The sequence below is a fragment of the Crinia signifera genome, chromosome 9 (assembly GCF_055691185.1).
Source record: "Crinia signifera chromosome 9, ASM5569118v1, whole genome shotgun sequence".
NCBI classification, from domain to species: Eukaryota; Metazoa; Chordata; class Amphibia; order Anura; family Myobatrachidae; genus Crinia; species Crinia signifera.
This window is the reverse complement of record NC_139225.1, coordinates 80,528,764-80,600,852: the sequence shown is the minus strand read 5'-3', so window position 1 is coordinate 80,600,852 and position 72,089 is coordinate 80,528,764. Positions and strand designations below refer to the sequence as shown.

The 72,089-nt window shown below is 44.0% G+C and overlaps 1 protein-coding gene across 2 annotated transcripts; it reads left to right on the top strand.

The window, feature by feature from the left end:
• The first annotated feature begins 16,202 nt into the window (after positions 1-16,202).
• Positions 16,203-44,691, top strand: ZC4H2 (zinc finger C4H2-type containing). Of its 2 annotated transcripts, XM_083159296.1 has the most exons (5): positions 16,381-16,708; positions 25,761-25,932; positions 36,983-37,155; positions 39,165-39,327; positions 44,100-44,691. In XM_083159296.1, exons 1-5 carry the CDS (start codon positions 16,656-16,658, stop codon positions 44,211-44,213), a joined length of 675 nt encoding a protein of 224 aa, XP_083015422.1. In that variant the 5' UTR covers positions 16,381-16,655; the 3' UTR covers positions 44,214-44,691. The 2 variants fall into 2 exon arrangements, with proteins under 2 accessions (XP_083015423.1, XP_083015422.1); XM_083159297.1 differs by lacking the exon at positions 39,165-39,327 and having other exon boundaries at positions 16,203-16,708.
• The last annotated feature ends 27,398 nt before the right edge of the window (positions 44,692-72,089 follow it).

Sequence of the window (72,089 nt, the reverse complement as noted above, 5' to 3'; positions counted from 1 at the left end):
ACTGTCTATTGTAGAAATCTGCCTAGACACAATTAAATTAGATACAACAACATTTCAAATTACAGCCCTGAAAAGGGCTAGATGTATGAGCCGCTAGGCTGTATGTGTCTGGCTTGGAGAGGCAGAACACACAACAGGACACCCGCACTGCCGTACTACCGGCGCACGTTTCGCTCCCCGCTTTATCAAGGTAACCCGCTCTGTTACCTCAGGTGCTGTGTTATATGTTGGTGGCAGTAAGAATGATTCAGAGGTTGATATATACCCCACAAATTTACTGTATTACGGTCCACCATATTAAAACATCCCCTAGTGTAAAAAAAGGAGGGGAGAATTATTTAGCAACACTCTGGCTACCAGAGTAATTAAGGGAGCCAAGAGGTAACTACAGGTCACAGACCTTTAACAACTACTGTTGCTCACTCAGAATGCCACATTATAACTGTATAGAGACACACTGACAACACACAAACAGTCCCCGCACGTGCTGTTTTTAAACATGCACAATTCTCACTTTGTTTGTCATTTAAATGTTTTTTTTATATTTCGCAGTCTTAACCCCTTCATGACAGAGCCAGTTTGTGCCTTCATGACAGAGCCCTTTTTTTCAAATCTGACATGTCTCACTTAAGTGGGGATAACTTTTTTTTGCTTTTACTTATCCCAGTGATTTTGAGATTGTTTTCTCGTGACACATTGTACTTCAAGTTAGTGGTAAATTTTCGTCGATACAGTCTGTGTTTTTTTGTGAAAAATACCAAAATATCGTGAAAAAATGGAAAATTTTGCAATTTGCAAAATGTTAAATTTTCTGCTTGTGAGACAAATAATCATACCACTCAAAATAGTTAATAACTAACATAGACCATATGTCTACTTTATGTTTCCATCATTATTTCAACTTCCTTTTAATTTTTTTGGACACTAGGAGGCTTACAATATGAATAGCAAATTCTCAAATTTTCATGAAAATTTCAAACACTGATTTTTTTAGGGACCAGTTCAGTTCTGATGTGACTTTGAGGGACTTGTATGTGAGACACCCCCATAAATGATGCCATTTCAAAAACTGCACCCCTCACAGTATTCAAAACAGCATTTTGGAAGTTTGTTAACCCTTTAGGTGTTTCACAGGAATTAAAACAAAGTGTAGGTGAAATTTCAAAATTTCTTTTTTTTTGCAGAGTTTCAATTTTAATACATTTTTCTAACGAATACAGTAGATTTTACTAGAGAAATGTGACTAAAAATTGATTCCCCCAATTCTTTTGTTTTCAAAAATATCCTATATGTGGCCCTAGTGTGCACGTTGACCAAACCACAGGCTTCATAATAGAAGGAGCACCTACTTGATTTTGGAGCCTCCTTTTTATGAGATTTTTTTTTAGGCACCATGTAGGTTTCTAGGCACCATAAGTGCTAAAAGTTAGGAACCTCCCCCACAAGTCACCCCATTTTGCAATCTACACCCCTCAGGGAATTCATCTAGGGGTATAGTGTACATTTCAAACCCCCAGGGGTTTCACCAATTTTGGTACAACTGGGATGTGAAAATGAAAAATTACATTTTTTTACACAAACATGCAGTTCTGGCTCAAAATTTTTCATTTTCACAAGGAATGAAGGAGACAAAGCACCCCAAAATCTGTGCCCCAATTTCTCCCGAGTACGGCAATGCCTCACATGTGACCAAAAAATACCAGTTGGGTGCATGGCAGGACTCAGAAGGGAAGGAGTGATTTTTGGATTTTGCAGCACAGATTTTGGTGGAATGAATGGTGGGTGCTATGTTGCACCAATACAGTGGAACCCCCCCACAAGTCACCCCATTTTGCAAAGTACACCCCTCAGGGAATTCATCTAGGGGTATAGTGTACATTTCAAACCCCCAGGGGTTTCACCAATTTTGGTACAACTGGGATGTGAAAATGGAAAATTACATTTTTTTACACAAACATGCAGTTCTGGCTCAAAATTTTTCATTTTCACAAGGAATGAAGGAGACAAAGCACCCCAAAATCTGTGCCCCAATTTCTCCCGAGTACGGCAATGCCTCACATGTGACCAAAAAATACCAGTTGGGTGCATGGCAGGACTCAGAAGGGAAGGAGTGATTTTTGGATTTTGCAGCAAAGATTTCGGTGGAATGAATGGTGGGTGCTATGTTGCATTAGCAAGACTCCCAAAGCACCAATACAGTGGAACCCCCCCACAAGTCACCCCATTTTGCAAAGTACACCCCTCAGGGAATTCATCTAGGGGTATAGTGTACATTTCAAACCCCCAGGGGTTTCACCAATTTTGGTACAACTGGGATGTGAAAATGGAAAATTACATTTTTTTACACAAACATGCAGTTCTGGCTCAAAATTTTTCATTTTCACAAGGAATGAAGGAGACAATGCACCCCAAAATCTGTGCCCCAATTTCTCCAGAGTACGGCAATGCCTCACATGTGACCAAAAAATACCAGTTGGGTGCATGGCAGGACTTAGAAGGGAAGGAGTGATTTTTAGATTTTGCAGCTCAGATTCTGGTGGTTTTTTGGTGGGTGCTATGTCGCATTAGCAAGACCCCCCAAGCACCAATACAGTGGAACCCCCCCACAAGTCACCCCATTTTGCAAAGTACACCCCTCAGGGAATTCATCTAGGGGTATAGTGTACATTTCAAACCCCCAGGGGTTTCACCAATTTTGGTACAACTGGGATGTGAAAATGGAAAATTACATTTTTTTACACAAACATGCAGTTCTGGCTCAAAATTTTTCATTTTCACAAGGAATGAAGGAGACAATGCACCCCAAAATCTGTGCCCCAATTTCTCCCGAGTACGGCAATGCCTCACATGTGACCAAAAAATACCAGTTGGGTGCATGGCAGGACTCAGAAGGGAAGGAGTGATTTTTGGATTTTGCAGCAAAGATTTTGGTGGAATGAATGGTGGGTGCTATGTTGCATTAGCAAGACTCCCAAAGCACCAATACAGTGGAACCCCCCCACAAGTCACCCCATTTTGCAAAGTACACCCCTCAGGGAATTCATCTAGGGGTATAGTGTACATTTCAAACCCCCAGGGGTTTCACCAATTTTGGTACAACTGGGATGTGAAAATGGAAAATTACATTTTTTTACACAAACATGCAGTTCTGGCTCAAAATTTTTCATTTTCACAAGGAATGAAGGAGACAAAGCACCCCAAAATCTGTGCCCCAATTTCTCCCGAGTACGGCAATGCCTCACATGTGACCAAAAAATACCAGTTGGGTGCATGGCAGGACTTAGAAGGGAAGGAGTGATTTTTGGATTTTGCAGCTCAGATTCTGGTGGAATTTTGGTGGGTGCTATGTCGCATTAGCAAGACCCCCCAAGCACCAATACAGTGGAACCCCCCCACAAGTGACCCCATTTTGCAAACTACACCCCTCAGGGAATTCATCTAGGGGTATAGTGTACATTTCAAACCCCCAGGGGTTTCACCAATTTTGGTATAACTGGGATGTGAAAATGGAAAATTACATTTTTTTACACAAACATGCAGTTCTGGCTCAAAATTTATCATTTTCACAAGGAATGAAGGAGACAAAGCACCCCAAAATCTGTGCCCCAATTTCTCCCGAGTACGGCAATGCCTCACATGTGACCAAAAAATACCAGTTGGGTGCATGGCAGGACTCAGAAGGGAAGGAGTGATTTTTGGATTTTGGAGCACAGATTTTGGTGGAATGAATGGTGGGTGCTATGTTGCATTACCAATACAGTGGAACCCCCCCACAAGTCACCCCATTTTGCAAACTACACCCCTCAGGGAATTCATCTAGGGGTATAGTGTACATTTCAAACCCCCAGGGGTTTCATCAATTTTGGTACAACTGGGCAGTGAAAATGAAAAAAATACATTTTTTTACACAAAAATGTACTTCTGGCTCAAAATTTTTCATTTTCACAAGGAATGAAGGAGACAAAGCACCCCAAAATCTGTGCCCCCATTTCTCCAGAGTACGGCAATGCCTCACATGTGACCAAAAAATTCCAGTTGGGTGCATGGCAGGACTCAGAAGGGAAGGAGTGATTTTTGGATTTTGCAGCAAAGATTTTGGTGGAATGAATGGTGGGTGCTATGTTGCATTACCAATACAGTGGAACCCCCCCACAAGTCACCCCATTTTGCAAACTACACCCCTCAGGGAATTCATCTAGGGGTATAGTGTACATTTCAAACCCCCAGGGGTTTCATCAATTTTGGTACAACTGGGCAGTGAAAATGAAAAAAATACATTTTTTTACACAAAAATGTACTTCTGGCTCAAAATTTTTCATTTTCACAAGGAATGAAGGAGACAAAGCACCCCAAAATCTGTGCCCCCATTTCTCCAGAGTACGGCAATGCCTCACATGTGACCAAAAAATTCCAGTTGGGTGCATGGCAGGACTCAGAAGGGAAGGAGTGATTTTTGGATTTTGCAGCAAAGATTTTGGTGGAATGAATGGTGGGTGCTATGTTGCATTACCAATACAGTGGAACCCCCCCACAAGTCACCCCATTTTGCAAACTACACCCCTCAGGGAATTCATCTAGGGGTATAGTGTACATTTCAAACCCCCAGGGGTTTCATCAATTTTGGTACAACTGGGCAGTGAAAATGAAAAAAATACATTTTTTTACACAAAAATGTACTTCTGGCTCAAAATTTTTCATTTTCACAAGGAATGAAGGAGACAAAGCACCCCAAAATCTGTGCCCCCATTTCTCCAGAGTACGGCAATGCCTCACATGTGACCAAAAAATACCAGTTGGGTGCATGGCAGGACTCAGAAGGGAAGGAGTGATTTTTGGATTTTGCAGCTCAGATTCTGGTGGAATGAATGGTGGGTGCTATGTGGCATTAGCAAGACCCCCGAAGCACGGTGAAATGATGAACCTAATAATCCATAGATGTGTGGTATATTTTAAAGCACTCCTTTATACATAGGCCGGGTTTGTCGGGGCAAGTTTCACAGTGGAAAATAGTTTCCTTTCTTATTCCCTTTTTATAACAAACTTTGCACCTTTTTTGTGTCCTGCCCTTTCTTGCAGTGGAGGGGATTTCGTTGGGAAAATGCTGCCCTGGTACAATACGGGGGCCAGTACTAGAAGTACTGGGGCCCTCTGCCTGCTGATTCCCAAATGTTAGGCTCTTTATGACTTCCTCTTGAAAGTGCATAAATGTCCCCCTCTGGCCGGTAGAACGGAATAGCACGTAAGCGTTATACAGTGCCATCTGGATGATATACACGGCCAGCTTCTTGTACCAGATATTTGTTTTCCGCAGGGCACTGTACGGCTTTAGTACCTGATCTGAAAGATCCACTCCGCCCATGTACTTATTGTAATCTAGGATACAATTTGGTTTGGAGGTGTGGGTACTGGTACCTCGTACAGGGATGGAGGTGGTACTGTCTCCATGAATTGTTGTCAGTATAAGGACATCCCTCTTGTCCTTATATTTGACCAACAACATATTTTCGGTGCATATTCCCCTGCTTTCACCCCTTCTCATTACTTGGGCAATGTGCGTTTTGGGGAGGCCTCTTTGGTTCTTGCGCACAGTACCGCAAGCTGCTGTACCTCTTGAACCAAGGGCCTTAAACAGGGGGATGCTGGTGTAAAAGTTATCCACATAGAGGTGATAACCCTTATCCAGGAAGGGGTGCATTAAATCCCAGACAATTTTTCCACTAACACCTACGAGGGAGGGGGGGCATTCTGGTGGTTCAATTCTTGAATCCTTCCCTTCATATACCCTAAACTTGTGGGTGTACCCTGTGGTGCTTTCACACAGCTTATACATTTTTATGCCATACCTTGCCCTCTTACTGGGAAGGTACTGGCGGAATTTAACCCTTCCTTTAAAATGTATAAGGGACTCGTCGATACTAATACATTTATCAGGGATGTATAGCTCTGCAAATTTGGCACTGAAATGATCAATGACCGGCCTGACTTTGAATAGCCTGTCAAAGGTGGGATCATCTCTGGGTGGGCACTGTGCATTATCGGTGTAATGTATAAATTTATGGATTGCCTCAAAACGAGCCCGGGGCATGGCCATACGGTGAAATGGGGTGCTGTACAGAACATCTGTACTCCAATATTGCCTAATTTGTGGCTTTTTTACTATGCCCATATGTAACACCAGACCCCAAAACGTCATCATCTCTACTGCATCTACAGGGGTCCACCTAGCAAATGATGACGTGGGGTTTTGAGCAATAAACTGCTGGGCATATAAATTAGTTTGGTCCACCATTAAATTTATAAAATCATCAGAGAAAAATAATTTGAAAAAGTCAATTTCTCTGAGACCTGTTGAATCAAATTGGATTCCTGGGATGGCCAAAAACTCAGGAACCTGGGGCTCAAAATTGTCTGGTGGTGGGGTCCATACGAGATCAATTATTGGGGGGGGGGTCTCAGCTGCTCTACGGGGGCGTCTTTGAGGGGGTCCCTCATCATCAGAGGAGGAAGAGGAGCTTAAGACAAATCCTTCAAATTCCCCGCTTGCCTCACTGGCTGTGTCAGAGTCAGATGCAAGCATGGCATATGCCTCCTCCACCGAATACATTCTCCTGGATGACTGGGACGACATTTGGGATGACATTTGGGATGCCATTTATATTTTTGTGTTACTGGTAGTGAAATGTTTCAACACGTGTATAGTGTAGGGGGGGGTACAAACTTTATTTCAACCCAGGGGGTATGTAGTGTGTATTGTGTATGTAGTGCAGAAAAAAAAAATACAAAAAAAAAAAAATTGAAGGGTTCAAAAAAAAAAAAATGGAAGGGGTTAAAAAAAAAAAAAATGGAAGGGGTTAAAAAAAAAAAAAATGGAAGGGGTTAAAAAAAAAAAAAAAGGTCCTGCGCCAAAAATTGAGCACAGATGTTGGTCAGTAACGTCCGTCACTGAACAGCGCTCAAAGGCAACAGGAATTTGATCAAAAAAAAAAAAAATAGATCAACCCTGTGCCGAAAAAGCTGATCAGTGATGTACGTCACTGATCAGTGCACAGTGGCCACAGGACACACACAAAATCACAGTGTGTGTAAAAAAAAAATGTAAAAAAGACCCCACAGCACTCACAAAAAATAAAAAAAGGTGATCAGTGATGCGACACTGATTACCAGTGAGGGGCAGCAGGTGCACAACCTTTGGTGGTACTGACAGGTATATATAAAAAAAAAAAACCTCTGTACCCCCAAAAAGTTGCTGATCACCTCAGATATAGTGATCAGCACAAAAAGGCGGGGGCAGCCGACACAAAATTTAGCACTCTATCACTATCTCTCTCTATCTCTCACTATCTATCACTCTATGACACTGCAGCAGTTATATAAAAAATATATAGCACAATCTGTCACTATCTCTCTATCTCTCTCTCTCTATCTCTCTCTATCTATCTATAGCTCTATCACACTGCAGCAGCACAAAATATAGCACTAGGCCTCTCTATCTCTCTCTATCTCTTTCAGTTATATAAAAAATATATAGCACAATCTGTCACTATCTCTCTCTCTATCTCTCTCTCTCTCTATCTCTCTCTATCACACTGCAGCAGCACAAAATATAGCACTAGGCCTCTATCTCTCTCTATCTCTCTCTATCTCTTTCAGTTATATAAAAAATATATAGCACAATCTGTCACTATCTCTCTCTCTATCTCTCTCTCTCTATCTCTCTCTATCTCTCTATCTATAGCTCTATCACACTGCAGCAGCACAAAATATAGCACTAGGCCTCTCTATCTCTCTCTATCTCTCTCTCTCTAACTCTCTCTAACTCTCTATCTATCTAATAAATCGCAGCAGCACAAGATGCAGCACAAGATGCAGCACAGGATGTCACAAAATGTCACAATATCAATGATCAATGATCAGGTAAGGGTTCTGGTCAGTATAGGCGGCAGGTGGGGCACGGTGACCGCACTGCACGCTTTTCCAGACCGGAATGGCGTCTGCAGTGCAGTCACCGTTAGTTTAAACCCCCCTCCACGGCTGTGATTGGTCCGTCGGTCCGACGGACCAATCACGGCCTTTGGGGGCGGGCGGGGTGAGGTGGGGTGACACCAGTGTCACCCTTACACCCCGCGGTGATTGGTGCTGTACTTTACAGCACCAATCACCTCCGATACCGTGTCACCGGCGAACGTTATTCGCCGGTGACACAGGAAAACGCTGTGAATGGCTGTTCACACTGAACAGCCAATCACAGCGATCGGCGACGGGGGGGCGGCATCGCAGCCCCCCCTGGGCATGCAGGGACATGTCTGCTGTCAGGGACAGCAGACATCGTCCCTCTGTCACTGCGTCTCTAGACGCAGTGACAGTTTTAAGCCATGACGTATATATACGTCAACGGTCGGGAAGTACTTCCCGGCCATGACGTATATATACGTCAATTGTCGTGAAGGGGTTAAATAATGTATAAATAAAGGTTATATTTTATTTGTATTTTCTTTGGTGCACCACACCACAACATACTTTCTTCTCTTGTGTATCTAATTCTCATGATAATGTCAGTGGTAGCACACCCCTGTATAAATTGATGGTCATTGCCAATTATAAGAAATAAGGGGGCCAAAATATCCCTATTTTCTCATCACAATAGTGTATCCTGTGCGGCAGATTCTCCTATTCTGTCTCTTCTCAGGGGAATGACCAGCGTCTTTATGGAGACCCCCATGGGGTGTGGTATAGGGTTCCGACAGTCGGGATCCCGACAGGCCGGACTCAGACAGACAGACATGACAAGCGCAACAAAGCCCCTTGCGGGCTCGCTGTGCTCACCACATATTCTATTTTGCCTCTATGGGGGTCGTGGACCCCCACGAGGGAGAAGAGCCGGTGACCGCCAGGGACCCGTCTGTCAGTGTTTTAACAGTTGGGATCCCTACTGTTGGGACCGCGTCCGGCACCCATTCTCCTGCTGCTGCTCACTGCCCGGCCCGGTCCTCCCTGTCCAGAGCGGAAACTCGCTGCAGCTGTTTTCTTCCGAGGTTTGAGCAAGCGCATATTCACACATGTGCAAACCTCCACCATCGGACACAGGGCTGAATTGGCCCCTAAGTCTGTATAGGTGATTGTATGTACATTAAAATTAACCATACTCAACTATCAACATTTCCCTTCTTGTTTCATATCTGACATTGGGCGGAATACCCGCTGAAAGAGCTACTGAAGAGCCCCAGATAGGTTCATTTTTCATCCCTTCATGTTGTTTTGAGTATGACGTTTTGGTGGAGTGATTAGGGAATAATATCTGACTCGCTGCTCTGTATGTGCACTTGGGGCCTGATTCTGGTTCACTTGTAAAAGCAATTTTTTTTCTCTAATGGACAGAACCATGTGCACTGCAGGGGGGGGGGGGGGGGCAGATGTAGCATGTATAGAGAGATTTAGATTTGGGTGAGTTATTTTGTTTCTGCAGGCTAAGTACTGGCTGCTTTATTCTTACACTGCAATTTAGATATCAGTTTGAAGTAAAAAAAACCCACCCAACTCTAACTCTTTCTGCACATGTTACATCTGCCCCACCTGCAGTGCACATGGTTTTGTCCATTAGGGATAATTTTCTTTTGTAAGTGAACCAGAATCAGACCCATCTCATACACATTTCTATTTGTTTGGCTTGAACCACAGATAAAGAACAACTCCAGATTCACAAGTTCCCTAATGCCTCTTTTGAGGACTGCTAATCATTATGGTATCACACGCCACTAGGACAGGCTCTACATGGATTTCTCATTTTTATTTATTTTGTGTAGAGAATACGGTACTTCTTTACTTTCACGGCGCCACGCGTACTTCCGGGTTACGCTCGCCACTAACTAAGTAAAAAAAACGAAGTTAACGCCATGCCAACATGGATAGTTCATACCTCCACTATCCATGTTGGCATGGAGTTGATTTTAATTAGCGTGACGAGCGTAGCGAGCCACCGAGCCCCGTACGGCGCCATGCTGGCGCCGTGAAAGTACAGAAGTACCGAGAATACTATATGCATGTCATTGTCAGCCATGTACTTTTTTAATGTAACATTTAGTATACAGTATATCTATAGATAATCAGGGTAAGATTTATATAATTATAGTGGCATAATATGTTTAGGGTTACCGTTTTCTAGTAGTAACTTACAGTAAACTTAAAATAGAAAAAAATCCCAAAAACTACACTAGGGCTTTCCCAGCATATTTAGTGTCCCTGTTCTTAATCCTTAGTGAAGCTAACAAGCCTTTGTGAGCCCCGTAGCCCCACACAGGGACTACTCTGCTTCCCACTCAAGTGCCTGTGTATCTATAGGGCATGGAAAGTGTTGCAGACACTGGCGGCCAGCAGTTGGGTCTTTCAAAAATATTTTCTTAAATTCTGCTGCTGCTTTCTGTCCCACCGCCCGACACCTTCCGCTCCCCGTCGCTGTTTCCCGAACCCCGTCTCTGCCCAACACCACTGCTGCCCACCCCTGCACATAGGTGTGTGCCAGCGGCGCTTTACCACTGACACACACACCTACAGTACGGAACCAATACATCAGCACCCGCGATTTGCCGCTGAGGGGTCGGATCCAACAGATTGAACCTGCAGCAGGTTTGCATACTATAAAATTATATACAGGTGGGAAAGGGGAATTGGGAAAAAGGGAGTATGACCGCACAGGTATGTATGAAAATTCAAATAGAAATAGACAACAATGAGAAACTGACTTTTTCCTGTAAGATAGGATCTGTGTGTCCCTATGCACCTTGTGGCTCTGACCCAATGGGTGCCTATTTGTGGGACAGTCAGTGGTGCACCCCCGGAGTTAGAATAGCAATATGTAGGCTTGCCAAGGGAGGTAAAGAGGGAAAGAAAACTCTGGGTGGGGGCACCCTTATGTCACTGTTGTTGATTAATGTTTTTGATACAATTTAAAAATTAATAAATCTTTATTAGGTATGCTCTAAAATATTGTTCCTTATTATGTCACCTTGGTGTTTAGAGCGCCGCAAAAATATGTGGTATTTTGTGAGGGGCAAACTTTGCCTCCTAGGGGGAAGGAGACAGACGGTTTCCAGTGTTTAGTTATTGATCCTCATTTATCCTATGATATCACCATGGTATTGGTATAGGTATATAAGGACTGTAATCATTGAATCATTTTCTTAAAAACCGGTGGTCACCTATCAGGCAGGGATATGTTAAAGAAGTGTAGCTCTTGAGCTGTAATACTGTTAGTGCTCACAGGGGGGCGGTATAGTGCTGCAGATACAGGTAAATTGCATAAATAGCAGGTAGACGTAAATGGCTGGTCCCAAGTGAGACAGATGGGTGATAAGGAGGGAAGTCACTGGACTAAGCCAGTGGTTACCTGGCGACCTGACCCGCCTGAGATGGAGGACTGGTGTCAGGTCTGCTGCCGTCTCTCTGTAGCGATGTCCCTGTGTGACCTCCTGCCCGGCCGGTCACGTGAGTGCACCACGTGATCGGTATCCCTTCTGACGTACGTTTCGCGGTGCGCTTGGTCACAGGGGGGTGCTCCTAAGCAGTGAAACGCGTTGGCCAGGCTACCCAGCCACCCCCCTTCATTCTTGCTGCCAGTCCAGACATCACCTTGACAAAAGAAAAACTGCATCACTTTTTCCAGCAAAGGAGAACTAGACTGGGACATATATCCACCAACCAACACAATTGGAGTACCCACCTGTGAAGGAACGCCACCTATCTAAGGTACTGACCTATGGTTTAAAGTGGAACCCTATACCTCAGAGAATCCAAATCAAGGACATATACCATCTCAGTTCAGATTTGGAGGACACTCTGTAAAGGAATTCCAGTCCCAGTGCTACAAGGACTATTCCACTGTCCACATTGTCCTTCTCCATTGGCTAGAAAACAAGGTGTTAACACCCAGTACTGGACGCAGCTTTTTCAATTTTTCCATTTTTCCATTTTTAACCCCCCCCCCCAGGCAATTGCACCTTATTTTTAAATATTGTATGTACAAATAAATTGACATTGTTATTTTTATACCAATCCTTATTCTGTCATCAATTCTGCGCAATCTCCCCTCCACCGGGTGTGTGGAGCTGTCTGTAATGAGTGTGTTTATTTATTTGATGCGCAACCAATGGGAGGCTTCTGTACTAGATGGACATAGCTGTGATCCTATGGAGAGTGAGCCTGCTTTTGTGCAGTGGACCACTGAGGAGCTTTGATTCTCAATAGACCTACGTGTTTAGACCAATGGTGCAGCGGGGGCTTGTGTAATTCAGCCAATGGGTTGCTGGTATTAGTTTAGTTACACTTGGCTGTCTTATCGGGCTTCTAGCGTTATGGGTTTGTATGGTATTCACTATAGTGCGCTGTTGATTACGCACAGTGTTAGACTGTGCTAATTTAGGTATCATGGCATACATTATCTCGTTTTAAGCTATCGCCTGCTTGTTAATCCCTTAAACTCTGCTTCTATGCATGTAGTATGTGTAGTATGCTTAGGTGTAATGGACCAATCAGGAGCTAAAGGGAAACTCCGTGTTTTGACCAATGGTGCAATGAGGGCTTGTAGTCTTAAGCCAATAGGTTGCTTATGTGTGTTTTTACACGCTAGGCTGTCATATAGGAACACCGATGGCTGATTAAGCTAGAGGTGACATAAATCACCGAAGGGGCTTTTCATGCTGGCTTGAGGAACAGAGAGGGGAAGGGCTGCGTCTGGCAGCCAATGGGTGCAGTGGGAGGACTTAGAGGGGAGAGAAGGGTCTGCTGACCAGAGAGTGACTTCCTCTCTGGGAATTTTCCCCACCCACCCATCCCTATTTTCTGTCTCTATTTCTTCTTTGGGCGGCGGTAAAGAACGGTCAACTGTGTTGATGGAATGTGTGTACATTAGTGGGTGCGCTCTCCAGGCATCGATTGTCACGAGCCATACTTCTATGCACGGAAGATGGCTGCCTCCACCGACACCGGTGGTTGGCTGGGAGAGTTGGTCACCAGCGGTGTGTGAATGTTATGGTGACCCTACCCACCCCCTTTTCTTTGATCTGACCGTTCTTTAGTGCCGCCACCAATATTATAGTCTTTAGTTTGTTGTCAAAATAAATTTGACATTCGTTATTTTGAAACGCCAGCACTTGTGTCCGTGTCGTTATTTATAGATAAGTGTAGTTTAAGTTAAGTGTTAAGGGTTTAAGCATGAAGGTACCGATGGTGAATTTAAGGGCTCCTAATGTTATGGGCTAGTGTACTTGTAGTTATAGTGCGCTGTTGATTGCGCACAGATGGTTTTATAGGTAGGCATAAACTGACACAAGTGCCTACCTATAAAACCAGACTGCACAGCGTGGGGAGCGCAATGAAGCCCCTTGCGGGGCATTCAGGTGTATGTGTTTGAGTAGGAATCAGCGTTAATTAGCAAACTCAGGCGCACGCTGGCATGCGGTATCTGTAGGGGTGGTTTGAGATGGCGGTTGGCGGCCGCCTGTTTTGTGTCCGAAATGAACGGTGCCTTAGTCGATCGTGCGGTAGTAGCACCGCTCATTTTTGGTGCACACCCCCGTGTACGCCCATATTTACGCCCATTTTCCCTCATTATTTCGGCCGCTCCCCTCAACACGCCCCTATGCCGCCCCCAATACCCGTTAGTGAGTGGTCGCGCCTGCGCATTGGCGAATGTACGCATGCGCAGATCATAAAAAATCCCGGGACGTACGCGTACGGCCCGGCCGCTCCAACCAGAATAAGGCCCCCAGTGTCTCCCAGGTGAGAACTGTACTGTCTATGCTATAATCTGTGCTGTTCTTGCTCATACTGTTACCTACCTGGCTGCTGCAACAACCAGTGGAGCCGCTGATGGCTGCCTAGGCGCTGTGCAGCTTGGCGGCGTATATGTTCCCTGCATGTAATGTCTTAACAAATGGATGTAATGCCCCCCCCCCCCCCCCCATCCCTGGTCGATGCTGCACTGTAATCCACGAAAAATTCCTAGTGTGCGCAAGCACACGTGGCCAATAAAGTTGATTCTGAAAAAAAAATAGTATCTATACAAAAATATCTTTCTACAGTAACTTGATGGATCAAGTTAAGCAGGAGCATAAAATAAATATTACATTCAGAGAAAAAATTCTTTGTTTTATCCGCGAGACACATTCCATGTGAGAATAGGGTACAGTATTCTGCACACCTGGCAATACTGCATTCTGACTAAGTACAGACCTTTTCACATTGTAGTGACTTCCTGCACCAGCTTTGTTTTTCTAATTGAAGGGGAAGCTGATGATGACTGTGGAATGCTTCCCACTGTGTACAGTGGACTCCTATTGGTCTCGTATTCACTGGCTTTTGTTACACAGAAATATCCACTCAATGGAGAAAGCTGTTCTACACATATCATTAGAGCAGGGTGGTCCAAGTTCAGTTTTCAAGGACAACAAACTGACAAGACTTCCCAGCTCAGTCAAATGAGCATTTTACTCTATTAGCCATTATGCAGTGCTGGAGAATGTGGAGATCGCTTGTAATAAAATGCAATGTTCGAAGTGAAAATAGTGCAATGTATTTTAAAATGATGCGCATGTTATTTTACATATGTGCTGTATGTTATCCAGTAGTTTTCATTTTTAACATTAGAATTGGGATTTTATTTGCCTTAGGTCAGATACATACGCAGGACAATTATATATTTTACTGGTCTTTTTATTGTTAATCAGATATAGGTTGTAAAGAGAATCAATCCATATAGATTTGTTGTAGCTGAAACCCCTCAAGATTCGTACACGCTCTGCGATACATCTTCAACGATAGGTACGACATCAATATCACGTATATATATATATATATATATATATATATTGTTCAGTGTGTACAGTCAATATCGTTAACGATGCGCATGGCTGTGAGTTGTTAAAGATGCCCCCTGTCATCTGTACATGTAGCTCAATCCGACAATGTAGTCATCGACCAATATCGTGAATAATATCGGCCATTGTGTACGATGAATATCGTTCTCCTGCGACACTGCTGATATAGTTAATTATATAGACAGCCACTAGAATCGTCAGAAATACACAACATTATTTATATTGTTCACATGTAATGGATCTGTAGGCAATACATGGTTTGGCAGAGTGTACAGGTGAATTACACAGTGTGTACAAGACTAAACATTGAGCGTCTGGTTTGTTCTACATTAGATTTCATGATGACCTGGATTAAGTATTACATTTATTTATATAGTTATATAGTGCCAAACATACAATACTACATCTTCACAAGAGCCAGCTTTTCAAAATGTCTGTGCCTGCCCCTCTATATGGTTGGAATATGCATTGACATGAATAGTGGCAGCTCAAATTTTGGCAGTGCTAACCCACATATCCACAGAGCTGGCTCCCATACACAGCGAATACGCATTCATATTAACACCAGTTCCATTGAAGAGTCTAGACATATTAACTGCTTCCATGTTTGTACACCATTGCTGCATTATAGGGCTTCTTACCACACTGCGTCCCAATTAATAGTAACAAAGATGTATTTTACCAGGAATTCAAAAAATATCATTGATTGTTTTGTTTTGCATAATAAATCAATCTTGTAAGTAATGATTCTCCTGTATTTATGTTCATTTTGAATATAACAATTGCACCTGTTTACACCAATGAGAAATGATATTACATCAATTAACTTAATGTAATTAACTCAAACAATTAAGTTAATGTAAAAATATGCTAATTACGCTTTGATGAGTTTTTTTGGTTACAATTAATCCTTTTTATGCATATAAACAAGAACATGTCCAGAACTTCTTTAAAATATAAAAAATAGTTGTTGGTGTAGTCATTCATCCATTGGGTGCAATACACTCTGGTTCCTATTCAGTCAGTTCATATGGTTTATATGAAATGTCTTGTTTCATGCAGAAACAATGAGGATTATTTACTAAAATGGGAGTTATATTGAAGATGGAATGTTGCAATGGGCAACCAATCAGATTATATCTATTAACTTCTAGAAATAACTAAATAAGTCGATTCTGATTAGTTGCTATTGGCAACAGCCCATCTTCAATAAAACTCCCATTTTACTAAATAAACTCCAGTGACTGAATGATATCCGACACCTTCATCCCACTAATAGTGATAGCCCATAAATTTCACTCCTCAAGCTAACAAGCCATTGATAAATGGAGGATGCAGTCAGGCGAAGACCAGCATATTAGCATCCTCCTCAGCAGGGCCACAAATACTCATTAGGAAGAGTCATATATGATGATATGCTGTCTTCCATTAATCTGGATACAACGCGCTGCCCTCCCTCCCCTGACAGCCTCGCACATCATTAGCTCGGGCAAATTGATGAAGAAGAAGACTGGAAGCAGAGCTGCTGTTCCGCAAGAGGCTGGTGCTGCTGCTGCCTGTGTGACGATCTGCAGGAAGTGCAGGCAGAGGGGCGCCCATGGCCTGCTGGGAGATGTAGTCTCTGCGGGCTATTAGGACTATGAGGAAACATTACACAGCGGACTGTATTTCCCAGCAGGCACCGCGGCCGTCACTTTGCTGGATCGGAGCTGTGTGCATACATTTATATCTATTGTATTATTTTCTACACTCACGTTTCACTGGACGCTTGGCTGCAGGGTGCAGAGTATGGGTGATGAGCAGGAGATTATGTGCAAGCTGGAAAGCATCAAAGAGATCAGGTATGGGCCTTCCATTGTATTGTTGTTCTATGAAATTACTGTAGAATGCATTCTGTTCTGCACAGACTATTGTTACCCTATGTAGAGTGCTGCATCACTATTCCCATACAGTTATTATTAGAATGCTATTTCCCCGTCCGTTGTAGAAGCAGCACGAAGTACAGGATTGTTATGGCCAAGTGATGTCCCTGGTATATAGATGTGGAGCTGGTGCAGTCTAGGAGCCGTCCCCCATTGCATATGTGTGCATACAACTGTGCATGGCCCTAGGGATTCTGGAAATTGTGTATTCAGCATTGGGGGAATATATATATATATATATATATATATATATATATATATATATATATATATTAAACACACACACACACACACACACACACACACATACATACATACATACATACATACATACATACATACATACATACATACATAACATACATACATACATACATACATACAGATGTGCTTAATGTAATGTGTGCAATGGCAATGATACTGCTGGTAATACCCTAATACCCAACTTGCTTGCTATATGCAGGAATGGCTGGATAGCGACATCCCCAGATACAGAAGTTAACAATGACAACGGTATGGTTAGACCAGTGGGGGTGCATAGTCACTCGTGTTACAATGTAGCCAGTGAAGTGATTCTCATCCCATTCTCCAGTGTTTAGAGTTCTGTTGTGTATGTACACAATAGCTTGAAGCATTTCCTATGAGAGTCAAGTGTTACTTCATCTATGGACAATGGGAGAATGTAACACTAAATGCATCTGGTTTAACTTCCTAACATCCACTTATCTATTGTGATAGCCTAGCTTTTGTCTCTATTTTACACAATCTGTATCTATTGCTGGACCTGTGTATTTCAATCCTTTTTAATTAGTACATTTTTAATAATATTGATGTTTTATAAACATAGCAGTTCATTTTGAAATATTGCATTCATTATATTGAATTCAGGTACTTGTTTCCTATGTGGGCGCCCAGGTTTTCAACGTACGGCACCGTAATGAAATCGGATCGCATCGGATTCGGTACTCGATGATGTACGATGGCATACGATGCTATCCGATCCGATTTCATTTTAAATCGGATCGCATCGAATGCGGTGACGTGATCAACCCCGATTTTTACATTGGAATCAATGTTAAATGGTCCCTGAGACCCGATTTTACATTGATTTCAATGTAATAACCCCGCAAACCCACGATTTGTATAGGAAACCTCCCCCTGATGGTTTAAAATGCGCCTCCATTGTTAACGCCACCCCAGTATTGACGTCAACCCGAAGCGTCAATACCCCCACTATCCACGTCGGCGTGGAGTTGAGAATAGAATAGTGTGGCGAGCGCAGCGAGCCACCGAGCCCGAAGCGTGGCGAGCGCACGCGGATACCTGTGAAGCCCGCGAGGGGACACGGATACCTGTGAAGTATCCGCGTCCGCTCGCCACGCTTCGGGCTCGGTGGCTCGCTGCGCTCGCCACACTATTCTATTCTCAACTCCACGCCGTCGTGGATAGTGGGGGTATGAAAAAGTCGGAGGACGCGTACCGCCGCCCCTCGCGGGGCTCGCTGCGCTCGCCACGCTTCGGGTTGACGTCAATACTGGGGTGGCGTTAACAATGGAGGCGCATTTTAAACCATCAGGGGGGGTTTCCTATATATCCTATGGGCCAACCATAAAAGCGGGAACGAAATCGGATCGCATCGCATCGCATCGTTCAATATCGTGTATGTGCATTTGTGGTATCCGATGCGATGCGATCCGATTTTTATACGGAGAATAGCATGGTGCGCAATTAACGTAGCGGGCGCCCAGATAGGAAACAAGTACCTGAATTCATTCTGAAGTCGACAGTTCAAAAATAACAACTGCGCATGGCCCTGTATCGTACACACACGGTGACTGTCCAGCATTCACCTTGTTTCATTTTTGGCATTGCCTTTATAGTAGGATTCCGACTAGTGTATGCTAAAGAATTATGTATGCTTCGTAATCCTAGGCTGAAGGATAACTTCTAAGTGGCTCAATCCAGGTTGTTTATGAATTATTGACTAGTATTTAGTATCAGTGCCTGTGTGTATGAGCTCAACCTGTTTTGAGTTCCTTTTTATGTAAAAGTTGCAACCTAGGTCATTTTATACTACCCAGTTCCCACACCTGTACCTTTTTATACTATTTCTCAAAATGAAAGAAAAATTGAAATAATGTTGAGAATGTAAATCAATCTACAAGAGACCATTTTGCCAGTAACATGTATATTGTTTAACATTTACCTTGAGCAAAAAATGATTTTATATGTTTAAGCCCATTTTTTTATAATAATATGCAGAATATAACATTACTACATAGTTTTATGTATCTCAGCTCTGTGCTAATAGCCAAATGCAGTAGGTTTCATAGAAATCTCATGCAAAAGGATAATTGGCACTTCAGGCAGCAGTCCCCATTTTTCTCAATGGCGACTGCAACTCTCCAAAAGGCCACTGTCACTCTCTGACGGACAGAGAGGCATTTTCAGAAAAGAGGGCCCTTGCGATGCATCTCACACAGCCACTGTCCTTCACTGGGCATAATTCTGTTCAAAATTGTTCTCACAAATATTCTGGAAAAGAAATGCATTCATAAGGAAGAATTACTTCACAGAAAGAGTAGTAGATAAGTGGAATAGCCTCCCATCAGAGGTGGTAGAGGCAAATACAGTAGAACAATTTAAACATGCTTGGGATAGGCATAGTGATATCCTTACAAAGAAATAAGGATCAAATATGGTTTGAGGTTACATGATACAAACAGAAAATATACTGACAGTTCCTTGGCGCAGATAAATTCTCTCTTTTCCTGGTACTCTTAGTTTTACCCAAAAAGGAAAAGAAAGAGACACACAATAGTGTAATACAGTTAAGGACACCAAATTAAAAAACACTGGTTTTTCTCCAGGATTTGGTTATAACTGGACTCGTACCCGTTAAGGTGGTCTACTTTTTTAGGGTAGACATATCATGTATCCTTGGGGGGCATGTTTGAAAAAGGGGCAGACTAGATCAAGTGGTTCTTATCTGTCGTCAAATTCTATGTTTCTATGTTTCTAAGTTGCATGCTGCCATATTTTGTGACAAAACATGCCATATGCAAAATCTGTTATACAAATCAAGAATAAAAATCAAGAATAAGCAGTGCTGTTTTCGTACTATGGAGGCAATTCAATAAAATAGGAATAGCGCCAGGAAGAGGGTCCCAGAGCAATTCAATGGACCATGCTGTTAAGCCGGATTAGAGGGATCCAAACAGCCTTTGTCCCTGCTCAACCAGCAGGGCGTCTGGCACTAAAATTGGAGAATTCCTACCTTGACTAAACACATGGTTAAAGTGCAGTAACGGATATCCCCCTACTAAATTCTCGGCATGATGGGGACAGTTGTATAGCTCTGAGGGCATCCTTCATGGCGCTATATATATCACCCTGAATTGAATAGTGCGAAGTTTTTCCAAAGCAACCAATCTGCTGACAATAATTTATCCAGCAGAGACAGGTATCTATTTAGCCAATGCTAATTTACCACATGACGAAAGTGGGCCCAAATCCTCCAATAGTATTATCGGACTATTAAACATAGCCCATGTGTACCATGCTGTAAATTACCTGTTTTGGGGCAATAACACAAGGAATCTGGGATATTCCCAGACTAGGATACGGTCATTAGGTCTACAACAACTAGGTCAACAAGCATTGGGTCGACACCACTAGGTCGACATGCAGCAAGGTCGACCTATTGGCCGAAGCATAGCGAGCAAAGCAAAGACATGCAGGGCACTTCAAACTGTGTCCATGTCGACGGTGTCGACATTCGGGTACAAAAAATCCCAGTGAAAAACCCCATGTCGACCTTTTGACTGTCGACGTAGCCAATGTTGACCTAAATCCACGTCGACCTTAACCCATGTCGACCTTAACCTATGTCGACATTGCTGCATGTCGACCTAGTGGTGTCGACCGAATGCTTGTCGGCCTAGTGATCCCAACCCCCAAGACTATTGCGTTATCATATAAAAGGGTGTCTCTAAACCTTAAGGCCCCCATACATTAGGCCGACTTGTCCAAAGGACAAGTCTGACCTATTCATCCTGACAGCTCCCCGGGGGTGTCAAACACGATTTGGCACTTGATGTGCAAGGTTTTGCGTGTGATAAATCGCATGCGATTTATCACATGCAGTCCCCAGGGAGCTGCAGGCGGAGGGAGCCGTGAGCCTGGCAGGGCGAGGGGCTTTTGTGGATAGCCGGGCATGTAGTGGGCGGGGGAACTCGCCGAGTGGACCACAGCGCCGGGTACTGGGAACACAAGCTGGGTGTAGGGAGCAACGGGGGCTGCGCAGGGAGCCAGGCAAGATAAGACGCTGCCCGGCTGCTGGGCAGGGCGGGAGGAGAGCACTTGAAGAAAAAAAAACTCATACAAATGAATGGGCAGCCACTGATTGGCTGAGACCTCTATCAGCCTATCAATGGCTTCCTATTCTTTGTATGGGCTTTTTTTTTAAGTGCTCTGCTCCCACCGTGCCCGGCAGCCGGGCCGCTTCTTCTCCTGCCCGGCTTCCTGCGCAGCCCCCTGCTCCCGCTGAAGGAAGCGGCTTCCTGTGCAGTGCCTGTTGCACCCTCCACCCGGCTTGCGTTCTCAGTACCTGACAGCAGAAGCTTCCTCCTCTGCCCGGCATCCCCCGCCCGCTGCTATTAACCACCCGCATGGCTCTGGGGTGCACTTAAGATTTAGCAAATCTTATGTGCAGCCCATCCGACCTCCCGACTCCGATCCGATGCGCACAGGACCGCGCATCGGGTTGGACGGGATATCTACATGTGCGATTTGGACCGATTTCACAGCCTGATTCCTCTGAATCGGGTGATTGGTAGAAAAGGATTGATACATATTTGCATATGTTAAATTAATTTTTATTTATTTATCTGATTTCACCTATGGAGAAAAAAAATCCAAATGGGCAGATTTAACAACAAGTGATATTCTTGTTATCCCTTGTTACAAATGATAAATGGTGCTCCAGCCTTTCACATCCTAACTGCCTTGTGTTTGAAAAATGACAGTTATCTCGCTTTCAGATCGCAAAATGCAGGGTCGCACCGGGACTTGGAAATAGTTCAGTCATGAAGCAACCCTGCATTTTGCTCTCTGTGTCCTCTTCAGCGACCCGGCAATATTGCTGGTTTTATTATGTCTTGTGGGGGTGGAGAGGCGGAGCGTCATCGGGGGAGGAGGCAGCGCTTGGAGCTGAAGCTTCTTCAAGCACTGCCTCTTCCGTCAGTGTGAACGGGAACTGGGTTGCTCGACCCAATTAACCTGTTCACACTGCACAGCAACGAACTGGAAAGAACCCTGCTTTTTTTTTACGGGTTGCTAATGCCAGTTTGCTGAACCTGGTAAGCCCTTTCAGATCACACCTATTACCGGGTCCAACTGGCAACAAACTGGCATGAACCCGTCTGAAAGGGGTAATAGGAACTGATCTTTTAAACTGAGTGATAACTAGAAAATCACTAATTGTTAAATCTGCCCCACAGTGTGCTAATTAATCATTTAATTTCGTTATCTACAAAAGCATAAGGTACGATGACACACACAATGGATATAAAGCTGGCAAAACACTTTGGCCCTGATTTAGGAACGCTTAGCCCCGCCCGGCTGAGCGCCCGCCCCCAAGCCTAAACCCCTAGGTAACATGTGAGGGGATGTGCGCGGACACATCCCCTCGCATACGGCTGTAGGGGGAGAGAAATTATTCGATGGTTGCTGACCATCGAATGATTTCTCTCCCCTTTAGGAATAAAAGTCAGTCTAGACTGACTTTTATTACCTTCGTTGTGTCTGCTGATGAGGGGACGGGCGCTGACCTCAACCGTCCGCTCCATGCAGGCATCGGCCTGCCCATTTTCCCATCGTTTTCCTAAAATGCTGGGTGTTCCCCTCCAGCCGCGAATGCCTCGGCGACTTTGATAGTCGCTGAAGGCATTAGAACAGAACCGCACCATCGGTCCCTGGCACGAATACTCTGGGGACCGATTCAAGCTGAAGCCCTTTGAATCTGGTTGTTCTACAGCGTGCTGATTGGTGCTGAATGTAGACAAACATGTGGAGGGCTGACTTGCATAGAACTGGTCATTTGGATTCCAAGCTAAGTGACAGAATCCTAATGTGTAACCACATATATGTACTAATTTTGGCCAGTGGAAGATATTTGGGTACTTGTGTATTATCATGGCGCCCACGATGTTGGTCGTAGTGCATCGCATGCAATATAGCATGTGATGCATGCGATTTTTAATTGTACAAGCACCCTGATGGGTGCTTACAATGTTAAATGCACCCCTATTGTCAACGCCACCTGTTCTGTTCAGCTATATGCATACCCTCTTCTGTTCAGCTATATGCATAGGCAAAATAAGCCAATGCTTCTCAGGTAGGGCTCATAAGCCAGGATGTAAGTTACCTTCCTTTTTTTTCTCCTTAATTGACTGTATACTGTATATGGCTTAATTCTATTGAAGTACTTTGTAGACTACAATGTAACTAATATTATTGTGCAACAGAAGCAGCTGTTCAAGGCAACATAACACAACAGGACACAAGTTAGCCCCAGGCACATACTACAGAACTCGGCTACTCGTTACTAATTCCTTTTTTTAATCTTATCACTTTCGTTTCAGGAACCGTAATATAAAGGGCTTCATTGAAATGTCAGCCTGTAGAGCAATAGAAATAAGTCTAAAGGTCATTTTGACTCTTCTGATTGTTAATTTTGCCTCCAACGACGGACGATGCGCACTCCTGCGAGTTGTTCACGACCCACCCCGTTGTCTGTTCAAGTATAGAAAAGGGAGCACATTGTTAATCCCCCGCTGTCGCTTCCCCCTGCTGGAATTGGCAAGCGTCTATGGGCAGTATTCAATGAAAATAATCGCGGCGTGCAGCGAATCCTGTTAAGGATTCGCTGCACAGTCGCCGTGTTCCGGAGCCTCGCTGCCCCCCTGCTATCCCCGTATTCAACGTCGCAGGGGCTCGCTGCCCCAGACGGCAAATCTTAACCCCTGCGGCGTCCCGCAGGGAGCCGGCGGCAGGCGGATTCAGTATGAAATCCCAGTGGTCGGGATCCCGGCGTTCAAAATCCCGACGCCGGAATCCCGACCGCCGAAATCCCGACAAGGGGGGGATGTGGATCGCCCCCCCTTGCGGGCTTGCTGCGCTCGCCATGCAGCGGCCCGGAGCCTCGCTACGCTCAGCACGCTAATTTATTCTCCCTCCAGGGGTGTCGTGGACACCCACGGAGGGAGAAAGTGTCGGGATTTCGGCGGTCGGGATTCTGAACGCCGAAATCCCGACCGCCGGGATTTTAACTGCATCCCCGGCAGGCAGGGAGATGGAAGTCTCCCTGCCTGCCCCAGAACGTGTGTGGAGGGGAGGAGGGCTCCCTGGGACCCAGGCAGCACAAGCTGCACCCTGGGAGAGCCAGCAGGGAACCGGCTATTCACTGCTCCTGATCGTGCATATGTAATGATCGGGATCAGTGAATATATGAATATCTAATGAGCGGCTCTCTGCTCCCGGCTCCCTGCTGGCTGTTATGTGTAAAAAAAATATATATTTTTTCAAATTAAATATATATTCATGTGCTATAAGCACATAAATAAAAATAACATACCTATTCAAAGAATAAAATTCCTGATTTTTTTACACCAAATGTAAAAAACAACAACTTTATTTTAAAAGTTCACATTCCACTTAATGAAAAGATGGCGATTTGCTACACGGCCACACATGGCGAAAATCACTTAGAAAGACGGCGAAAAGTGCACGTCGAATAGGGTGATTCACTTTCTGACACAACAAAAATCTCCTTCCAACGCGAAAATAGCACAAATTCGCCATAAAACATGGCGAATTGGCCTCATTGAATACTGCCCTATGAATTTGCTGATGCCAGGAACACGGCCAGGTCCCCGCAACCGGCAATATCAGCGGTGGGGATCACATAGTGGGGGATATTCTGGTTGACACGCAGCGTTGCCTCGTTGGCAGCGCTGCGTGTAATTTTTTGCCTGCCGTTCGCATTTGCTGCTGCTCCCCACTCGCAGTGCGGCTTCCCCTGCACAGCTGCAAATAAATGTTTAGCAGAAACTCCGATGCTTTCTCAGAGAGGTTGCAGATTTTCTTCCTGTCTTATACTAAATATGCGGGTTACCTTGAAAGTGCTGAATACTTATTTACATTTTTTTATTACAAATTTAAATAGATTTTTTTTTGTCATGCGTTCACCGATTCCATGTAAAATGACACATAATTCGTTGTTCCAAGAAAAGTACTTTTAAATACACAGTTTGAATGTATGCTGTTTGTGTAGTCATAGGTGGAACTGTGTTTTGACAGCTGTAAATATATATTTAGTGATGAGATTATTCCCGCTTCAACTTTCACTGCTTAGTTGTGCCTTACCTTTGTAATCATAGTGATGTGAATTAGAAATGGATGCAGTTTAAATCCCGGCGGTCGGGATCCCGGCGTTCAGAATCCCGACGCTGGAATCCCGACCGCCAAAATCCCAACACTTTCTCCCTCTGTGGGTGTCCACGACACCCCTGGAGGGAGAATAAATTAGCGTGCCGAGCGTAGCGAGGCACCGGGCCCGCTGCGTGGCGAGCGCAGCGAGCCCGCAAGGGGGGGCGATCCACTTCCCCCCCTTGTCGGGATTCCGGCGTCGGGATTTTGAACGCCGGGATCCCTAACGCCGGGATTTCATACTGAATCCATTAGAAATACTTCAATATATGTTGCATTTTGGGTAAATTGTTGAAAATATTATAATAATAGGTACATGTTTTCAATACTGAAATGGTTCCCATAATGCTTAGCTGACAAATATACTGAACCATGTGTTTGGCTACTGAAAATGGAACAAAGAAGCCTTGATATCACCCTGGCCTCGAATTTTTTTATTGTTGCTTTTATATAATAATTGCAGCCATTTTGGTTCCTACAGGAACAAGACTCTGCAGATGGAGAAGATAAAGGCTCGTCTGAAATCAGAATTTGAGACTTTGGAGTCTGAAGAGCGACACCTGAAGGAGTACAAGCAAGAAATGGACCTTTTGCTCCAGGAGAAGATGGCCCACGTCGAAGAGCTGAGACTTATCCATGCTGACATTAATGTGGTGTGTATTCTAAGACATGCACCTACATACATACAGTAGAGCAGTGCCGGCCAAACCAATCCTCGAGATCTACCAACAGTTCACATTTTCCAGACCACCTGGCTGGTACACAGCAGTACTCATTACTAACTCACATTTTACACACCACCTGGCTGGTACACAGCAGTACTCATTACTAACTCACATTGTACACACCACCTAGCTGGTACACAGCAGTACTCATTACTAACTCACATTTTACACACCACCTGGCTGGTACACAGCAGTACTCATTACTAACTCACATTGTACACACCACCTAGCTGGTACACAGCAGTACTCATTACTAACTCACATTTTACACACCACCTAGCTGGTACACAGCATGACTCATTACTAACTCACATTTTGCACACCACCTAGCTGGTACACAGCAGTACTCATTACTAACTCACATTTTACACACCACCTAGCTGGTACACAGCAGTACTCATTACTAACTCACATTTTACACACCACCTAGCTGGTACACAGCAGTACTCATTACTAACTCACATTTTACACACCACCTAGCTGGTACACAGCAGTACTCATTACTAACTCACATTTTACACACCACCTAGCTGGTACACAGCAGTACTCATTACTAACTCACATTTTACACACCACCTAGCTGGTACACAGCAGTACTCATTACTAACTCACATTTTGGAAGTGGATTTATTCCTGACACATTCTACAGATACACAGGTGGTCTGGAAACATGAACTGTTGGTAGATCTCAAGAACTGGTGTGGCAACCCCTGCATTAGAGACATTTTGTAGACTTAACTAGTATTTATGAGAATGCATCCGATCAATTTACAAGGACTAGGTGACATCATTGATGTACAAAATGCTCCAAAATGTATAAGTTATATTGAAATGTTTTAAATAAATAAAAAAAGCAAAAAGTATGTGTCAAAGATATTAAAATATAGGCCCTTATTTTGGTTTACTCGCAGAGGCAAATTCCTTCTCAAATGGACAAAACCATGTGCACTGCAGGTGGGGCAGATGTAACATGTGCAGAGAGAGTTAGATTTGGGTGAGTTATTTTGTTTCTGTGCAGGGAAAATACTGACTGCTTTCTCTGCACAAGTTACATCTGCCCCCATGCAGTGCACATGTTTTTTTTCCATTTGAGAAGAAATTTGCCTCTGCGAGTGAACCAAAATAAGGCCATAGCTCATCTATATCTAAAGGCCACCATACACTAGGTCCCAAGTCGGGTGGTCGGACTTCCCCCTGAGCTTCCCTGGCTGCTCCCCGGGGGAGCTTGATTAGATTGGCACTTGATGTGCCATTTTTTACATGTGATAAATCGTCTCGATTTATCACATGTAAAAAACCCGGGGAGCAGGGGGGGGGGGGGGCTACAGAGCAGGGCTGCTGGTGGGAGCAGGGGGGGCTGGGGACGCTGCGGGGGACACAGGCGGCATAGAGCCGGGCAGAGGGAGCCGGCAGCCGGGAGCTGTCAGTGCTAGAAAAAAAAGCCGATACAATGAATGGGCAGCCTGTGATTGGCTGAGCGCTCTCTGACTGGCTGAGAGAGTGCTCAGCCAATCACAGGCCACCCATTCATTGTATGGGCTTTTTTTTTTTATTCAGTACTGACAGCTCCCGGCTCCCCCTGCCCGGCTCTATGCCGCCTGTGTCCCCCGCAGCGTCCCCAGCCCAGGGGCAAACCCAGGATTTTCAGAAGGGGGTTTCCAGAGGGGCGGAGCAAAGCACGGAGATGGACACTTAGGTGACCCAGTATATGCCGGGTCAGTTAAAGTATTATAGATAGACCAAATGTATATAAATAATAACAATAAAATAAATATATATATATATATATATATATATATATATATACACATACACACACACACATATACACACACACACACATACACACACACACATATATATATATATATATATATATATATATATATACATATATACATACAGGGGCATCAACAGCAGTGTAAACCCCTGGGCGTAGCAATGTATTGGGGCACCTACCAATCCTCCAGCGGTAGGGGTGGGGGAAGCTTTGATGTCCCCCGGGTGGTAGGGGGTATTATATCAACCGCTCAGCATGTAGGGCCTGGATCAGTAATTTCCACTAATTACCCCTTTACTGTACAGATGTGGGAGATGGGGTGGGAGAAGGGGGCATTGGGCTGAATGAAGGGGCCTTGATACATAACTTCCAGGGTGGTAGAGGATGTTTAATATGCAGAGGAGGGGTGTATAGTGGAGTGGGCTTATTATTCATAATTTTCTGGTGGGAGGACAGCTTGCTTGACTGTAGATATCTCCAGTTCCCAGAAATAGATTTCTTAGATTTTAATGGAATTAAAAACTAGAGAATCCCACCTACCAAATGATATTGGGGACTAGGGGATCAGAGTTCAGGAGGCAGAGCAATCTGCCAACGAGTATATAAAACTACATACCAGGTGTGTGGAGCTGGAGCAGTAACCAGCAGCTGGAAGGCTGATATCTCTAGTTCTGGAACAGTAGAGACAAGCTGCTAGTGTCCAGCAAAGGGGGAGAGTCCCAGCTTTTGGAATATACCCTCAGAAAAACTCTAAGTCAGACAGAACCTGAAATATCTGACTGGGAATAGCAATTAACAGGCTTGGATGGGGACCACTGCTTTGAAGTCAGATATCTCCGGTTCCCAAGGGCTGATTTTTTAAATTCTTGTACCCATGGAAAGAGGAGACACTCAGCTTTCAGCCTCGGGCCCTTAGACTCCTGGGGGGGTTTCTGGGTACTCAGAAACCCCCCCTGCGTGCGCTACTGCAGCCCCCCTGCTCCCTCCACCGCCGCGCCGCCCCACTAGGTCCCAAGTCGGGTGGTCAAACGTGCAGCAGGTCCGACCACCCGACGCAGATCCGATGCGCACGGGACCGCGCATCGGATCTGAGGGGACATCAAAACTAGCCGATTTTGGTCCGAATTCGGCCAGATCCGACTGATCTGGCCGAAATCTGACCAAAATCGGCTAGTGTATGGGGGCCTTTACTTTAGGGTTCAGTTCCTTATACTGAGATGTAATTATCCCCCCCCCCCCAAAAAAAAACACACAAAAAAAAACCAAGTATCCATCTTGCAGTATATTATGGGTATTCAATTAAGTGCCGTTTTTACAGACTAGTCGAAAAAACTGCACTATTTTCCAGTTTTAGGTCAAATTTACATTTGCTCTAATCAATTGTGCAGAAAAACACGTGGATTGTATTACTCGCTGATCCACAAGTTTTTGCTGAAACTAGAGTCTTTTACGACTTATTTTTTGTCATGTTTCACCGATGCAGTTTTGACTTTCTAATAAATGTGTAACTGCATTGGCGAAACATGACTAAAATCATCCGAAAACGGACACAATTAAATAGTCATAATTTTTCTGGCTAGCCACGATAAACAGACTTGATTGAAAGCACCTCTAAAGCCTAAAATCCCATATAAAGTGAATGCACTGCAAGTACATTTTAGATCTATGTAAACAGCTTCAGGACAAGATAGTTCACTTTAAATGTTGTATATAAGTGCTTTGTGCATTTGTGTCGGAAAAGAAAGTCCTATGAAGATTATCCAGAATTGTGGTACTGTATGAAATCTCCAATGCATTTCACCTTGCACTTTAGTAAGGTTTTTTTTCCTGCATATATATAAGATCTTGGGTGAAATGTAATAGGATGAGAGATTCAGAAATTGAGAGATTTGGTAAGAAATCTCCAGTTTTTTTTTTTTTTAAAGCAGCAATCCTTTACACTTCATAATCAAACTGGTTTTGCCGGTGTAAATGATTGCCACAAAAATGATTGCCACAAAACAACAACCTGGAGATTTCTTACCAAATCTCTCACTTTCTGAATCTCTCATCCTATTACATTTCCCCCTTTGTATCAGCTTTATAAATAACAAAATAAATTTAAATGGCCCAGTCACGGGGAAAGGCTTAAATACTTCTGATACCAGTAAATGGTAATGAGGCCTCTCCCTGAATCAATAGTCTGCTGTAATTTAACATGTTGATTTAAATCTTCCAAAGGAAAATGGATTTCTGTTGCCAGTCACAACTGATTACTGTCATAATAAAACAGGCCTTGGATTTGTGTGTTTTCACAGAACCCATTGTAGTAAAGGCTGCATAAGTATTCACAATAATCAAGGAAACGCTGGAATTTTAAAATTAAATTGTAACAACACTTGTCAGTGTAATAATCTGTGTACATTGTTATGTAACATTAATAATGCATGTTCGTATTCTATTTAAATAAGTTGCATACACCAGATATTGTACCCGTGTTCAGAAGGACACAGAATCGGAATAGACAAAATAATCAGTACGCTATGGGCACAGCTGGGTGGTGAATCTGTTTTTTTTTTTTTAAAGAAAAACAAAACCGTGCATTTTCCATAACCAAGCATATGCATCTATGGGTAATTGGAAGTCATACTCTTTTCATTGCACTTGGCCAAGTTTAGTGGAGTGCAAACTAATGTTGTTCTACATTAAGATACATCCTTATAGATCTTTGCTTCAGCCACATTAAAGGCTGCGTGAGAATCTTCTAGAACTCGCATCATTTTTCTTTCATGAAAATTTTAGTTGCAACACAACTACGACGCATCAGGAGACTGTGCTGCTTATTTTGATATGACAATTATATCTGTGTGACTGAGTCTCTGAATCTGTATATAAGTTCTGTTGTGCTCCATACACAGACTTAGGCTATTTTATTTATTTATTTACAGTTTCTTATATAGCGCAGCAGATTCCGTTGCGCTTTACAATAGTAGACAGTGATAAGACAAACTGGGTAACAACAGACAGACTTGGAGGTAGGAGGGCCCTGCTGCAAGCTTACAATCTATAGGGATATAGGGGGGAACATAAGGACAGGCTATCACAATATATGTGTTTTATATCAAATTAATCAGCTCAGTCTTGTGCATCCTAGTCGCATTGTGTTGCGACAAAGATGCATTTCGGGGAAAACGATGCTTGACGTTGGCAGAGTTGCACGGGACCTCACAGATGACTCATTCTAGGCATCTAACGGTTCATGGCATATTGAGGCTAGATGTGTGAGAATGCATCTCTATGTATGTATGTATGTATGTATGTAGGGTACCCATTTGCCTGCGAGTGCCAGAATGGCAGGGGAAAGAGAGCACTTTTAAACTTCAGTAATACCACTTTCACATTGCAAACCCATGTCTGACCCGGGATTTTAAACCCAGGTCTGACCCAGGATTTTGAACCCGGGTTACCCCTTTTCACACTTTTCGCCAATTATACATAGGGTTTAACCCCTTTTTTGACCCGTGTTGAATTGCTGGGTTGCTCCACCAGTTACTCACTTTGATGCTTTCGCACTGCACCTCAACCCGGGCTGACACGAGTTATAAGTGAGATGTGAAAGGGGTATTACTGAAGGAGGTACAAGTTATATTGCTCACTTGCAGCACTACATACATTGGCAGGCTAGTGCCCCATCAATAATGCATGCAGTTTGAGTGATATCACTGGCTAGTCATTATCATCTGGTAGCTAATACAGGTCTCGGAGAATTTAAGAACTATCTGATTGGACCACACAAAGGCGGCAGAGGATGGGGGTGCTATTGCCTATGCAGCTTAATGGAACGTCACCATTTATTAAATCCCCATATGACATTTTTTTTTAACTCTTTATTTGTACAATAAGAGCTGAATGATCATACAGAGAAAAATATGCAGAAAGCAATTAACAGATAACTCAGTTTTCCATGATAATACAATATATTATTATTATTATTATTATTATTATTATTAATAACAACAGTTATATATAAGTCAAATAAAATAAATCAGGAAGGGGGGGGGGGGTCACATCTATAGGAGGAATAGAACAAACAAGGGTACTTATGTATTATCTGGACTCCCATGTTAAATGCAACCCATTTTTTCATACCCCTACTATTCAACTACGCATGGAGTTGACTTTATATAGTGTGGCGAGCGCAGCGAGCCACCGTGCCCGAAGCGTGGCGAGCGCAGCGAGCCCCGCGAGGGGACGCGGTCTCATAAGAAAAACGGGAGTCCAGATATTACATAAGTACCCAAACAAGACACTAGGACCCGATGACAACATTTTTGTTTTTGTGTGGTTTTTAATCCTTTAACTGTACCTGTGGGACATTTCCAAAATCCTGCTAAGGGGCCCATAGATGTATAGTTATGCCCACTTATTTTTAAAATCACAATCCTAAGATTTAAAGATAAAGTAGAAAATGTTTCTATCAATTATTGACAAAAATGGCTTCCAAAATAGGGCCATACATGACAAGACCCTATGATGTGTTAATTGTACATTCTCAGCCACTGATATGCCAACAAAGACAGGGGGCTGATGTAAAGCTTGCTGCAATTGATTCAAGCTGCTGTTGTTAATAAACTTTATGACCAAAGTGCAATATTGATTGTTACTATGGCCTATTAGGGTGAGTAATTATGCAACCAGCACATATTGGCGGTTTTATTTATTATGTATACAAGTCTTTATATTTTAATTGTCTTTCTGGTACTTGTTTCCTAGCACGGCGCCCATCGCATCGCAGACCATAAGGCATATGATGGTATGCGATGCGATGTTATGCGATGGCAGCCGATGTTATACAATTTTACATTGTATGCCATATACAATGGTATACGATTTAAAATTGTATAAGCAAATGGATGTTTTCAATGTTAAATGTGCCCCCTATAAGGTAATTAATTGTATAAGCACCGTAATGGGTGCTTACTATGTTAAAAGCACCACCAACGCCACCCATACTATCAACGCCAACCCAAAGCGTGGAGAGCGCAGCGAGCCCGCGAGGGGCGGCGGTATGCGTCCTCTGACCTTTTCATACCCCCCACTATCCACGTCGGCGTGGAGTTGATTTTATATAGTGTGGCGAGCGCAGCGAGCCACCAAGCCCGAAGCGTGGCGAGCGGACGCGTATTACTTTACATGTATTCCGCGTCCCCTTGCCGGGCTCGCTGCGCTCGCCACGCTTTGGGTTTGCCACACTATATAAAATCAACTCCACACCGAGGTGGATAGTGGGGGTATGAAAAGGTCGGAGGACGCGTACCGCCGCCCCTCGCGGGTTCACTGCGCTTGCCACGCTTCGGGTTGGTGTTGATAGTGGGGGTGGCGTGGGGGTGCATTTAACATTGTAAGCACCCATTAGGGTGCTTATACAATTAAAAAACGTATAGGGGCTTATCCATTTTAATATTGCATCGCATGCCATATGCCCGCATGCAATGCGATGAGATGTCATACAACTTAATATCGTGGGCGCCGTGCTAGGAAACAAGTACCGTCTTTCTACTTTTGGTATATTATATAAGAGTACACACTTGTTGATTATTTGTTATGTCTGTATACTTTAGGTGTGCAATTTTATCTGTATTCATAACCGCAGTAATAAAAAGGGTGCACCTGGTAATTTGTTTTTACTGGGTCTCTAGTGGCTTGGCCTCCTTCTCGCCTCCAGTAATGGCTCCTACACACAAAGCGATTTCAGCCCATTTTCTAAGCAATCTGACTAGATCACTTAGAAAATGACCCTACATCGATCCGTGTGTAGGGGGTCGTAGCGATAGCCATGTGCGCCACCACGTGTTGGTATCGCTGGGCGAGTAAGATATTGCATGCCAGTCAGGGCCTCTGTTCACACCGGAGAACACTGGCCCTGAGAGATCGTTTAGCACATGTTACTGACACATCAATGTGTGCTGAACCATCTTTCTTTCTAGCAACGCTCAGATCGCTCAGCACAGTCACCCCTGTAGGCCCCATTAAAGTCTGATTGAAGGCTATCTTCATTGGATAATGTTTGTGTGCTAATAGTGTCAGATTTCTTTGCATTGAAATAGAATCTTTGTATTGTTCAACATCCTGTGTTGGTAAAAGGGAAAGTGCTCCTCTTGATTGTTGTGATTAGATTGTGTTCTAATAATGTGGATATATGTTTGCAAGTTTAGGTGCTCTTTTTGAACCCATGATTCTAGGGTTTATTTCTGTGCAGAAAGTGCTTAGGTAGTCGGTCAATTGTGGTTTTTTTTGTTTTTGTTTTTTTTGATACATGATTCTAAACATTTGCTTCATTTACTATTTACATGGACTTTGGGAATAGTAACCTGGGGCAAGCGCAGTGAGCCACCTTGCATGAAGGTATTAAAAATGTACATATTATTAAACATACAAGATTTAACATAACAAAACTAAAGAAATCAAAATCGACAACTATTTCTATGTCTACCATTGTCATGTCAACCTTAGGTGCATGTCGACCTATTTTACGGTCTACCTAAATACTGAAGAACTTCTATACATGGATGTTTTGTTTGTGCGCATGCGCAGGATCTTTGGGTGAACGGACGTGGCAAATTGATTATTTTCCGGCCCGTTCGCATGGAGCAATGCGGGCAGGAGGCATGGGGCGGCAGGCACGGGTTGTGCCCATGGAAACACCCATTGTTTCCCATTCCCATGCAATTGGCACTGTGATGCCGGTGTCAGGGGCAACTAGCTAATGTCAGCTGCTCGCCCTATTCATGTAGCCGGCGCCGCAAATTGGAGTCACTGGAGAATGACTTAGATTTGCGAGAACTTAAGAAATCAATCAATGGTTGGCGACCATCAAATCATTTTGGCCCACACGCAAAGATGCGAATGGATGTTTATGCAAAACATCCATTCACATGCATGCGGGGACATTCACCTGGGGGGGGGGGGAGGGGGGCGTCCGTGCTTCTGTAGTTCCACTGCACCTGCATTGTAAATGTTCAATGTTTTTATATATGAGTGTGATTTACGTGATACAGCTTGGATCCTCTTCCAAAGCAGGATGCTAGCTTGTAAATAGTATTTCTCAGAAGCCGTTTCCAGCCACCCTAACAAATGTGCCCATGTTTAAGGTAGGGAGATAGATAGTTTTCATATAAACTGTCCGTGTTTCATGGGATTTATTGACTGATCATAAACCACCAATCACTGACTCTCCGCCGCCTCCTCTGTACAGTTTTCACTCACACACTTTACTTATTAAAGCAATTCTTGAAACATTGACTGGAAAAAATCACATATCACATTTAGCAACTTTAACTTTACAACTGTAATCTCTCAGGAGCAGGGCCCTCCTCCCCAACTGTAATCTCTCAGGAGCAGGGCCATCGTCCCCAACTTCTCTTATTTAATCCATCTTTGATGGCACCAAATCCCTATGTTTTTTGCCACGCTGCTACTTATTCCAGTGTCCTCTGCGGATGCAGCTATGGTGATGTACCCTGTACTTGTCATCTATTGTCTTCAGCTGTAAGTCACTGTTTTGCTTACTAATGTATGTACTTGAGCGCCCTTGTGCTGCCATATAAATAAAAATACATATAATAATTATTATGATCCTTTATTTAAACTTGACTTAATGTAATAAAAATGAGTAAACCGTCATTTAATCATCCTATTTGGAGAAATAAATTATTAACTAAAACAAATTATAGGCAGGGACTGTCATATATTGGTTTTGCATTATTACCCTTAGCATTGAGTGACTTGTGATATGGGCGATCATTGCATTGTATCTCGTTAGTCATCTATAGGCGAGCATGTATACATTTTTTTCTTTGATCTGTGACTTTTCTGAATATAATGTCACCGTTGCTAACCTCCAGAAGATACTGTGCTAATCTTTACTAAGAAACCGCATGTGGGAACATGTCGGCCATTTTTGCTGCTACTTCAGTTTTACCTCTCCCATATTGTCAATCCCTCTGTGATGAAAACATCACAGAGTGGGCTTTACTCACACTAGGGCCCTTATTCAGATCTGATCGCAGTACAAGTTTGTTCTCAAAATGGGCAAAACCATGTGCACTGCAGGTGGGGCAGATGTAACATGTATAGAGAGTTAGATTTGATTGAGTTATTTTGTTTCTGTGCAGGGTACATACTGGCTGCAATATTTTTACACAGCAATTTAGATTTCAGTTTCAACACACCGACCTCTCTCTGCACGTGTTACATCTGCCCCACCTGCAGTGCACATGGTTTTGCCCATTTTGAGAACAAATTTGTACTGCAATCAGATCTGAATAAGGGCCTGGGTTCAGGGTGCTAGTTAATGAGGAAGGCATCTTTTAATTTTATTGGGCCTAATTTTGCATGTGATGTAGCTCTGCAGCCACCGTGGCTTTATGGGTAAAATTTTGTGTTTGAAAATTAGAATATGTCTTCTCACTGATCGGAATGCGGTCACAAGGTCGACCCTATGAAGGTCGAAATACATTAGGTCAACGGCTTAGGTCAACAAATGAAATAGGTCGACATGGCTAAGCTCAACAGGGTCAGAAGGTTCCTGTCAAGCTTAGGTCGACAGTGGAAGGTAGACAGTCAAAAGGTCAACATGAGGTTTTTTTTTTAGCCCTACCATCCACTACAGAGTGGTGTTGGGAGACTAGAATTGTGCCCAAAGCATGGCAAGCACAGGAAGCCATGCGAGGGGATGCAGGACACTTACACAGTGTCCATGTCGACGTATGTCGACCTAATGCTTGTGTCGACCTTCCGACCTATTTCAGGTGTGGACCGAAGCCCTGTCGACTTTCATTGAGTCAACCCTATGACCCATACCCCACTGACCAGCACCCTGGACCTACAGTGACCTTGTTACCTGCGCTCTGTAGCAGCACTGCACGAGCGGTCATCCGGTACTTAGCTGCGGTAATTCCGCCATCACATATATATCAGAATCAGGGGAAGAGAAGCTCTGTACATAGATAAAGTATATAAATAAATAATGGTGGTGTATTACACTTCTCAGAGCATTACTATGGCGTATATAGAAACATAGAATTTGACGGCAGATGAGAACCGTTTGGCCCATCTAGTCTGCCCCTTTTTTATCCTGCAGGTAATCTCATATTTCTTTGTAAGGATAATTACAGGGCCTCCTCACAGCAATATTTCCTTTTCTTTTATACTCTGCAGATGGAAAACACTATCAAACAGTCCGAGAACGACTTGAACAAACTGCTGGAATCTACACGCCGACTCCACGACGAGTACAAGCCTCTGAAAGAGCACGTGGATGCCTTGAGAATGACCCTAGGGCTGCAGAGACTGCCGGACCTTTGTGAAGAGGAGGAAAAGTTATCTCTAGAGTAAGTGTTGCTATGGTTTCACAAATACGGGTTTATTCATGTTATTTTTACTGCTTTCTAAATGGTGACGAATAACGCCCCTATCCATGTGCTGCACTCACTCCACTTTAGTTGTGCACTGTGCAGATGACTTCAGTAGTCTTATCACTAGTTTAACATGATGTTCACTTTGTAGCTGAAACACAATTTGTTGGTTGCTTGAGATGGGTATGGGTCATAGGGCCGACAAGAGGATTGTCGACATGCATTGGGTTGACCACTGAAGGTCGACCTGTCTGAAAGTCAACACAAGCATTAGGTTGATATGAGCAAGGTCGATAGTTAAAAGGTCAACATGGGTTTTTTCTCTTTTTTTTAATCACAAATGTCATCTTAGCCACTAGAAAAGTTCACTTCGTTCCCTCGCATGGCTCGCTGCACTATTTTATTCTTCCACCATGCCCTAGTGCCTTGATGGCTAACCTTGACACTCCAGCTGTTGTTGAACTACACATCCCAGCATGCTCTGCTTCAATTTTGCTATTTGGCCAGGCTAAATCTGATGTAGAGCATGCTGGGATGTGTTGTTCTACAACAACAACAACTGGAGTGTCAAGGTTAGCCATCAGACCCTAGTGGATGGTAGGGCATGAAATACCGCCTGTCAGCACATGTTGGTTCAAAAATAAGTGAAAAGCCCCATGTCAACCTTTTGACTGTCTACCTAATGCATGTGTCGACCTAATGTTCATGTCAACCTAACCCCATGTCAACATTCATGCATGTCGACAGTCAGACCTTCCCCTTGTCGACCATATCCCCTTGAGATGTGAGTCATGCTGTAGAGAAAATGGCTTGGCTTACATAGGAGCATCTTTATAAATAATGTTGGAGCTCTTCCTTAGCAGACCCCTGAAAACTGGGGGCATGAGATTACATCCTGCAATGCATTCTGAATGAACAATGCCATGGTGTCTCTTCTTCCTCTGTGGTGATTGGTCCTTTTTCATCAAAGCGAATGCACTGCAGTTCACAGCAGAAGGATATAGATTGTACGCTTGCGAGCAGGGCCCTCCTACCTCTATATCGGTTTGTTTCTACCAAGTTTGTTTAATCATTGTTGTTTCCAATTGTGAAGCACAACGGAATATGCTGCACAATGTGGCAGATGTAGTAAGCCTTAACAAGAGATAAATGCAAGGGTGATAAAGAGAGATAAACGTCCAGCCAATCACATCCAGGCCCATAAAGTGAGAGTGGCCATGCACAGACTTCTGGACACTGAAGAGTTAATTTTCTAAAGCTTCTAAAAATGAAAAGAGGTGATGTCGCCCATAGCAACCAACCAGATTCTGTCTATCATTTTTCTATTGCATCATAGAAAATGATAGACAGAATCTGGTTGCTATGGGCAACATCAACTCTTTTCATTTTAAGAAGCTTTAGTAAATTATTTACCCCTGAGTATCTGAGCTAGTAGTACTTGTTTTGCCAACAAAAATCATTATACTTGAAAGCTTGATTATTTTTTTATTTTTTTTTGCCATTGGCTGTGATAGTTATTCACAGACTAATTGATGTTTTTGTGAGATAATAGGGAAATGGTGACTCAAACACGTTGCCTGTGGCGACCATTTAAGCGGTGTGCTGCAGCTTGCGAGCCCATTACAATGGCACAAGCATCTTACTTCCTGAAGCCATGGTGCGTGACCTTAGGTTTACTCATGTTGATGTTTGACCAGTTTGTGCCTTCATATGCAAGATGTTGGCATCTTGAAGCAAGTCCCAGCGGCTATGATATTTGCATAGTTTAGCACAGCTTCTGTGTACAAATTGCCAGCTGAGACAGCATTTGCATACATCTCTGAACCAAGCCCAGTTTTCCAACAGAACACCCAAACCCACAAACACCTCACCTGAATAGATTCTCCATATTTATATCTGCCATAAATCACTTGCTGGCATTTTTTGTCTGTTTTTAGCAGAAAGGTTTTGATTGCACATGGTCATTCATTTTATTTCTGTTCCAGCTACTTTGAAAAACAGAAAGCGGAGTGGCAAACAGAACCTCAGGAGCCACCTATACCAGAATCCCTGGCGGCGGCAGCAGCAGCAGCACAACAGCTACAGGTTGCCAGAAAGCAGGATACCAGACAGACAGCCACATTCCGGCAGCAACCGCCTCCCATGAAGGTAACATTTGGGCATTGTAATAAGAAATTGTAAATTGCATTGTACCAAATTCTAGGGCAGATGTATCAAACCTTCTATAGAGGACATGGGGATACATTTTTCATAGCAATATAGTATGTACTTATCTAGAAGCAGACGGATGGCTATGGGCCACTTCTCCATGTGTTTCTTGATATAGTTTGATACATCTCCACCTCTTTTAGCTTTACTCTGTTTCATGGTGCTTGCAGAAAATGGTCCTAATTTGTCTGGAAACTAGCTGACTGCAGATACTGACCAATTAGGAGACACAGGAAATTCGAACAAAGATAGGGAAGACCTGTACACCTGGCTTGTCATAAAGAAAAGCCACAGGTGTCCAGTCGGATGCAGCTTTTCATTTTGCCCTATGTTCTGTGAAGGAACTGTAGTGATATTAGATGTTCCTATGATTTTGGAGAGCACAGGAGAATAGGTAATCCTCTTATGCTACCCATACACTTATGCGATCGGATTCAAGGTAAAATCGAAGTGCGATGTCCATCGAATTTGATTGCATCTAATTGTGCAAAAAGTGCCCCTTTTCAGCACTCAATGGCACATCGGGTGCTGGAAGAGGGCAGCGGAGTAGCGTAGCGCTATAAAGTAGCGCTACTGGGCAGCGGGAGTCAGCACGGCTGCAGAATTTAAAAAAAAACACTGGGCAGCCCTCTGATTGGCTGAGATAAACAATTCTGCCACCACCAATGACCCACGCCACCCATCAGCGCTCCTTCACAGCGCTAAACTACACAGATGGACATGGGCAGCGGTCCCTCTGGCCCCCTCTCCCAAACACGGCGCTGCCGAAAGCATTCCCTCTGCCCCCCCATCTGCGCATTGCATTTGAGCAATCGCATGTGGTTAAAAACCGCATGCAATCACTCCTGCAATTCGATAGATATTATGTGCAGCACATACTATCTATCGACACAACATTCGACGGTGGGTCCATGCATCGCATTGAATGGTCCCTAAAATATGCATACAATCATTCGATTTATTGAACAGATGCAATATCTAGTGTATGAGTGGCATTAGAGTGCAAAAAAATGCACCAAATATGCTATCAGGAGCTCTAGGACCTCAATAGTACAATGCACAAGGCCAAACATTTTTTGTAGTAAATGACTATGAATATCAGATGTGCATTTTTTACTACATTAGTTTTCAATACAGACTTTCATATTGTATATTGTGTTTGCTTATTTTTTAAGGGATGGGGATTCTGTTTAGGACTATTAGGATTCTAGTCTGTCAGGATCTTTTACATTCATTCTGGAAATTGAAGCCCCATACACTAATATTCCCCCCCCTCAAGCCCAGTAGTTGTGTGGAGCAGGGGTGCAGGGTGGGAGTATTTGTGGCAAGAAGGACCATATAATGGCTGCCCCCAGCTTCACCTCTGGGGACATGGGGCAGGGCTCAGAGAGAAGGGGGCATGGAGGATCAGAGAGAGGGGGGATGGGGCAGGCCTCATAGAGAAGGGGACATTGAGTATCAGAGAGAAGGGGGCAGGGTCAGACAGAAGGGGTCATGGTGCATCAGAGAGGGGGCATGGGGCAGGGCTCAGAGAGAAGTGTACATGGAGGATCAGAGAGAATGGGGAAGGGGGGGCATGGCCTTACCAGGGACCTTTGTGGATGTCTCTGGACACGGCTCCCGCTGTTGGGGCACATTGGACCGGCGTGCTCTGCTGTGAGGGCCTCCAACTCCGCTACTCTCTTGCTGCCAGCTCAAGGAAGCCCAGCTGTGTTGGCTGCAGTCGGAGAGCCGTTTCCACTGCTCTTGCGGATTGCTGCCGCTAGTAGAAGTCGGGACCTCAATTTCGGCGCCTGCCTGGGCCGCGGACTCCGCACCGACACAGACACCCGCGATCGAGTACTACATAACTCCAGGGACCCCAGGAACACACCTACGCTATCCCTACTAGTACATACACTCCTGGGCATTGTGTCTCCGCTTTCATCTCCTCCTGGAGAGGTAAGAGACGCGGGTCTGTGCCGGGCTGTGTGGGCAGTGGCTGTCTTGGGAAGGGCAGTGCTCTGGTGGGGACTCTCTGGGGTGCATCCACCAGTTGCACCCCCGTTGGCTGCCCTACAAATTATTTTATTAGCTGGTCTTGCGAGGCTAGAGGTGCCCTGCAGAGATCTGGCTCCCTATACTTAGACACTGCACTCTCTCACTGCATGTGTACTGTGCAGGAGGCCCTATTGCTCCATCTCATCCAGTGCTCTCTGCCATATCCTACTATTGTGACTCCATAGACATCTTACTCTTACTCCTGTCCTTTATGTGCTGGGCCCTCTCCATACAGGGTATATTTCCCACATTCACAAGCTTCCAGTCTGACTACTGGCAACCCGGGTGACGAAGTACACTGCCCTCGCTGGGTTTTTCTAGTCTGAGATTAGTCCCCAGCTCTGACTCCATTTTATTTGTGTATCTGCCTCCTTTGTCCCCTTTGGTCCAGGCTATGCAGCAGACATATTGATACTGTGAACTAACCTGATACCCGATGGTTATTTAAGGGAGGTGTAATAATAGAGTGACATTTCAACATCAACACTTGTTCCGTGACGTGTGATGATTGTGTGAGACAAAAGTCAATGATATGTAATTCCATCATTATGTGAAGCATGACACCCTAGGATGAAACCATTTCTCCTCTGATGTCTAATTAAGGCCTCTCTAGGGGGGAGGTGGCGGACGCCCTCTGACGCACTGAGTCTTTCCAGATGCACATACATTGAGATATGCGATCATATCTACATTCAGGCCGTGACCCCATATACCCTTTACCTCAATCCTTAGCAGTAGTCCTGTTATTTTCCTTTTGCTCTATGGTGGTTTTACACAAGTACGTTCTCCTTAAATAGCTCCTTTTTGTTAATTTCCTTAAAGTGCCTATATGAGTCACAGGAAGCGCAGCGGGAAAGGAGGTGACCTGCGTACTTCAAAGTCATCAGCTGTTGCTGATCTCCAAAAATACACAGCCTCGATGTCTACCCCTACTTCTCCAGCGCATTCCTCCATTTCGGAGGCCTCTTTTGAATCAAGACCATGACCTCCAGAAAATTCTTATGCTACTGCAAACACTACTAAAGCAGACATTCCCACCAAATCTGATTTCACTTCCTTAGAGGACAAACTGCGGGAAGTGGTGCATTCTGAGTTCTCGGCTCTTAAACAAGAGATAATTCAACTTGGCTCTCAAGTGGAAGTCCTGGAATCCAAAGAAGAAAAGTCTGATGCCTTTCACAAATCTCTAGTAGACACAATTACACTACAAGCAGCGGAGATCCAATCTCTTCGAGACCATCTGGATGATATTGATAACAGGGGACACAGGAACAACCTGAGGGTTAGGGGTATCCCAGAGGACATCCCCAATCAGAGTCTACAAGATGTACTAACAAAATATTAAATTAAATAATGGAGAATACCCCAATTACTCCATTGTTTTTTATAGAGCCCACAGGGTGTTGTGACCTAGGGGTTTGCAATCTGAGTGCCCAAGGGATGTGATCTGTAGGCTTCATTATTTCACCCAGAAAGATGAAATCTTGAGGAAACTATGGAACGCGGAGGGAGTGGAATTTAATGGAAAATCCATTCAAGTATTTCAATAGCTCTCTTGGCTCACTTTGCAATCACGGCGTCATGTCAAGCCCCTGACGGACACTCTACGGAAACTAAACATCAAATACAGATGGGGCTACCCTTTCAATATTGCAGCATCAAATGGAGGGAAAATAGCTACTTTGCGCCATCTAAAGAGAATGGGGCAGGAGTCAGACAAAAATGTACATGGAGGATCAGAGAGAGGGGCATGGGGCAGGGGACATTGAGAAACAGATAGAGGGGGCAGGTATCAGAGAGAGAGGCAGGTGTACCTGCTGCGAGATGTGATGGTCAGACGATCTTGCAGTTTGTTAGCAATGCTTCATCAGCCTGAGAGCTCTGGGAGGTGCAGGGTGCTATGTATCAGCCTCTCTGCCATACAGGCCAGAGCTAACAATCGCAGAACCGATGTTGTGCTGCTTTCATGCACAGGACAATCAGCAATTGATTTCTCTGGCCTGGAATGAGACGAGAACTAGAGGGGGCTGCGGAGATGGAGCTTTACTGTCCAGCCGGCCTTAGCAGTGGGTAATAGACTTCTTCCAGAGCCACCCTCCCCTCCCTACACCCCTGTCTGCCTCTAGAGCCCCTCAGAATCCTGAGGCCCATCACAGTTGTCCCCCTAGACCCCCCCTGTCGCCAGGCCTGTGTGCAGGATAGCCAGTTCTCATCCAGTGTGAATTCCATTCAATTCATTTAGATCTTTTTCCACATATTGAAAGTACTAGTGTATTATTATTATTATTTTGTTTACTGTTCGTGTGTTTTCTGAGCAAAACTCCATTCAGTGAATTGAATTGCAGCTCACACATCGATCATTTTTTTATTTTCTTGTTGAGACTCTGATTCATGTATAAACTTGATAGAATTGTACTTAAGATTTATCATTAGGTGGTAGAATAGGTTAGATTCCGGTGTCTTTTACGTCTGCCACTGGGCATCCCTGAAGTGTAAATGTATCCCTTTCCACATTACTACAGTGGAGACAGGTCTTTTTAACGATTCCTATGACCACTTAATGACTTCTTTGCATCTGTTTGAAGATGCCATATATGTGTACTGCATCATCATTTTATATTTTATATACATTGCTGGCAAAAAGTTTCACAAACGTGTCCTTTCTTTCCTAGGCGTGCCTGTCTTGTCACCAGCAGATCCACCGCAACGCACCCATCTGCCCTCTCTGCAAAGCAAAGAGTCGATCTCGAAATCCAAAAAAGCCAAAACGGAAACAAGATGAATAGAACAGTCCAATCCCTTTATAAACCTGAAAGATTTCTTTTCCATGACATCCTTTCTAGTAACAATGTTCCCATTCTCGCCCTAAATCCCGTGCAATCTTGAACTGATTTTGTGGTGTTTTTCTATTTAACGTGTCGTAAGCACAATGGGGCCTGTTTCATTACCGTGGCGCAGTTGTAGCTGTAAAACATAGCCAAATAATATAGCTGTTTTTTGCTGCAATTCTGCTACAATCATACATTCCCAGTGTTTGTTGTCATTTTTTTTTGTTTAAAAAAAGAAGAGAGAAAATATTAAAGTCTTGGTGCTATTTTCACATCCTGCCCTTTGAACAAAGATTGTTATCGGAGGATAATGACCGTAACGATGTGCAATTACTGAAGACTAGAAGACCACTCTAAATATTTTAAAATTTCTCAATTACATGTCTCTTGTAAGCAACTGAATCGATAAAATAAAATGGAAAACATTCATAGAAAACTGTTTTGTCTGTACGAGTGTTTAACACGCATGATTTTGACATTTTAAAGATCAGACTCGTGTTAGCTTTTGTGGGTTGAGTGAGTATGGTTGGCACCATACAGCTTAATGTAATGGCACATGAATTCTGGAAGCATTCATGCAAACTGGTTTTATTTTCATACTTTCCTGTTAGGAAAACATTATTGTAATTGGCGTGTTATTGCAAGGATATTATAGGGTAGACTGAACGTTGAATCATACTTTTTCAAATGAATTTGGGTGCTTATGTGCAGCCACCCCCCACCACACCTGTTGACTGTAATAATTTAGTTTGCTCAATAAACCTGCTAGTTGCTGAAATCATGGTTCGAAAAAAAGGGTCTCGCCACTCATGATGGTTCCCAATGCAGAAAAAAACTATAATAATTTATCACACAGGAGAGATATAAAACCAATGCAAAACAGGGCTGAGTGGAAGTATGAAGCAGTAAGTTCTTACTGGACAAATTTAAAATGTTTTCAAAAGAGAATCATGGAAAGCAGCATATGATTGGATTATCTCCACTCCAGCTCCTAGTAGCTAAGTTCTCCTAGATTTGTACAGCATAAAACAGTCTTTCTTGCCAGAGGCACAGTTCTAGGTAGATGTAGGCTTCGCTGGCTCACTTCCCTTGTACTCAGCTCACAACAGCATAAGTGAACAGCACGCCAAAAACAGGTAACACCAGTGATTTCAGAAACAGATCACCTACAAATTATTTAATAAATATGAGTTTATTTAATACAGCATATTGAGTACACTTAAATCCTGAAGAGTAGTTTATAGAGTGTCCCTATCTACCTGCCCTATGCCTTACAGTGAATGCATGCAGCAGATTGAGCGAGCAGGGCATAAGGGAATAAGACAGTGGTTCACAAACTTTTTTGGATCACGGCACCCTAGAGTATCAGATTTTTTTTCATGGCACCCCTAGGCAAAAAATTAGATACCAAAAACTTCAGAAAAAAATATTAAATTAAATAAGTTGCGCTTATATGTCCTCTTTAGGTCCAGTTATGTGAGTAATGAGGAACATGATTCACTTCTGTTTATCCACATGTTATAATTGGCAGTAACAAGTACTGATTTTCCTTATTACTTTGACCATATATCATTTGAATTTGTCCTAGACCACCAACCCAGGGCACCCCTGCAAGTGTTCCGCGGCACCCCTGGGAGCCACGGCACACAGTTTGGGAACCACTGGAATAAGAGAGCAACTGAGATTGAGGTCCAGTGAAAGCAGGAGCATTTTGTGGCATATTGTGAAGTAGGAGCACTTTAATGAAGCCTGCTATGAATTTGGGGCATTACAGTGTGGCAAACAGTGACCTTGGCCCATTACAATGTTGCACACAATGAACCGGGGGCACTGTGCGATATAATGTGAACTGAGACAATGCGGTATACAGGGATACAATGTAGTGTAATGTGAATGAGATCACTACTGTGGGGGTAAAAAATGAACTAGGACAGGGGTTCCCAAACTTTTTGGAATCATGGCACCCGGAAGCATCAGAATTATTTTGCGGCACCCCAGAGGCAGAGTCCCGCCGGTGATTGACGGCACAGAGGCGGCGTGGGAACAGGAGAGAGCCGCATCAGAGACTCCACGGTGCGCCTGCGGCACCCGGCAAACAGGGACTGGGCAGACAGTGCTGTGGCTGCCACCAGGAGACTGAAGCAGTGCACAGGAGAGCCGTCAGGCAGCTGCTGACAGGCCGGAATGGAGGCGCTGTCAATCAAGGCAGCCTGGCGGCTGCAGAAAGAGAGCCCGATGCAGAGTGACCACGGCGCACTGTGACGGTGCCCGGTCACCTAGCCAGCAACAGTGCACGAAGGCGCCCTGGTGGTGAACAGCGGCAGGGGGACCAGAGACCCTGTGCTCCACATCCCCAGCAGCGCAGAGGCAGCTACTACCACCAGGCTCCAGTCCTTGCTGACCACATCTGGCGGAGTCGTAACTGGCAGGAGCTGGCAACTTGTAGGGGAACCCTACCACCTCCCCTCTTCCCCTGGACGAGCCGCTTGCCATGATCCATCCTTACCCCGACGGTCTCCAAACCCTACTGACACATCCCAGCACCGGCGCCAGCTTAGAGTGAGGCGCAATCCACATTCTAGTGACTGCCTTTACGCTCACCCTTCATTACCTGGAACAGGACACAGGCCTTTTCTTCCTTTTAGTGAGTTGCATCAAAGGGCTGGCAGAGTGCCAAATCCTATTACTGTTTCAAAGCAATACGGTGCACCTAGGCCAAAAAGGTACCTAACTTTAGGGGTAAACTGCGCATTTTAAGGGGAAGTAGTACACCCAATTGGGGACTCAGTGTTGCACAGTATAAATTGAAGTATTACCAATACAGATTTGCATTGCTTGTATGTGCCTCCTGTTAATGTTGAATGTGACCTGATGTGACAGACTGGGGCCCAATACTCACGGTGGACCCCATTGCACACAGTATTCTTTAAGTGAATGTATTGCAGTGTATTGCTCATTGTATATTCTTGCTCAGTAATTTGAATTGATTGAAATTTATTGCATTTTTCATTGATTGTCTAAATTGTAATTGTATCTAGTATATCGTGCAAATTGTGGCCTGTTGTGACAGGGCCCCATCGCGCAAGATATCGTGCAAAGCCCGTTATTGTAGTCGCTTGTCTTTGAGAGCTAGTTGTTACTTCTATTGCGACATCTACTATTCCATCTAACGGTGACTCGTGATCCAGAGCTGCCTAATAAAACATCTGTTCACCGTCCTCACGTGTGGTAAACCTGTTATTGTGTGGGTGCGTGTGGGGGGTGGTGCTCTTTTTAGGGTTCCTTGTCCCTTTTCCCTCAGAATTCAGGCGAGTGAAGCCGGGAAACCACCGACGAACCAGGACAGGCGGGAATCAAGAGCACAAGGTACCAGATACACCACACCTGGCTGCCCGTAGTCTGACAACATCACATTGGGATCAATCACTGAAAAGACACATGAAGCCATAGCAAACAAACATGAGGCGAAGGATGGGTTATGCTGATGGCTGGTGGTTAGGTTTAGGTAGTGGGGTGCAGGGGTTAGGATTAGGCACCAGCGAGAAGGATTATGGCCAGGATGTGGGGGGTACCCTGCTTAGGCATTAAACACATATAGTGGGGGTATTCAATCCCGACAGGGGAAATAGCAGCGGGCGCCTATTCAATGCTGTCTTATCCAACAGCATTGAAGAGGCAGATCGTCAGAACGGGCCTGACTGAAAGCTGTGAATTGTCGCGCTCAAAATCCATAGCCGTTTATTCCCTCTTTTCGCCGATCGCCAAGCGGGACATTGAGTCCTGCCTGGCGATATGCTGTCGAGCTAAACAAAGGGTCATGGTACCCCCCCATAGCCTCATATAAGATTCCACTAGCATATTATATCTTGTGTACAGTACATCAGATTGTGACTCATGATTAATGGGAGAGGGTGCTCTAACATCGGTACAGCTGGGGGGTGTTTGTGTAATTATGAACATATGCGGGAAATAAAAATGATGCACGTACACCTAGGAAAGCCATATTATATGCGGTTGGTGGGTGCAGGAGCACATACCAGATTATGATTAACATTAGCAAACTGCTTGGAATCATCTGTTTGGTTTGCAAAACCAAAGTGTACCGCTGATACTGATTGGTGCTTTCTCTGCTGCTTGCCGTTGCTTGTGCTTCTGTGAGTATTTTTTCTGTACACAGGAGAATTTGCCACCTACTACTGAAACCAATCAAAACAAATCGGAAACTCTTTTTAATAGAGATATGCAGGTAGAGATTTACTTATTGGCTATCGGCTGTCACATACACACACGGCTATCGGCTGTTTTGACTTCAAATCATTCGACAGCCGATAGCCAATAAGATCCCATTTTTGGAGTTCCGGGTAAATCAGAGTAAATTCGAACCTGCACATCTCTACATTTTAGACAGTAAATGATGCTAATTTTGCATCAACATCACTATCTCTAAGTAAAAATAGCTTCTAGTCTAGTGTTTTTCAACCACTGTGCCGTGGCACACTAGTGTGCCTTGATCTGTTCTCAAGTGTGCCCCCAGATCTAGAGATGCCCAAACCAGTTTACAGCCACCACCAGTTCAACTGTTATTTACTGGTCTCTTCTTTTCATGCAAAGGGCCAATGTATTTTATTTTTGTTACCTGTGGGGACCAGTGTGATTGGTTTTTATATGGGGGCCAATAGGTTTGTTTTTTTTCCTGTGGGGGCCAATGTGTTTTGACCTCTGGGGATCTCATGGTGTGCCTTGGCAATTTTTAAATCTTATTTAGTGTGCCGCAAGGTAAAAAGGTTGAAAATCACTGTTCTAGCCCAACAAAAACTGTAGTTTGCCTGTAGTTCACATGTTCAGCTCTAGGTGGAGATCATACATTATTTATCACTACTGACATTTTTTTTGCTTATTTTTTCCCCCTAATAATGTGCATTTTACAGCACACATCTCAATTAGTTCCTGGATTGCAAAAGTGGTGGTAACAGGTATTTATAGCACTAATTTATATTCATTAACTGTTTACTTTAACAAAAAAAACAGAACAATTAGAGGATGCAGACTTGGAAGGTAGTGACCCAGTGCTTGTGTATATACACACACACACACTCTGTATATCACACATATATTATATACTGTGTATCATAGGCATATTTATAAGGGGTGCAGGATGTTCAGTGCACACACTCCTTGGGTCCAAGGGGCCCCAGCACTGCACATCCTGCACCCAGATTATACTTACCTTGTCCAGCAAGCGTGTCTCTCCTCAGCAGTGAAAGCAAAGACTCTTGCACTGAGGGCACAGTGCATTTGCTTTCTTGTGTACCTGCATCATCTTCCTAAAAAATCTCTGGTCAGTAGGAAGATGGTGCCGTGGAGAGACCCGCTATATGGCACTAGGTTAGATGTGGAAGGGATGGGGGTGGACACATTCCCCAGAGGAGAAGTCTGCTGCACACAAGCCCCCTTAGCATTAATATGCCCGTCTCTTACCTACAATGTACCCCAGCCTACATCTGTGTGACTCATCATCTGTTTACCATGAGATAACATGGACATCCCCTAAGTCTGGAGGTAAGGAGATTTCACGCAGCGGAGGAAAGGGTTGTTCAGTTAGGGCAGTTAAGATCTGCCATAAAAGGTTGGGATGGCTGATTCACTTAATATATTTAAGAAAGGGTTGAACCCAGGCCCGGTGTTAGGCTTCTCAGCACCCTAGGCAAAACATCAACCTATTGCCTCCCCAACCCCACACTGCCACTTTGCAGGCCCTGAAGTGAAAGGGTAGAAGGCATTTTAGAAGTTCCACAGCCACCACCTGGCTCATAGACATCCTTAATTTTGTGATAGGCAGGGTCAGTGATGCCCCTAGATCCTGGCACTCAAGGCAGCTGTCTAATGGTAGAGCCTGGTTGGACCAATTTTTAGCAGAAAAAGATATCCGTGGGTACAACTATTACTTATAATGCATAGTGGGCGTTCCAGTAAGGTAAATATCAGCCAAGGGCTCAGGTAAGGCTGGAGACAGGATACTATAGCAGGCTTGCCGACCCTCTGGGAATGGCAGGGAGCCTCCCGAAAATCGGGTCCGCCTCCCGTCCACACGGGAAGGTGGGCAAGTCTCCCGCTTTCTGTTCACAGCCCCCGTCCCCCCTTGCCCACTGGTTTAATTACCGCAAATCGCGGGTCCGCGATGAAGAGGCAGAGCTTAAATGCCAATCGCATCTTTCGCGTCATTTAAGCCCCGCCCCCTCTCCGCAGCCCACGAATCACTGAGTTTTCCGTCATAGGGGTGTGGTCAAGTGATGTCAGCCTTGCTCCGCCCCCCTGATGTGTTGCCTCTCCCGGAGAGCTAAAATTTAAAGTAAGTAAAGTACAAGTATGTACTATAGCAGGGGTGGCCAACCAGTCATATACAAAGAGCCAAAAAATATGCTTTGGGACGACGAAGAGCCAACATCATGCGCATATGTACATTTATACATCGCCAACCTCATACATACATTTATACACCGCCACCCTCATACATACATACATACATACATTTGGACACCGCCACCCTCATACATACATACCATTTATACACCGCCACCCTCATACATACATACATTTATACATCGCCACCCTCATACATACATACATTTAGACACCGCCACCCTCATACATACATACATACATACCATTTATACACCGCCACCCTCATACATACATACATTTATACATCGCCACCCTCATACATGCATACATACATACATACATTTATACATGCCACCCTCATACATACATACCATTTATACACCGCCACCCTCATACATACATACATTTATACACCACCACCCTCATACATACATACATACATACATACATTTATACATCACCACCCTCATACATGCATACCATTTATACACCGCCACCCTCATACATACATACATTTATACACCACCACCCTCATACATACATACATACATACATACATACATACATTTATACATCACCACCCTCATACATGCATACCATTTATACACTGCCACCCACATACATACATACATTTATACACCGCCACCCTCATACATACATGCATACATTTATATATACACCCCCACCCTAATACATACATACCATTTATACACGCCACCCTCATACATGCATACCATTTATACACCACCACCCACATACATACATACATTTATACACCGCCACCCTCAAAAAAGTGTGTGTGTGTGTGGGGGTTAACACTATAGAAGCCAATGGGGTTCACATTGCTATTCTCCCCCACCCACCCAGTACTAGCAGTCAGGTTTCCTGTGCCCTGATGCCGGCTTCCACGTTCCGCAGCAGTGGGGATGGACCATGTGAGAGCGAAAGAGGTGGGGCAAGAGAGATGACACAAAGAGGGAGTAAAAGGCAGGTAGATAGAGAGAGGTGTGGGGGAAGAGGGGGTGAGGGGAGGAGTGCGAATGTAAGTAAGGCAAGGCAAAGGGAGAGAGCATGGGTTAGAAAAGGGTTGCCCCACCCCCCAGATCTCCTGGACTACGTCTCCTTCTCACCTGCGGCTACGTAATCAATGTCAGGTCTTCTCTATGCCCCGGCGCCGGCTCCCGCGCAGTAGCTGGCCTCCTCTGCTTCAGCAGCAGCTGGACTTCCCTGCAGCAGCAGCTGGCTCACGCAATGGCTGCTGTTCCCTCAGCCCCGGAACCTCCATCGGCTGGTCTCCTTGGCCCCAGCGCTGGCTCCCGCAGCATCATCTCCTATGCGCCGACGTCTTCTCAACGGCGTGGGTAAGGGGGCGGGGGGCAAGATGATGGATGTCCATCATATATTAGGAGGGGGGAGGGGGCTTGCTCCGCGGCTGGACCTGCTATGCAGCCGCTTACTGTGTGGGGAGATGCGAGCTGCCCGATCGCTGCTGACCACAGTGATCGGGAAGAACTATAGCGCTGCGACGGGGGGTGATTGAAGGAGCCTCAGCTCCTTAAGCAAAGAGCCGCATGCGGCTCGAGAGCCGCGGGTTGGCCACCCCTGTACTATAGTATCATTACAGTACAAGTATGTACTATAGTATCATTTTAGAAATAGGTTGAACTCGACTTACCTCTTTAATCAACCTCACAAACTATTGGGGGGATTCAGAATTGTTTGTTAGGCTGCATGCATTCGTAGCCTAGTGAGAAGGTAAATGACGCCTGCCACCCTGCCGTGTAAATACCTGCATTAGCATACGAGTGGATGCGTACACTTACACAACCACTCGCATGGAGCCGCACAGGAAAAAATCATTCAATGGCCATTCACCATCAAATAATTAATTTGCCTTTCACAGATAAAAGTCAGTCTAACTAGGGACGGATACAGGCCGGAGGGGGGGATGAAGGGGGCGATCACCCCCCTAGGCTATAAATCGGTAGGAGCCATGAGATGAAACAGAGCGGGAGGCAGAGGGAGGCTTACACTGTGAGTACACCGCCATGCCCTCTCCCCTTTATCCACCTGGTGGGGCTGGGAGACCTGGGGAGAGCAGGAGGGGTACATAGTAACTTGTGTGCGGGGGCAGTGGTCATACAATGGGAGGAATCAGGACCGGAAAGGGGAGGCGTTGGGACTGGGAAGGGGAGGAGTTGGGACTGGGAAGGGTTAGAAAGCTGAATTCAAGGGGGGGGGGGGTGCTGACACCATGTGACATTTGTGGGGTACACCCAGCATTTTTTTGTGGTAATACTCATAAAATGCTGGGAGTTCCCCTGCTTCCTCCCCCTGCCCTCCCATACTGGAAAGAATGCATCGGCAAGTGGGAAACTCGCCAATGGCGTTCGCTCAGGGGGTTTGCACATGCGCACAAGAGGCTACCTTAATTATGCATAAGCAGACCCCCACCATTGACGGGGGAACCTAATTCCGCCCATTACGAGTGGGTTTGAATCACCCTCTATGTCACTATGTTAAGGTGGAGCTGCTCAGCCTGGCGTTCATTGGGTCTGACCAGCCAGTCTGGCCATCAGCCCTTATGGCATACTAATCAAATGATAAGAATTTACAGTTGCCCATTGTTTTACATTACTGCGGCCCTACTGTATCTGTGTGAAATTTGTACCCCTCCTAATAATAGTCAAGGGCCAAAGCAGTGGCGTAACTATAGTCCCGCAGCACCTGCAGTGGCGGGGAGGCGCTGAGAGGGTGTGGGTGCCAGGGGAGTTGCGGGTCTATAGTTACGCCACTGCCTTCTGCCCCTGCTGCCGGCGCTTCTGTATGCACTGGGTCCCGGCTCTTCTGGCGACTGCGGCTAATGACAAGTGACACTCGGAAAATGGCTGCCCCCACACAGCAGACCGTTTTTAAGGTTGCTAGAGGAGGCAGTGGCAAATAGGCAAAGGTCAGCGAGGGAGTGTCCTCGCACATAAGAGCCCTTGTATCAGCCTGTGGAGGTAGGTGCTGCCATAGGAGATGATAGGACACAAATGTATAGAGTATGGTGGTGGCATTGGAGGGCTGCTGGCATATGATGGGAGAAGAGCCACTGTATTCCAGCAAACATTATTTAGTTTTAGGTTTTTAAAAAGACAACTATATTTGATAAATATATATAAATTGGTTGAAAATTGTTACATTATAACAAATGCAACCAATGATAAAATTTATAATTTAAACTGTTATAGCTGTACGAAAACATTTAGCAGAAGTTTGAAGTGTAAAATTGAATGTTAATAGTGATAACCCATTATAAAGCTAATTAAACATGTTCTTCATCACCTGTTTAAATGTAAATTTACTAGATAAAATGTGAGAGCTTGTTGCTATATATACATGTTCTATTCGGTTATACACATCTGAATGTGAACAGCACAGAGGGCTGCAAATGTTAAGTTCTCACATATTAGTCATCCACTAGCTATTGGTGTAAGCAGTGTGTATACACCATCTTGTTTCACCAGCTACACCGCTGATTTAGTTACCCATATTGGCAGTGCGACCAGGGCCGGCAACAGAAATCTTGGGGCCCTGTACACTGATATTTCTCGGGCCCGCTGCCCCCCCACATAATCTCAAACCCACACAACCCTCTTCTGCACCAAGAAATGTATTGCCAAATATAAGACACTGGAATACTAGAAATGTGCAGATAGAGGTAAATGCACAATTTGGGTATAAGTGGCATTACGGAACATGACCGAACATACCTCCCCGCCACACACGGGACTACAGACAGGAAGCCGCAAGTGAAGTACAAACAGCTGCCGAGCTGTGCCACAGCCAGGGTCCCAGAAGTTAGGGACAGTTATGTTGGAAAACCTAATACCCCTAACACTCCTTTACGTACTGTATAAACACCTTGGTGAGTTTGAAACTCACCAAAGGCGTTCGCACGGGGGTTTGCATATTCGCAACATCGGCCAGGGGACTGAATTCATCCCGCAAGGAGCGGGTCTGAATCAGCCCCTTAGTGCTGCGTCTCAGCCCTTAGGGTGCCGTTTGAGGTAGCCGCCGTGCCTAGCTTGGGGGCACTTCTAACCTCAATATTATTGCAGCAGGCAGGTGGCAGGTGACGGGGCAGTGGAGTCCCTGTCCTAGGGGTACAGCTACATGCTGCTTTTAACTGGAAGGCCCCCCCTCCCCCACCTCTTACAATGGTTTTAGCAGCATTACTATGCTGCATTAGAATCAGCTCTGTGTTTGGGGGAGGAGCTTTATGCATATGTGCATTATGCATAATTAGACAGTGATAGGAAGGGGAGAAGGGGAATTGGGTTCCCAACAGCCAAACAGACACTGAGTAACACACGCTGGGCACTGCACCACAACACACACCCACCGGGCTTCCCGCTAAGCCCCGCCCCAATGCAGGACACCGCAGTCAGACACCCTGACAGTCGGGAGGCAGGCAGAGGATCCTTCCCAGCCAGTCAGGTGTATGCATACAACGCAGCGGTGGCCCGGTAATGCATAACGATGCTGGCTGGGGGGTCCGGGACCCCAGCCTAACATTGCCACCAGCCTCAAATAACATTTCCAAAGACCCCCCTATGCCCTTAAATTACAATACTTTTCCTTATGCACTGATCCCAGCTGCTCAGCCTCACGGCGTCGCTCCGCTCCGAGCAGTGGCAAACGCAGGATTTTCAGACGGGGGTTTCCAGAGGGGTGGAGCAAAGCACGGAGATGGACACTTAGGTGACCCAGTATATGCCGGGTCAGTTAAAGTATTATAGATAGATCAAATATATATAAATAATAATAATAATTAAAAAATATATATATATACATATATATATATATACATACATACATACATACATATACATACAGGGGTGTCAACAGCAGTGTAGACCCCTGGGCATAGCAATGTATTGGGGCCCCCTACCTATCCTCCAGCGTTAGGGGTAGTGGGTGCTATGAGCGGAAGCTTTGATGTCCTGCGGGTGGTAGGGGGTATTATATCAACCACTCAGCATGTAGGGCCTGGATCAGTAATTTCCACTAATTACCTCTTTACTGCACATATGGTTGGATATGAGGTGGGAGAAGGGGGCATTGGGCTGAATGAAGGGGCCCTGATACATAGCTTCCAGGGTGGTAGAGGATGTTTAATATGCAGATGAGGGGTGTATAGTGGAGTGGGCTTATTATCCATAATTTTCTGGTGGGAGGACAGCTTGCTTGACTGCAGATATCTCCAGTTCCCGGAACTAGATTTCTTATATTTTAATGGAATTAAAAACTAGAGAATCCCACCTACTAATGGTATTGGGGACTAGAGGATCAGAGTTCAAGAGGCAGAGCAATCTGCCAACGAGTATTTAAAACTACATACCAGGTGTGTGGAGCTGGAGCAGTAACCAGCTGCTGGAAGGCTGATATCTCTGGTTCTGGGAATAGTAGAGATAAGCTACTAGTGTCCATCAAGGGGGAGGGTCCCAGATTTTGGAATATACCCTCAGGAAAACTCTAAGTCAGAGAGAACCTGAAATATCTGATTGGGAATAACAATTAACAGGCTTGGATGGGGACCACTGTTTTGAAGTCAGATATCTCCGGTTTCCAAGGGCCAATTTTTACAATTCTTATACCCATGGAAAGAGGGGACCCTCGGCTTACAGATGAGGGCCCTTAGACTCTTGGGGGGGTTTCTGGGTACTCAGAAACCCCCCCTGCGTGCGCTACTGGCTCCGAGTCCTCACTGCTCGGGACTTCCTGTCTGAGACTGTGAAACTCAGCAGTGTCTTCTGTGTGCCTATTCAGCAACAGGCAGCCTCGCGATTGGCTGCCTGTTGCTAGGCTCTGTCAGGACCACCCCTGGCATGGATGTAGTCATCGGGTCTGCATCCATGTGATATGTCCACAAAATAACATCCTGTCCGACGGTCCACCCTCCACCCCCAGCGGCCCTGCGCACACCGCGCGCCGATAGTTCTGCAGTGCCCCTGACTCACACACAGCAGCGCAGGAGAGACCCGGCGGCGCCGTGCACACACCGTCGGGTGGACACAGCTAGGCAGCGCAGCAGCACACAAACATGGGCGGCACACAAAGACTGCACAGCTGACGGAAGCAGAAGGGGTAACACAGACGGGCCGCGGCCGGGCTCTGGGGCCCTTCATATTGCCGGGGCCCGTCACACATGTCCCCCTTGACCCCCCCTGTCGCCAGCCCTGAGTGCGACTAGTCAGCTAGTGTGTAAGAGGCTTCCGTTATGGTTCTTTGGATAGAGCGCAGATCCACCAGTGGACATAGGTGTTTGCCAGCATTTGGTAACCTACATAATACTATGCTGGTAACCAGGGATTAAAGAGGACAGGGTGGAACTGAGTTCTATCACCAATCATTGTAGGTAGAACTAGTTCCACCTCCTCCACGGCCCTGCCCAGTTATTCCAACAGAAAAGGTAGTTACAGTATTAGTATATAATGCACAAATAAACACTGGTGCAGCTGAAAAAGCTAGTGACATAAAATGACATCCAAGAACACTCCAAAATTTGCATGAATACAGTATTGAACACAGCTTCTAAAGCACTCCAGGATTAACCATGTATAGCTATAGTTAGTCACCATATGTGAAAATATAATATTAAGAAGTTGGGAGACCATATTTACAGATATCCTACAGTCAATTTTTTATTGGAAGGATTCCAGTACAAAAACTAAAAGGACAGTAGTGATAAGGGATAAGTGTGCCAGAGGAGAAGTGGCCCATGGCAACCAATCAGCTGCTCTGGATAATTTTATATTATGCAAATTATAGATTGGTTGCCATGGGCCAATTCTCCTGTGGCTCACTTCTCCACCCTTATTACCCTTATGCTTCATACATCTACCCCTGGGTTAAGTAATTCCAACAGTAACTCTTGCCCCACCACCCACTTCAATAGATGATGCAGGAGGCACTACTGTCACAAACAAACTGGAGCCACCTCTTCCTCTTTAGGACCTGATGGTTCCATGGTTCTCTTCCACCTGCAGTCTGCCCCTCCTGGTACTCAAGATGAAACGAGTACCACCACCTCTCTAGGACCACTTTAAGCACCTTCTGGTAACTACATAATATATGCATGTATTATTTCTCTCTATATAAGTTTAGTATCTTAATGTTTAAGGTTCTTTGGAACCCAATTAATATAAAACATGCAATGTAACAAAACATCAGTAAGCATTGCCATGGAAACCGTAACAATTCTGCCATCCTGCTCTAAATACACTATCTCCCTTCAATTTATCTTTTGCGAAGATTTAAGTTCACTCGGTGTTTGATGTTTGGAGGTGAACATCAAAATATTTAATGAACACAGGAGATCTAACACAGTTTCCTTTGACTAATACATGAGGTATTATCCAAGCCACACATTTGTATCTGAAAAAGGCAATTTGCTATAGCAATTCAGCCAGTCACTGCTTATTTGCCGAGAAAAGAGTAGCGTTATCCGTTTTTTCCCAGATACAGAACTGTACAATTTTTTTTCTGCAGTATTAAAGAAACCTAAAAAATGTGAACTTTAACCAGATTCCTTGTTGAGGTTAATTGTTTTTTTTAGCACCTTCCTGTACAACTGCTGAATAATTCTTAATATACATCTATCCCAGTGACCTTCCATTGGCTCACCTCTGGTATCTCAGCAGGGTGTGTCATTATCAGATATGTTTTACAGTGGGAATAAAATGGCACAAATAGCAATGCATTTTCCGAGGTATTGTGTCTAATTTTCTTTTCATTTGTTTGATGTAGGGAATGTGACAACACAATAACAGTGGCTGTAATGATTATCATGCCCATAACGTAATATAATAAATCTGTAGCATACAGAGAAATTGAAAAACAACAAATGCCAAGATAACAAAGAATTGAGCAAACTACGGCTATACCACTTTTCTGGTCCTAGTGGTACTCACAGTAAAATATTTGCCCAATATTCTGGGAGAATCATGATTTTGGGAGATTTCACACTACTCCTGGGAGACTGCAACCCTCCTATAGACTGGTACTATTTTTGGTGAGGGTGGTAGGAAATGTGACAAAGCAATTTGCTGTGAATTGTGACATCATGGTCCAGTTCTGGGAAATGTGCCAGGAACCGCAGAAAGACACCTAAGGTCGGGGCCACAGTCAGAATGATGCGATTTGTAGCTCTATGGCCTTATGTACATCTCTTTCCACGGGCCTCTCAGACATAATTAAAAAGATAGCAAGCATGCATTTTGGTGATTGGGCCTAATTCAGACCTGATCACAGGGCAAATTTGTTCTCAAGTGGGCAAAACCATGTGCACTGCAGGTGGGGCAATTTAACATATAACATTTCTTAATGGCTGTAAATGAGAGAAGACACATCTAAAATGAAGAGAAAAAGAACATGCTATGGTGTCCATTTATCAATGATTCCATGTGAACAGAACATTGCATCCCTTGTTTGTGGGATTGTCTTATAGGTGAATTCAACTTTATCACAGGCATACGTGCAGACTATCTCTTTCTGCTGTAACATCCACATGCTTTTGAACTCTACTGGGTACATTTGCAACCAAGTGTCTTCACTGCAGAACATTGCATCCCTTGTGTGTGGGATTGTCTTATAGGTAAAAGCAACCAAATATCTGATCTGTGTAAATAACAACAGTACCTTGCCTGCGTGTAGTGAGGCATGTATTTTTTATTCTAAATGAGATATAGTATCCTGGAATGCCAGAACTGTTTTTGTAAGCCACTTTTATTGCTCTGTATAGCAGTGGGTGGGGACTGAGGGTGTAGATTCCAATTATTGGAAATTGGGAAGAAGGCATTGTTAGAGTATATTAGTTCTCATTGCATACGGCTGTGGCCGGATAGGCTGTGGCCATAGTTTAGCTGTGGCCCTGTATTAAAGTGGGCCGTTTTAAAGTGGGAAAACGGAGTCATAACTACAAGCGTTACACCTGCGTTACACCGAAGGAAAACTGAAGGCAAACTACTACAAATCAACAAAAACACACATGGACTGCATTGATACCTCAAGAGTATGTAATTCATCTCCAATATGCTTTCTTTATTTCTGTGTTATGCAAACTCTTGTATGATTTGAAAAGTTCTGATTTAATGAATTGATTGTAATTGTTATTACTTGTTTGGGGACGTTGTTCAGTGAAGCATAGTTTAGTGTTGCATTCTGCCTGATGTCTACTCAAACACAGTGAAAATTATCTCCTTTGACCATTTGGCCGTTAGTGTTCAGGTGTAGCCTGACCTGAACAGACACTATATTCTTAGAATTAGTGACCTGCAGCTTTTCTGAACAGTAAAAAAATAAATACAGACATTGAACAACATCATCAAACAGGTAATTTCAACTTTAGATTTCGATTTTGTACTGTATGAACATGGCTAGGAATAACAGATGCGCAGGCAAAATTTTTAAAACTATGTGTGCAAACGCTAGAAGCCTAGGAGACAAAATTCCTGATCTAATTGCAATAATGACAAGGGATGACCTAGACATTGTGGCTATCACAGAGACATGGTGTAATGAGAACCATGGCTGGGACATAGCTATACCAGGATACAATTTATTTAGGAAGGACAGAATGGGAAGAATCGGAGGAGGGGTAGCAATGTATGTAAAGAAAAGCATAAATGCTACTTTAATACAAAACATTGAAGAAAAAACTGAGGCCCTTTGGGTGACCATAGAAATGGGGGAGAAGGACATTATTCGTACTGGGGTCATCTATAGGCCACCATGCCAGGGGCAGGATTTGGACAGGAGCCTATTGCTTGATGTCACTAAAATGGCTTTAAAGGGAGAAGTCATAATCATGGGAGACTTTAATCTACCTGATGTGAATTGGGAGGAGTCTTTTTGCAAGATCATCTACAAGTGGCAAATTTCTAAATTCCCTACAGGGAGCCTCTCTCAAGCAATTGGTGAGGGAGCCTACTCGCAAAGACTCAATATTAGATTTAATACTCACAAATGGTGACAGGATATCAGACATATATGTGGGTGAGAACCTGGGATCCAGTGATCATCAAGCAGTATGGTTTAGTATCAAGGCAGGGTCCAACTCCAGTCACACAAAAACTAAGGTGTTGAATTTTAGGAAGGCTGACTTTGCAAAAATGGGGAAATGTTTAAGCGACTCATTAGGGGATTGGATGAACTTGAAAGGAGTGCAGGAGAGGTGGAGAAAATTAAAAAGTGCAATACTAAAGGCAACGGAACTTTGTATCAAAAGGGTTAAGAAAAGTACCAGGAAAAGGAAGCCAGTGTGGTTTACTAAAGAGGTATCAACTAGTGTAAAAGCAAAAAAGATGGCCTTTAGGACATACAAGCAGACTCAAAATAATAATGACAAAGAAGTGTATCTTGCCAGACGCAAAGAGGCTAAGAAAGTGATCAGGCGTGCCAAGGCACAAGCTGAGGAGAAAATGGCTCAGTCGGTAGATAAAGGAAACAAAACTTTTTTTAAGTATATAAGTGAAAGGAGAAAATCAAATGGAGGAATAATAAGACTGCGGACAGACACTGAGAATTTGGTGGAGGGAGACAAGGCAATTGCAGATCATCTAAATAATTACTTTTTCCCTGTATTCACTATAGAAGGAGAAGGGAAGGGACCACAGTTAAGTTGCAAGGACATTCATAAAAATAAGGTAGATGGAGGTATATTTACTAGGGAGAAAGTCCTAACAGAACTTTCAAGACTGAAAGTGGATAAATCAATGGGGCCAGATGGAGTGCATCCAAGGATACTAAAAGAACTAAAAGATGTGTTGGTAGCGCCATTAACAGATTTATTCAACCAGTCACTAGATACAGGTGCAGTTCCAGAGGACTGGAGAAAAGCAAATGTAGTTCCACTGCACAAAAGCGGAAGCAAAGAAGAAGCAAGTAACTACAGACCAGTGAGCCTTACATCAGTAGTAGGGAAAATAATGGAAACACTATTAAAAGAAAGAATAGTGGAATATCTTAAATTAAACAACTTACAGGATCCAAAACAGCATGGTTTTACTGCAGGGAGATCATGCCAAACAAGTCTCATTGACTTTTTTGACTCCGTGACCAAAATACTAGATGAAGGGGGGGCTGTAGATGTGGCATATCTAGACTTTAGTAAGGCATTTGACACTGTCCCACATCGCAGGCTGCTAAATAAACTTGAAAGTGTGGGATTGGATTATAAAACAATTAAATGGATAAGAACCTGGTTGCAGGATAGGAAACAGACAGTTGTAGTAAATGGAGTGCATTCTATGGAGGGACATGTTACCAGTGGAGTACCCCAGGGATCTGTACTTGGACCAGTGCTCTTTAATATCTTTGTTAGGGACATTGCAAATGGTATTGAAGGGAACATAGTAGACACACCAGGAGGGGCAAATCAAATCACTGATGATCTAGGTAAACTTGAGAATTGGTCAAGAGCTTGGCAACTACAGTTTACTGCTAAAAATGCAAAATTATGCACTTGGGACTCAAAAACCCAAAGGCTCAATATAGTATCAAGAGTACTATAATGGAAACTACTGAGGAGGAAAGAGATCTAGGCGTTACTATTTTAAGTGACTTAAAGGCTTGAAAGCAATGTATAAAAGCAAGAGGAAGGCTAGTCAGATGCTTGGTTGCATAGGGAGAGGAGTCAGTAGCAGAAAAAAAGTAATAATGCCACTTTATAGGTCATTGGTACGGCCTCATCTGGAATACAGTGTACAGTTCTGGAGACCATATCTTAGAAGGATATAAATACATTGGAGAGTGTACAAAGAAGGGCAACTAAAATGGTGCATGACCTACATCACAAAACTTACCTGGAAAGACTAAAAGATCTTAACATGTATAGTTTGGAGCAGAGAAGGGAAAGGGGGGACATGATAGAAATCTTCAAATATATCAAGGAGGGTACAATACAATAGTACAGGAGGGAAATTTTCTTCAAAGGAAAAGAAGTAATATAACAGGAGGACATGCACTGAAACTGGAGGGAGGTAGGTTCAGGGGAATTGTTAGAAAAAATTACTTCACAAAAAGGGTAGTGGATAAGTGGAATAGCCTCCCATCAGAGGTGGTAGAGGCTAAGACAGTAGAACAATTTAAACATGCTTGGGATAGGCATATGAATATCCTTACAAAGAAATAAGGATCAAATATGGTTGAGATTACCTGAAGGGTAAAAAAGAAGCAGACTAGATGGTTCTTATATGCCGTCAAATTCTATGTTTCTATGCTACAGAAGCAGCCTTGCTAACAGGTCTGAATTAGGCCTATTGAATGGAGAAATAGAAACTAAGCTACACCTCCTCTTGGAGCGACTCACTGTATGCCAAGTATTTTGTACCATTTACACGAGATTAGTGTATTTAGGCCTTATTCTGATCCACTTCACAGCATTGCATGTGGATTTAATGCTGTCCACCTCCTCTCGCATGCTGCGATCCCCCGCAGGCATGCTAATGGATGTTTTGCATAAACATCCATTTGCAGCCTTGAGTGCAGGGGCGAAATCATTCATGTTCACTGACCATCAAATGATTTCTCCAGTGCTCGCCCACTATGGTGTCTAAAATTTGCGAGCACCCTATGTGGAAAACTGACATCTGCTGACATCAGCTGCCTGCACCCGCATCACCGGCCCATTACCATGGGAATGCCCAGCACTTTCATGAGAATGCCCATGGGCATGACCCTCGCCGCTGCACCCCCACAATGCTAGGTGCGAACAGGACAGCAAACTGCTAGTTCACCGTGTCCGCTCACACCCAGCATCTGCACATGCGGAGAAATGCACCTGAACACTGAACATTGCTCCCCTGCGCTTATACGCAGGGGACCGTATTAATCAGAATCCCCCCCCTTATTTTAGGATGGGAGTATGGCACCATTGAATTTGTATATGCTGCTATTGCTGCTGTGAGGGCAACAGGTCAAGATATGATGCTGGTTAAAGGAATATATGAAACATATACAGTGGCGGCTGCAGCACCGGTGAAAGACGGAAGGGGGAAACCAGTCAGAACACATAAACATCTATTTAAAGTTGTATATGATATATAGAAATAATGACAGTTGTAGTAAATGGAGTGCATTCTATGGAGGGACATGTTACCAGTGGAGTAACCCAGGGATCTGTATTTGGACCAGTGCTCTTTAATATCTTTGTTAGTGACATTGCAAATGGTATTAAAGGGAAAGTATGCCTTTTTGCAGATGACACAAAGATATGCAACAGAGTAGACACACCAGGAGGGGTAAATCAAATGACTGATGATCTAAGTAAACTTGAGAATTGGTCAAGAGAATGGCAACTACAGTTTAATGCTAAACAATGCAAAATTATGCACTTGGGACTCAAAAACCCAAAGGCTCAATATAGTATCAAGAGTACTATAATGGAAACTACTGAGGAGGAAAGAGATCTAGGAGTCACTATTTCAAGTGACTTAAAGGCAGGGAGGCAATGTAACAAAGCAATGAGGAAGGCTAGTCAGATGCTTGGTTGCATAGGAAGAGGAATCAGTAGCAGAAAAAAAGACGTAATAATGCCACTTTATAGGTCATTGGTACGACCTCATCTGGAATACTGTGTCCAGTTCTGGAGACCATATCTTCAGAAGAATATAAATACATTGGAGAGTGTACAAAGAAGGGCAACTAAAATGGTTCATGGCCTACATCACAAAACTTACCTGGATAGACTAAAAGATCTTAACATGTATAGTTTGGATCAGAGAAGGGAAAGGGGGGACATGATATAAATCTTCAAATATATCAAGAGTTTTAACATAGTACAGGTGGGAAATTTTCTTCAAAGGAAAACAAGTAATAAAACACGAGGACATGCACTGAAACTGAAGGGAGGTAGGTTCAGGGGAAATGTTAGAAAGAATTACTTCACAGAAAGGGTAGTGGATAAGTGGAATAGCCTCCCATCAGAGGTGGTAGAGGCTAAGACAGTAGAACAATTTAAACATGCTTGGGATAGGCATATGAATATCCTTACAAAGAAATAAGGATTAAAAAGGGTTGAGTTTACCTAAAGGGTAAAAAAAAGGGGCAGACTAGATGGGCCAAATGGTTCTTATCTGCCGTCAAATTCTATGTTTCTAACATGCTATGGTGTCCATTTATCAATGATTCCATGTGAACATGCTATGGTGTCCATTTATCAATAATTTTATATGAACATGCTAAGGTGCCCATTTTTAAATGATTCCATGTGAACATGCTAAGGTGCCCATGTATCAATGATTTCATGTGAACATGCTAAGGTGCCCATTTATCAACGATCCCATGTGAACATGCTAAGGTGCCCATTTATCAATGATCCCATGTCCATTTATCAATGATGTCACGTGAACATGCTATGGTGTCCATTTATCAATGATGTCACATGAACATGCTATGGTGTCCATTTATCAATGATGTCAAGTGAACATGCTATGGTGTCCATTTATGAATGATTCCATGTGAACATGCTATGGTGTCCATTTATCAATGATTCCATGTGAACATGCTATGGTGTCCATTTATCAATGATTCCATGTGAACATGCTATGGTGTCCATTTATAAATGATCCCATGTGAACATGCTATGGTGTCCATTTATCAATGATTCCATGTGAACATGCTATAGTGTTTATTTATAAATGGTTCCATGTGAACATGCTATGGTGTTCAAAACAAGAATTTCAAACAGAGATATCTTAGCGCTTATACAGGTTAGTACTTCCCTTTGGGTGGGTAATTATTTTCAAGATTGGATCTTCTGATATTTGTAGGTCCAATTCTTTAATAGAGAATCCTCATATTCACGAATCCCGTGTTAAATATGGGGAAAAAATACATACAACAATGTTTTTAGAAAAAGTTCCAAGACACATATGTTAGAATCTTGAGCTGTTTTTTTCACCCATGTGATTGGGCCTATGGAGCTTGTGTTGACAGACCCGTCACCAATATATGAGGGTTTTCGTACCCAACTCACATGGATGGTGTAGGGTCGAAACGCGTAGGGGAGCAGAGAAGAAGGACACCATTTGGATCCAGATTGGAGAACACGGCTCAAAGTCAAGGCGGCCTGGGAAGCGAGTCCGGATACCACCCCAGGTTGTAGACTTTGTTTTTCAAACATCTGCCTGATCTAAAAAAATCTGGAACCATTTGTGGTCCTCACCACTTTTTATTGTTTGTTTTACGGTGTATCCTGTTGTTGGAGGACCGATGTTAATAAAGTGTCTTGTGGAAATTCCATTGCCCTGGTCTCCTTAAAAGATACCTTGATGGGAACATACTAACACCTTGCTGAGTGAGTTGGGGTATGCACCTCATTTTGCACTGTCCAATTTGAATATATATCATTTGGGAATCATTCCATACATAAAGATACCTTGATAGGTGTTTATTGCTCATCATCCATGTGAGTTGGGTACGAAAACCCTCATATATTGGTGACGGGTCTGTCAACACAAGCTCCATAGGCCCAATCACATGGGTGAAAAAAACAGCTCAAGATTCTAACATATGTGTCTTGGAACTTTTTCTAAAAACATTGTTGTATGTATTTTTTCCCCATATTTAACACTGGATTCGTGAATATGAGGATTCTCTATTAAAGAATTGGACCTACAAATATCAGAAGATCCAATCTTGAAAATAATTACCCACATAAAGGGAAGTACTAACCTGTATAAGCGCTAAGATATCTCTGTTTGAAATTCTTGTTTTGTATATGTTGTTGGGGGAGGGGTGTCTCCTCACCAAACATTGAGATTGTCTTTGGCTGCTGCGCCAGAAGAAGTGTCTCATTCATTTCCCTCTTTATGCTATGGTGTTCATTTATCAATGATCCCATGTGAACATGCTATGGTTTCCATTTATCAATGATTCCATGTGAACATGCTATGGTGTCCATTTATCAATGATTGTATGTGAACATGCAATAGTGTCCATTTATCAATGATTCCTTGTGAACATGCTATGGTGTCCATTTTTAAATGATTCCATGTGAACATGCTAAGGTGCCCATTTATCAATGATTTCACGTGAACATGCTAAGGTGCCCATTTATCAGCGATCCCATGTGAACATGCTAAGGTGCCCATTTATCAATGATCCCGTGTCCATTTATCAATGATGTCATGTGAACATGCTATGGTGTCCATTTATAAATGATTTCATGTGGACATGCTATGGTGTCCATTTATCAATGATTCCATGTGAACATGCTATGGTGTCCATTTATCAATGATCTTATGTGAACATGCTATGGTGCCCATTTATCAATGATTCCTTGTGAACATGCTATGGTGTCCATTTATCAATGATTTTATGTGAACATGCTATGGTGCCCATTTATCAATGATTCCTTGTGAACATGCTATGGTGTCCATTTATCAATGATTTTATGTGAACATACTATAGTGTCCATTTATCAATGATTACTTGTGAACATGCTATGGTGTCCATTTTTAAATTATTCCACATGAACATGCTAAGGTGCCCATTTATCAATGATTTCACGTGAACATGCTAAGGTGCCCATTTATCAACGATCCCATGTGAACATGCTAAGGTGCCCATTTATCAATGATCCTGTGTCCATTTATCAATGATGTCACGTGAACATGCTATGGTGTCCATTTATCAATGATGTCACGTTAACATGCTATGGTGTCCATTTATCAATGATTTCACGTGAACATGCTATGGTGTCCATTTATGAATGATTTCATGTGATGGGCACGATATAAATGCCCATGATCAGGGGTGAATTTAGGGGTCAGGCTGCCCATGGGCACAGCATTAATGTTTGCTCCTTTTTTACAACTGATAAAGCAACACTAACTAACACTAGGTCTCATGAAAATGAGCATGCTGTGCCCCCCCAGCAAGTGTCACCCCTAGCCCAGGGATGCCAGGGGTATCTGGGCATGCATGGTCAGTCAGGTCACATTGCACAGTGGCCACTTCTGCCCAGTCAGCTATATGATGTGTAGCCCCAAGGCCGGTGCCCCAGGCAGGGGGGTTGCCCCAACGCTCACCCGATCCACGGAAGGGGGGGGTGCCGGGTGCTCCACGGGTGAGGGGTGGGTGGGTTTTGCCAGGTGATTTAAATTGATGCAGGAAACTTACCCCTGCTGGAGGCGTCCCTGCTGCTGCTCCGATCCTCTCTGCTGACGAAAGGGGGGGCGCGGGTGATGCTCCGGTGGGGGAGAGAGTTGTGGATGACACTGACCTCCATTCGGGGGGGGGGGGGGAGTGCTTCAAACTGCCGCCCTCCAGTGGCCTAAATGCCAAATGCCTAAAGCTGCCTAGTGGTGGCGCCGGCCCTGTGTAGCCCATATGCTGCAATAGCCTACCACAGTTTTAGATGGAGGTAGCTGCGGCAGGGCCGGCGCCACCACTAGGCAAATCTAGGCATTTGCCTAGGGCGCCGACCACTTCCGCGTAGTCAGGCGGATAGCGCTCGTTATTTCTTGACTGCAGGGACCCCCCGCTGCCACCGCCGCCGCAAGCTTTATATACACAGCCGCAAGACAGGTACACCCCCCCCTGGCACCGGGGCGCTCCGGTGCCTTGCACCGGCCCTGAGCTGCGGGGGATCAATATCAGGATTGATTCATATTCTGGATACTGGTAAATCGGACAGCATCGAATAACTCCTACAAACCTATAGAGGATGTGACTGTGGGCAGAAATGAATTGGAGATACCAGCTGTGGTCCTTCTGCCACACATTTGGGGGATAATAAATATTTACGGCTAACTACCGTAAACACCCGTTTAGCTGAAATAGCTGCAAATTCATAATGATAAATGGGCAGCTATGTCATGTATAGCCCAGTTATACATATTAAGCTTCTTATTTCTTGTTTTGTTTTAGTATATATATATATATATATATATATATATATATATATATATATATATATATATATATATATGTAATAGAGCAGTGACCATTAAAAAGGGGACTGGAATGGACATTCTTCAAACATGTGGCATTTATCAGACAACAATTTCCGAATGACACTTTTTGGGCCTAAATATGTCTGTAGGTTAGTATTACATTCCACATTCTTAGAACATTTTTTGGATTACCTTCCCTTTAAAATATTTGTGTATACCGTATATACTCGAGTATAAGTCGACCCGAATATAAGCCGAGGCACCTAATTTTACAACAAAAACCTGGGAAAACTTATTGTTTCAAGTGGGACCCTCACTCGAGTATAAGCCGAGGGGGGGGCTTTTTCAGCATAAAAAATATTCTGAAAAAGTAGGCTTATATATATATGGTACTTTGATTTTTATTTCTGATGCTGGCAAAATGTGACATTTACATTTTTTTCTTGAGGAAAACATAAAAATTAACCATTTTTTCTTTATTTCATGTACAATGTTCTATGCCATTAGAGCGCTGTATCGCCAAATGTATTCTTACATTTCTCCTAATTATAGGTATTTCAAATACATGTCTATGCAAGCTCTGAGAATGCCATGAAATCTAAAAACAGTTGTATATTTTAGCTTTCAAAGTGTCATTATTTTCTCACACCTGACTGGCACAAAAGCTAGCTACAATGCCATACAATCCCCTAAAAGCTCTCCACTAAGAAAAGTAGACTGCAATGTATATTTATATATGACTTGTTTCTCACTTTTATTGTAAGCTTATACATAAAAAAATACAAAGAAAATGAATGGCATTTCCATTACTGCTGCATTTGTGCGTCCTCTTTTCTTTAAGATTCAACTGGAGAAATGTGTCCAAAAAACATATCCAAGGTACAGGTACCACATGTTGTTTTGGAGCATCTGACTCACACGAGGACAAAAACTAAAAGAAGAAAAGAATGAGTCACTAATTCTCATTCTTTTATTTTTTGGGTTTCTGTAAGATATTCAGGCGTTAGCAGCACCCCACTCACAAGCAATAAGGCAGGGATGGGGAACCTGCATGCCCTGCAACAGTTTTAGCATGGCCAAATAGCAAAACTGTAGCAGGGCATCCTGGGATGTGCAGTTCGACAACAGCTTCAGGGCCGAAGGTTCCCCATCCCGGCAATAAGGGATAAAGCAGCGCCGGATTAAAGGCCGAATGTAATGAGTCTGGAGCTGAAAATGTTTAAGGGCCTATTATGAAAAATGGAGGAGGTGAGGCCAATGCCATGTAGAACGCATACACTATAAGCCCCAGTGTCTCCTTAAATATATAAAAGTACAAAAATTGCATAAATGTGTCAAACAGGAATGAAAATGTAACACTTAGGATTTATGGTCAGCTGGTGTCTGTCTGGTGATCATCATGCCGTCATGATAATGGGCCTCTGTAATGCGGAGGCCTGGAGCTGCAGTTCCATCCGCCCCATTGTTAATATGGCCTCCAGGATAAGGTAAAGAATAATCAGAGAGAATTGGAAGAAAAACTTGTCATCACTGTATATAATGTGAGCACCACTGATAAACCACATTGCTCTCTGTGCAGGGCAAGCAGATATACTTCTTAACAGAATTGTTGTCCCTGGGCAAAGCAATGCACTGAGGCCCCTACCCACCTATTCATGGGTACCAATTAAAAAAAGATCATAACTTATCCCTTCTTGAGTCCCTCACGTGTTTCCATACAGTGGATGGCTGTCAGCACTCTGATTGGTGGGTTCCTCCAGCCACCCAGCAATCAGTCTGCTGACACAGCCATTCACCATCTGGCTGCAGGGTGGGAGGCAGGTAGAGAATGCCGCCTCACAGCTCTGACTGTGTAAACCCCCCCCCCCTGCTCCAAGACGCCTAGAATTGTGGGCCCATGGGCATCTACGTTAAGATGGTCCTGGTCGGGGGTCACCTGTGTGTGGACTGGACCAACGTATTCTCAGACATGTTCAGTGAGGACTTGTCATGGAATTGCAGACTATACTGAGCTGGCTAACAGTGTAAGCATACTGTACTGTGTAAGTATACTGTAGGGGGCTGATTCTGGTTTACTCTTAGTGAACCAAATTTGGCCCCTACCCTGACTACGAACTACCTCTGTAATTTACAATGTCGCCGGGTCGTTCGCAGTGGGGAGGGAGGGACAGAGACAGAGCTGGGCCAAGGGAACACCCAGCATTTCATGGGCGTCCCCATGAAAACACTGGGCATTCACATGTGAATGCAGATGGAAAGATGTCTGCTGGGGGTGGGTGGCTGACATCAGCTGCCTGCTCTGTCTTCATCCCGGCGCCCACAAATACAAGTCAGTCTCCATGAGTCTCCATGAGTCGTCAACCCCCTAGGTCTGTTGCAAATGCACATGCAAGTGCAGTGTGGTCAGTAGCCCATAGGCTTCAATGTGTCACAGCAAAGACACAGCTACTCACCAGACACACCAGGCTAATCTTGGGAAGCAAGCGACCCCCCTTTCTTCTCCCTGTTGGTTGAACCTGATTTTACAAACTTTTATGAAAAATTGATGCGGCATAATTGCACACTCTAGTACAGGCCTGGCCAACCTGTGGCTCTCCAGATGTTGTCAAACTACAAATCCCATTATGCCTTGCCACAGTTCTGCTATAAGGGAGTGTTAAACCTGTGGCAAGGCATGCTGGGATTTGTAGTTTCATAACATCTGGAGAGCCACAGGTTGGCCTGTCCTGCTCTAGTAGGACACGTCTGAGGTCCTTTCTTTACCAAGTGGAAGTCGATCCATGTGTTAAATTACATTACTCATTGACAGTCACCCCTGATGAAGTCAGTGTGACGAAACGCGTTGGATGTTTCAATGTACCGTGTGAAAATGACTCAAACTTCAAACAAAAAGTTTTAATCTTTTTTTATTATGTATTAAATCACTGAAAATTGTGATAAGTGTCATTACATTTTTTGTACATTGTCTGTACATTGGTGGTGGAAAGTTAAGATATTGGCGCACTCTGTCCTTTGTATATATATATATATATATATATATATATATACGATTAGCTGAAGGTATAGCGGCACTGGGAGACTTTTCAAACTTCTTTATTGGCGTGCAAACATACACAATGTCCCGACGTTTCGGGGATCAACCGTCCCCTTCTTCAAGGTGTGTAAGAAGAAGGGGACGGTTGATCCCCGAAACGTCGGGACATTGTGTATGTTTGCACGCCAATAAAGAAGTTTGAAAAGTCTCCCAGTGCCGCTATACCTTCAGCTAATCGTATCTACATCCTAATAGAAGGCACGGAAGCAGCTGCAAAGACAAGCAGGAGTGCCGGACCGTCTACAAGTATATATATATATATATATATATATATATACATACATACATACATACATACATACAGGGGCGTCAACAGCAGTGTAGACCCCTGGGCATAGCAATGTATTGGGGCCCCTACCGATCCTCCAGCGGTAGGGGTGGGGGAAGCTTTGA

Excerpts from the sequence above, each read along its gene's own strand:
- ZC4H2 (XM_083159296.1), top strand. The coding sequence starts at position 16,656 with ATGGGTGATGAGCAGGAGATTATGTGCAAGCTGGAAAGCATCAAAGAG. Across the intron at positions 37,156-39,164 it reads GAGGAAAAGTTATCTCTAGA|CTACTTTGAAAAACAGAAAG; the intron begins GTAAGTGTTGCT and ends TTTCTGTTCCAG. Across the intron at positions 39,328-44,099 it reads AGCAACCGCCTCCCATGAAG|GCGTGCCTGTCTTGTCACCA; the intron begins GTAACATTTGGG and ends TTTCTTTCCTAG.